Consider the following 72,089-nt stretch of genomic DNA (forward strand, 5'->3'; position numbering starts at 1 on the left):
GTTGGAACAGGTTGAGGTGGTGTGGCAGTGTAGATGCTCAGTGCTGGAACAGGTTGAGGGGGTGTGGCAGTGTAGATGCTCAGTGCTGGAACAGGTTGAGGCGGTGTGGCAGTGTAGATGATCAGAGTGCTGGAACAGGTTGAGGTGGTGTGGCAGTGTAGATGCTCAGTGCTGGAACAGGTTGAGGTGGTGTGGCAGTGTAGATGCCCAGTGCTGGAACAGGTTGAGGTGGTGTGGCACTGTAGATGCTCAGTGCTGGAACAGTTTGAGGCGGTGTGGCAGTGTAGATGATCAGAGTGTTGGAACAGGTTGAGGTGGTGTGGCAGTGTAGATGCTCAGTGCTGGAACAGGTTGAGGTGGTGTGGCAGTGTAGATGCCCAGTGCTGGAACAGGTTGAGGTGGTGTGGCAGTGTAGATGCTCAGTGCTGGAACAGTTTGAGGCGGTGTGGCAGTGTAGATGATCAGAGTGTTGGAACAGGTTGAGGCGGTGTGGCAGTGTAGATGCTAAGTTTTGGAACAGGTTGAGGTGGGGTGGCAGTGTAGATGCTCAGTGCTGGAACAGGTTGAGGTGGTGTGGCAGTGTAGATGCTCATTGCTGGAACAGGTTGAGGCGGTGTGGCAGTGTAGATGCTCAGTGCTGGAACAGGTTGAGGTGGTGTGGCAGTGTAGATGCTCATTGCTGGAACAGGTTGAGGTGGTGTGGCAGTGTAGATGCTCAGTTTTGGAACAGGTTGAGGTGGTGTGGCAGTGTAGATGCTCAGTATTGGAACAGGTTGAGGTGGTGTGGCAGTGTAGATGCTCAGTGCTGGAACAGGTTGAGGTGGTGTGGCAGTGTAGATGATCAGAGTGCTGGAAAAGGTTGAGGTGGTGTGGCAGTGTAGATGCTCAGTGCTGGAACAGTTTGAGGTGGTGTGGCAGTGTAGATGATCCGGGTGGTAGTGCTGGCTCCGTTGCTGCAGCTTCCATAGTACTCGCCTGCAAAAACAAAACAACAACAATCAGCAGCACTCTGGCTTGTCAGCATGTCAGCATAAAGAGCTGTATTTACGTAGTTGCGTCCCCTTTGTACTGCTAAACTCCTCCCCATAATCAGTATGGCGCCACTCTCTATTTAATCGCTGTGCGCAACATAGCTGATCACAATAGAGCTGTTCAGCAGTCTTACAGATACGCCCTTTCACTAAGATGGCCGATGTCCGGTTCCGTCCTCCCATTGAGTCAGTCCATCCGTGTGACGGTGTACCACCAAACTTACTTAGTGCCCATCCAGGTCGGGAGGTAGATTTACAGTTCAGATTCATTCTCTCCCGTTCACACTGTCACATTTTATTTAAGCACAAATTCATCCTTTACATTATATGACATTTCTCTGCCAAACTTAACCAATCTATTATTGCTACTAAAAACATATTTAAAAACTGGCTCCATCCCACTGGCTCATGTAGAGTGGTACATTACTGCAAGCTACACTGTTTTTTGCAACAACCATGAGTGTTTCTCAGAAATCTTACTGCAAAGGAATTAATACACCTAATACACCAGACTTTTCTCAGAACAGTTTAGAAAGAGGAAGGGCAGTGTGCTCGGTGTGTGTGATAAGAGCTCTAAATGAAGAACTCATCCTTATAAAGGTGTACTGCATTATGGTAAATGTATGGCAAAGTGTAGTAAAGCATTGTGAAAACAAAGAGCACATACACTAAATACACTTGATTTTCCTCTCACACTGCCCTCAATGAAAGAATTCTAAAAATGTGGCCCATCCTGCTTTTATAGTAGGCAGGTTCTATTAGTCCAGTCATACCGGTTGGAAATGTTTCTGTATTATTATAAGTTATTGAGTGTAATTATCAGGCAGTAAAAGTGTTACACAGGCTTAACTTTCCCATAATCGTGGCAGCTAGCAGGATTCTCATCAGTCAGTTTTGGAGAAATGGCATCCAGCTGGCTGGCTGCTCTCTTCATGAGGAAGGATTGTTTTGCGCTCAGAGGGTTGAGATCCAGTCACAAAGTGAGTGCGTACAAAAAAGGCTGGGTTGGAAATGACTGTGTATTTCCCTGTGTTATTCAAGCATGGGCCTTTCCTTCTGCCTGGCACACACTTCATCACATGCCAAAGAGATGCGTCATGATCCCTCAGCTACTGTATGCTCCTGCTGCTTGTTCTGATGCCAGGGTACATTGCAACTCAACAAATATGACGCACACCTCAAAGTGCTGTTTACTCTCCAAAATGTCAGCTGCATGCTGGGAGATGAGTCTGATGCATTAAGAGTAGTAAATGTAGGCCTAATTTACCAGACATAAAATATAATTTAATAAATTGCAATTCAAATATTGTCAATACAAACTATCGGTAAAAGATTGTAATAAAAACAAGCTGTTACTTTCAAGTAATGCACAATCGAAAATAAAAAGTAAAGAAAGTTTTGCACAAATTAATTCTCTTTGCAGCACCTAAAAGCTGAGATATGTATCTGCAGTAAACTTGTCTGCTTACATGCCATTTAAGGTTAATATTAAATAAGAGGGTCAGGGGCTCTGGGCTGCATGATGATGGTCACTTCAAGAGTAAGTAGCATTATACATCCCCATGTGTTGCTGCAACTGTTTAAATAACGTACCTGTCATTTTCCTTTTTACTGTTAATATGCTGACAACGTTTTACATGTATAACTTTAAAGTCTGTTTCAAAGCTCTTTTTTAAAATGTCCGCTCTAGTGCACTGAGGTTTGAGATCTGTCCTCTAAACCACTTCAGGAAGACCGATTAAAAAAAACAAAACAAAAAAAACAAAACATAACAAGTGCTCTTGCTTTTCTGTTCCGTACTACATCATGGATCGTTATTGGTGTGTTACCTGTTTGACAATGTGGGCAAATATCCTTACACTAGTACACTGGATCAGACAGGGCAGCAGTGTGGAGTAGTGGTTAGGGCTCTGGACTCTTGACCGGAGGGTTGTGGGTTCAATCTTAGGTGAGGACACTGTTGCTGTACCCTTGAGCAAGGTACTTTACCTCGATTGCTCCAGTAAAAACCCAGCTGTATAAATGGGTAATTGTATGTAAAAATAATGTGATAACTTGTAACAATTCTAAGTCACCCTGGATAAGGGCGTCTGCTAAGAAATAAATAATAATAATATTACAAAGAGTTTTGAAACAGACTTTATAAGTGTAAAACGTAGTCAGGATGTTAACAATAAAAATAAAAATTACAGGTACGTTATTTAAACAATTGTAGCAACACGTGGGAATGTGTAATGATATATTTTTCGGAACCCTGCTATTTGATCGAAGTCGAAACCCTTACATATAATTTGCCTATAATATACAAGTCATATACTTGTTCAGAATTGAATTAAGTACCTTAAAAGTATTTATAGAATTGCTGTCTAATTTATTGGGGCAGAAATACAGCAGGTCCTTGTTCATGGATATCCTGCTAGATACAAGCACATATAATGTGGGTTTTCCCACAACTATAACCTGGAAACATTTATTTTTTCACCTTTACACAGATTAAACGGTTATGTATTGCAGCAATAATTCACGTACCCATTCGGTTCAAGGATTACAGATTCATTTTAAATGCAGGAGAACAAAACTGGCAAAATGAAATGGCAATTTACTACTTGACATATGAGTACCATATTGGTACTGCTGCTCTCCCTGAGTATGGTGGAAGGGTATTGATTTTCTGACAGCTGGCTCAGGGGCATTACATATGCTACAGTGGATGTGCTGCATAAAAAACTATGTAGCATTCCACTGAAAACCATTAAACACATTTTCTTACCTCCAGCAACATTCTTACAAGACCCTTTTTGCTTTACTCTTTATTTTCACTTTCACCTAGGCCACCCTTAAATAATAAAAATTGGGTTGGTAGGTAGAAGATTTTATTCTTTTAAGATAATGATTCTGTTTCAGCTTTTCTTGGAATTATTATAAAATGATCTAGAATGCATGACAAAATATGGTTAGGTATGAGCATAAATCATGGGTAGGACGGGTTTACAGCAAACAAAGATATTTTTTTTTAACACCCTGTGACAGAGAGCGAATGAATCCGAGGCAACAATCTCCCTCCCAACCTGTGAGGGCACGGTATAACAGGAACAGTGTGCCCCGGACTGGATGGTTTGACAGTTCATTCCAGGGTCAGTCGGAAGTTGGCCAGCCAAAAAGGGGGCGAATCCACAATACTAGAAGTCAGTGCCTTACTGCAGTTGGGTCAGTCATGGATTAGAGGAGATGTGATTCAACTCGCTACCAAAGGGGGCGTGACTGAAGGTATATCGGGGGATGTGGCTGAGCAATCTGTTCCTTTGTTATGGTTACGGACGGATTCCAAAAACTGTAAACTAACTGCGAGTGTTTTTGTGAGTGTTTTGTTTTGTATTAATAGTGTTTGCTTTGTAATTAGTAGACGGCTGTAGCAGGGCGGTAGTAAGCCCTGCTTATTGATATGTGTTTGTTTGTTTTATTTTCAGAATGAGGGTTCCCCCTCCGCCCCTGTGTTATTTTGTGCTTGTTTATTTTGATGATTTAGTTGTATTTACAGTATATGACGGCGAGCGCCGTATGTTTTTTTATTGTTTGTATTTTGACGGCGTAGACGATTTGTTTTGTAGCGTGGATGGGTAGTCCCATCCACAGAAGTAATAATTAAACTCGTGCAGAAGGTGGCCATCTCCCGGATTAATTAAGTGATTAATTTTGTTGCTAATCGAGAGATGGTCACCTGAATATAAAAAGCCTGCAGCTCTCTAGCTCGGGGTGGGTGTTAGTGAGGAGCGAGAGTGGAGAGAAACTAAACGTGATTTAAAAAGATTCCAGGAACAGTGACAGCAACTGCCCGGCCTTATTATTTTGTGTTCATGATTTGTTTTTGTTAAACCTTTTGTTTTTGCTCTGCGAGCAAGTGTTTATTTTTGTTTAAATATTTTATTTATTTGTGAATTAAAACGGCGCAAGCCTTTTTGAACTGCAGTACCTGGTGTCAGTTGTCCTTCCTGCTTCTGCCGTGACGTCACCGCTCAGCCACCCTGTCACAACGGCTAACAACCGGGAGCTGTTGCTGTCAAGCCAGCATCCAAACCGGATTATAAATACTTAACAAGTCACAATCACTGTATTCACCACCAGCACGGGAGCACCGCAAGAAAGGACGCGGAGCCATGCCTGTATTATTATTATTTCGGGACTGAAACCCTGTATTGTTTAGCTGTGCAATGACACATTGCTGTGTAGTTCCCAGCATTATTATTTAACGGTGCCAAACCGTGCAACAAAATAAAGAACTGTTTGGACCGGAAACTCTGTTGTTTGTTGTTGTTTGAGCACTGCATCACCTCTACACCTGCAAACTGCAAGCCACTTTGCCACACGCTCTCAAGTAAAGGATACAAATGGGTCTCATCTGAGGCAAAGTGAAACTAAAATCAAGGAGCTGTAAAAACTTGCCTTTTAAAAATGTTGTTACACTAATAAGAGGCAGAAAAGAGGTTATATTAATCAAAAAAGAAAAGAAAAAAGAACCAAGAGTGCTCTTTAGTTTAAACTGATAATAATATATCAAATCTTCATATTATTGAAGAAGGTACTCTTTGGAGTCAAGGGTTTCTTCAAAAGTTTAGTAAGAAATATAGGTGAAAAATACCTGTAAGACCATTGTTTTGGTATAGATTCAAATTAAATCACCAAAAACCAAGGCACTCTTACAAACCTATAGGTAAAATACCTTTATTAATGCGGCATATCCAAAAATGGAATATTAAAAATTGAACACGGAACCAGCATGTTATAAAAAAACAAACAAAGAGTCGACCAACGTGTAGCGGCAATCCCAGCCTAGTTTTTTTTTTTTTTTTAAACCTATCAATAACAATGAATGACCATACTTATATAGTAAGAAATCCAGCAAAATAATTTCCATGTGGACAAGCACTTCATGTTATCTTTGAAAAGAACATACAGCTCTGGAAAGAGGCATACAAGAAGGCTCTGTTGTTGGCAACTACATTACATTTCTCATGAGAAGTCATACAGCTCAAGCCAATATCAGGGTCAAGTGACACTGTAGTTAACTGGAGTTTACAGAAATGTGTCTTCACAACTGAGGTATTCCTTTGGAATGAGTCCTCTGAGGCACGTGGAAGCTAACATTTGAAACATAATGAGTTGACCTTCTAAAAGTTATCAAGTTCATTTCCTTTCTGCACTTTTTGTCATCCAGTTATGAAGTAACCAATGAGGGCATATCTAGGTACAGTAGTACAGGCACACACTTCTTGGTTGGAGTGACGAACATGCTTCGTAGGGCCTAGAATATGCATATTACTGTTTCTTCTACCTGTCGTGTGTTTATTGCTGCCGATTGAACAATATTCCGATTTCGATAATCTAGACTTATCGATAAGAATCTTTTTTGGAACTGTAAAAAAAGAATCCAGTCGTGTTTTTATTTAAACAAGGTGTGGAGTAGCACTGTCGGGCAAGGCTGGTCTGTGCCCTTTGAAACAGTAGATCCAGACACAGAACTGCAGGTTAGCGCTTTTCTGCACACTTTTATTAATAACAAATAACAAAACACAGGAACAAAATAAAAATTTGAATAAAACACTTTAACACAAAAACAAAATAAACAAAAATGAAAAAACACCCAGGCTTTGCTATCTGGTGCTCGCTCTCGCTCTCTACTTAATTTCTTTTTCTCTCCTATACACTCACTTCTCTCTCCAACACGCTCTCACCAAACAAACATCCTTTGTTCTCTTTTATACCATGTGGCCAGGGGGTGATTGGCAATTAATCATTCAATCCCACCTGGTCACATTCCACATTTTTCCACACTTCTCATGCACTCTCAATCAAACAATGAATCATTCAATCAAACAATCAACAACTATGTGGTTGTGCAAACGGTAGTTGCAGGCTGTCCCTTTACCAAGATGATCACCAGCCACCAAATTCTCACTCACTCACACACCGCTCACCCACACACCCTTGCTCCTCATGGGTACAGCCAAGATATTCTATATACCGATACTAGACCGCGGAGTCTCTATGGCAGGGGTCTCCAACCCTGGTCCTGGAGGGCCACTGTCCCTCCTGGTTTTTGTTCTAACTGTACACTAAATTAATTCATTGGACCAATTAAACTTCTAATAAGCACTTAAGTGGTCCAATTAAGTAATTTAGGGTACAGTTGGAACAAAAACCAGGAGGGACAGCGGCCCTCCAGGATCAGGGTTGGAGACCCCTGCTCTATGGGGACTTCCATCACCCTGCAGAAAGGGTTATGGGATATAGAGAGAGCTCCTGAGACATTTTTTTTATTGAGAGTCAATGGAGCCATGTGAAATTTTGCTGATTCTGCAGATTTTCAATATGTTAAAAAAATGCATCACACTTTTTGAGTATATCACTTTTGCACAAGGTCTATTAAAGAAAACGACACAATTGGAAAATTATGACACAATGTAATTATTATAAAAAATGCAATTTTCTAAGTACAGTCCTGTGCACCACTGTAGTTAACACAGGCTCTACCATCACCCTGGTTTGGCCCGATGTCCTATAACAAGCCACGCAGAGTCAGATCCAGCTGGAGGCCACGACAGAGCAGCTGCCAACTGTAACTGGGGAGCTGTTGCCGACGTGGGGGAAGGGAAAGATGATGACCCTCGTCGGGGACCAGGCCGTGAAACTTTCCGTGTGGGTTGCTCCTGTTCAAGACCCCAACATCCTGGGCCTGGACTTCCTCAAGCGTTGGATAAAGGCGTCTGCTAAATAAACAAACAAATAATAATAACTGGATTTCCAATTGGGACTCTTGCGGTTCCAGGGGGACCAGCGCTCGCTGTGGCTCAACCAGTGGAACCAGCCAAACTCCCAGGGAAGCCTTGCGGGGGCTGGAACCCACTCGCCAGGAGCCAACCACCAGCCGCCTCCAGCTGGGCCCAGCTCCTATGGTGGCTAAACCGGGGGACCCAGTCAACCCCCCAGGGGAAGCCCCATGGGGGCCTTCGGGCCCCAAAAACCAGTCGCCAGGTCCAATCAGTATAGCCGGAGCCCCAGAAGCAGCCACCAACCACCAGCCGTCGACAGCCAGGCCCAGCTCCTGTGGCGGATAAACCGGGGAACCCAGTCCATCCTCAAGGCCTCCCCACAGAAACCGTCAGGCCACACCACCACTTGTTTCCAGGTTCCAGCCGGTCCAGCCTACGCCAGCAGCCTGCATGCCTGTCACTACACCCCCACGGCCTGGGTGTAGTGTAGTGGAGGCGGCTGAACGAGGTCACAAGAAAGGACGGATAGACAAGTATGCAACCTTTTTAAAGAAGGCACTTACTAAGTTTTGTCACAGGTATTTGTCTGGGATACATGCAAAACTCTAGTGCCATTCCTATATTCGTATTTACGCCTCCACCTTTTCCCCTGGTGGGGATGTGCATCCCTTGTGGGTAATGACAAATAATAATGCCATGAAAAGCATGGTAAACTTTAAAAGTGCTGTGCAACCTGGTACAGTGCAAAGAGGCTCACTTTCAGTGTACAAATCAATGTTTCACAGTTTTCATTAATTATTTTCATTGAAGCTACTTTCATCTACACCTTCCTTGTTTATATACCACATCCCACTAATTAGGGCTAATTATCAGGCTGATGATAAGCAATTAACACCTCACAGTACATGGTTAAATAACACCCAAATGAGATTAAAGTAAGACAGATATTTAGGATAATCTACTTTGACATTTAATTTTAGCATAACTGATTAAAGTTCCATTGTCAATTATTTTTGTGTTGTGCAGTATATGGGGCAAACATGCTAAAATGACTCGGTTTACTGCATGAAAGTATGAAAGACTAAGACTGCCCCCTGCTGCATCAAAGATGTTAAAACAAGCAGATCCCAGTTAATCAATGAGTAATCCTCACCACAACATACGGTATTTATCTTGACTCATGATTCTGCCCATCACCATTCATGCAACCTATGTAAATATTACATCAGCTTCATAAGACTTTAATAATTCCTGCTAATATTATCAGTAGGGAATTGGGAGGCATAACATATGAAAGCACCTGGTACTAGTGTGTGGTTGTAGGTCATAAATCACAACAGCAGTATTATAGTGTTGTTGCTATCACTGTTGTAAAAGAGGCTGTTTGGTGGGCATTATTTTGAAGCACATGTACTTTTATTATGTGTTACAATACAAAACTAGCAAGGAATATACATTTGTTTACAAGTAGGAACAGTTCAATTATCATACTGAATAGTTTATTGATAGTTTTATAACATAACCTTATGCATAACCTTACATGTTTGCAGCTTTCCCATGCTTTTCTCATATTTATGCAATGAGTTTAGCAAGGGTTACCATAGTTTTACTGCTGCTGTATTACCTTGATTCTCTGTTCTTTACATGCTAGCCTTTGCTTTACTACACTCTGCAGTGGTAAACTTTTATAAGCCTGTTGTCAAACTTGGTTGAGGGTTCTTTTGTGGTTCAACCTCTGGAGCTAGATCCTGGTCAGAGGTTCAGTTTGATGATTCAATTTAATAGCAAGGATATCACCACTGACTACTGAGGGGTAGATGTACTAAAGTGTTGCAGCTGTTACAATATTCGCAAACAAGCTGCAAATGAGTCAGAAGTCTTGGGTGAAATGTACTAGACAAGCGCAATGCTATTTGCGACTTTTTAGGGAATGCTTTACAGCAGTAGTTTCTGTTCATAGTTCAAACTTAGATGGATATGTTTCTGCATAAATTCGCAAAAAGGGGGCAGACTTGGTGCAAATAAGGGTTCTCAAATATTATAATGAGATGTATGAAAGCTGCAGGCAGTTGCGACACTTACAATTGCTTCAATTTGTTAAGAACTTTTGAAAACATGATTTAAACAGTCCCAGCTGTTGCTGGCATTTCCCAAGGTTTGTAATTGTGCACAATTTAGCACTTTGGCTTGTAGGCTACTAATGATAATACGAATTAGTGGTATAATGCAAAATGTGTTACTGGTCCTGATTTACATTTAAAATGCATTGAGCACTATAAATGTATGTGTGTGCAATTTTATTGTATTGTTTTTAAACCCAACACCTCCTTGTGTTGGACAGGCTGCAAAAATCAAAATAACTTTGTCATCTGTACAATATATATAAATGAAAGGCAGTTTAATCCCATCAGATTCTATAGTGGGTGGTGGGCAATTCACTGACACAGAGACAAAACCAGTTGTTACGCCGCACCAGCGCACTGATTTATTTTGGCCTGCAGAGGGCGCTGTTGTGCGTGGCCTGAGTACTGACAATGGTACACAGGACCACAAAACTGTCAATACTGTAAACAGTTGAAAACTAGCGCACTCACAGGTGCTCAAAATAATAATGAAAACAAAAGGAAAAATGAAAAGGGAAAATACAATACAGTAATAAAACTACAAAACAAAAGTGCTGCTTACGCAGTGGCCCCACTGCCGCTAAGCTGGTCAGTACGGGCCTCCGACCTACGCTCAGCTGTTTTCTATACACTTGGGTGGCCAGAGTTCCCTGTATAACTACACACATCCCCTGGGGTACATAATTACTTATTTTACTTTTTAGATTATTTTAAGGCAGGCTGTCTCAGCCGTGCTTGCCTGCTCTTTGTATACACTGACATCTTCCGCCAGCGTCACTGGGTGTCCTCTCTCCGGCCACCCAAATGCACAATCAAGCACGGTACTTATGGGCAATCCCCCAAGGCCCGCTGCTCAGCAGTTCAGAGAGAGGGAAAGCCAACACACCCTCTTCCCCACCTCTCCATGTCACTGCCAAGACTGACAGGCAGATCTTACAAGGCTGCTGCCCCCTTCCTGCAGCACTACGCATGCGCCAGATAGTCAGCACAAATCTCCCCTGTTACTATATATATATAAGTTGCCTCCACCGGTGTTAAATTGTAGTGATTCACATGATTTCAGGATAAATTCAGCAGTTCCTGTAGGTTCCCTCTGCTGGGTAGTGCATTTCAAAGCAAAGACTCAACCATGAGCACCAAGGCACCTTCAAAAGACAAAGTTGTTGAAAGGTACAGATCAAGGGATGGGTATAAAAAAATATCAAAGGCCTTGAATATCCCTTGGTGCACGGTCAAGATGATTATTAAGAAGCAGAAGGTGTATGGCACCACTAAGACCCTGCCTAGATCAGGCCGTCCCTCCAAACTGGATGACTGAGCAAGAAGGAGACTGATCAGAAAGGCTACCAAGAGGCCAATTGCAACTTTGCAAGAGCTACAGGCTTTTATGGTCAAGACTGGTCAAAGTGTGCATGTGACAACAATATGCCAAGCACTCCTCAAATCTGGCCTGTATGGTAGGGTGGGAAGAAGGAAGTCATTACTCAAGAAAGCCCACCTTGAATCCCACTTGAAGTATGTAAAAAAAGTTTCGTGGTCTGACGAAACTAAAATGGAACTTTTTGGCCTGAATGCAAAGCGTTATGTTTGGCGCAAACCTACAACAGCGCATCACCCAAAGAACACCATCCCTACTGTGAAGCATGGTGGTGGCAGCATCATGTTATGGGGATCTTTCTCAACAGCAGGGACTGGGGCACTTGTCAGGATAGAAGGGAAAATGAGTGGAGCAAAGTACACAGAAGTCCTTGAGGAAAACCTGCTGCCCTCTGCAAGAAAGCTGAAACTGGGACGGAAGTTCACTTTTCAGCATGACAACGACCCAAAGCACACAGCCAAAGCTACACTGGAGTGGCTAAGGAACAAAAAGGTAAATGTCCTTGAGTGGCCCAGTCAGAACCCCGACCTAAATCCAATCGAAAATTTGTGGCATGACTTAAAGATTGCTCCCCAAAGAACTTGACAGAGCTTGAACAGTTTTGTAAGAAGAATCGTCTACCTAGACGATTTGCTGGTGTATGGATCCAGCTTTGAAGAGGCCCTTGCATCCCTCCTTCCATCCAACGAGGTTACCCGCGGTCAGGCTGGGGCCCCGCCCCCTTTCATCTAGAGTGTTCCGATCCCCAGACTGAGACACCTGGGCTGGGGGATTTTCATACAGCTGTCATTCTGGCCAGCATTCTTCCAGCAGGGTGAGGTGTCCATTCTGGATTGGTTGGAATCGGCACTGCCTCCCTCCAGCTCTCCTATAAAAGGAGCTGAGAGCTGGATCCTGGGGTCAGACTGAGAAAAGGAGGCCAGAGTGAAGAGAGAAAGAGCTAAAGAGAGAAAGAGCTAAAGAGAAGAGAAAGACGACTTGTAGAAGCGTGAGCTGTGGCTGACAGCAGCTTTGTTTTTGTTTTTTTTTCAATTCAGATTTTTATTGGATTTTATTAATACAAAAGGACATCAAAATAAAAAATAAAAAAAACACAATAAGATAATAGATAAATAATAATAATTATAATAGCAATGAAGAAAATAGGAAAGAAAAACATAAAACACAGCAGTTCACTAACAGACCAAAGGAGCATAAACATTTTCCATGTGATAGCCTATAGTGTAAAAAGGAAAACATAAATAAAAGAGAAGCACAATACACAGGAGTCAAGGTCATGTCTAACTATCAGGGGCTGAAGTATGACCCCCTCTCCCCCTCACACTCTCAATATAATCCCACAAGGGTGACCATATATATTACTCATGGCACTGTAGTGAAAAGCTCCATTGCATTAAACAAAACTTAAAATATAATAGTTCCAGTTGTGCAGCATGCACAGTTAAGTAAATAACATATCCAGCAGTGGTAGGGAAAGAAAAATGCAATCAAAAAGCAAAACAACCCTGAAAAGGATCTTTAGTCTTCTTAGCGTTGGCAGACTTATGAGAACGAGTAAAAAGCAGGCAGTCTTTAATCCCCTGGTTGTTAGCCATGTTTTAAAGTAATTCAAAAATACAGCAAGTGAATAAAGTGGAGGTAACAAGAAAATACAGCTAGCTGTTTGAGTACTTTGGTTAACAACCCTGCCCAATATAAATCTGACTAACTTTGACCCTTACCATCAGAGTGAAGTTGTCAGCACACAGGTTCTAGAGGCACATCATGCCACGAATGGTGACATCGGGCTGGTGTACCGTCACCGGAAAAAAGTTGTTGATGCCTATCAGTCTGGAAAGGGTTACAAATCCATTTCTGAGGCTCTGGGGCTCCACCGAACCACAGTCAGAGCCATATTGTCCAAATGGAGAAAGTTTGGGACAGTAGTGAATCTTCCCAGGAGTGGCTGTCCTGCCAAAATCTCTCCAAGAGCAAGGTGTAAAATTGTCCAGGAAGTCAGAAAGAACCCTAGAACAACATCCAGGGATCTGCAGGCCTCTCTCGCCTCGGCTAAGGGCAGTGTTCATGACTCCACCATCAGAAAGACACTGGGCAAAAATGGGATTCATGGCAGAATAGCAAGGCAGAAACCATTGCTCACTAAGACGAACATGAATGCTTGTCTCAAGTTTGCCAAAAAGCACCTGGATGATCCTCAAGAGTTCTGGAATAATGTTCTATAGACAGATGAGTCAAAAGTGGAACATTTTGGCCGACATGGACCCCGTTATGTCTGGCGAAAACCAAACACTGCATTCCACAGCAAGAACCTCATACCAATGGTCAAGCATGGTGGTGGTAGTGTCATGGTTTGGGGATGCTTTGCTGCATCAGGACCTGGATGCCTTGCCATCATTGAAGGAACCAGAGAATTCTACAGGAGAATGTCAGGCCATCCGTCCGTGAGCTGAAGCTGAAGCGCAGCTGGGTCATGCAGCAAGACAATGATCCGAAACACACAAGCAAGTCTACATCAGAATGGTTGAAGTTTTGGAATGGCCTAGTCAAAGTCCAGACCTAAACCCCATTGAGATGTTGTGGCAGGACCTGAAATGAGCAGTTCATGCTCGAAAACCCACAAATGTCACTGAGTTGAAGCAGTTCTGCATGGAGGAGTGGGCCAAAATTCCTCCACGGTGCTGTGAGAGACTAATCAATAACTACAGGAAGCGTTTGGTTGCAGTTATTGCTGGCAAAGGTGGCGTAACCAAGACTTGTAAGTACACCCTGCTTTTAGGTATTTGGCTGTTTGCCTTAAAACTGCATTCAGCACAACTGGCAACGCACGAGAAAAAGCAGACTGTGAAATGCCAGCAACAATTGCGAGTGTTTAAAACATGCTTTCAAAAGTTCTTAACAAATTGGTGCAATTATAAGTGTCGCAACTGCCTGCAGCTTTCGTCCATCTCATTATAATATTTGAGAACCCTCATGCGCACTATCTCAGCCCCCCTTTTGCGAATTTATGCAGGAACGCCCATAATTACATATTCATCTATGCTTGAACCGCAAACAGAAACTGCTGCCGCAGAGCAGTCCCTGGAAAGTCACAAATAGCATTGCACTTGATTAGTGCATTTCATCCATACTTCCAAGTCGTTTGCAACTGGTTTGCGACTATTGCGACAGGCGCAACACTTTAGTACACCTACCCCTAAGTGTTTTGTGATTTCAGATCGGCATGATTAAATCACTTAAATAAATAGTGAGGTGATTGTATTGCTCATCAGTGTCCACTAGAGGGACTCTATGGCAAGTGCACCACTATAAAACATTTTTTTTGTTCAGAATGCCTACATAAGGACTCCAGTATTCTGCTCTTATATGTCAATCAGGTTTCTAGAAAGCATGACACTGTTTTTGTATCTATTTGGGTCAATGGACAACCTGCAAAAAGACCACTTATTCACATGCTTAAAATTCCAACACAGAAATATATACAGACGTTTGGCACAATATGACACCCAACAATACAACATTCTAAAGTGTTCAGGATGAAGTTTCCTAACATTCCCCTCCTATAATCCTTGGGTCACAGGGATCAGCTTTTCAGGATAGTGATAGCTCTCATTTTGTTTTTACAGCCGTGGCAGAAACATAATTTGTGAACCTGCTGAAAATGTCAACAACTGTGGTGAGCTCACGTTGTGAGTGGAATACAGTACACTGATTTCCTAGTTACAGGGTGCCCATCTGGTACGTAAAACCCCAGCACATGAGTAGAACCATTGAATTCTTTAGAAGTGTAGACAACAATCACTTTATTTTATGTTTACAGTCAGGGCCGGGCTGGCCTTCGTCTGTGTGGGCCCCCCCTCAAAAAAGAAAAAAAACAAAACACCCCCACACGTCAATAAAAAGGTAGGCTACTTTTCACCTTCAGTAATCAAGTAGGAAAGCCATACTGCATGTGTGCTGTCACTTAAGTGAAATAAAAAAAAGGTTTGCAAGCGTTATCCTTTTTATATAAATTTAAAATTATAATTGACCGATCTACTTATCAAATCCACGTGTAACATTTCACATTTGGTTACTGCACATTCAGCTGCAGTTAATTTGAGTGCTCTTTAATTTTTGCTGTGTAAATTACACTAAAACAACATGCCCAACAAAACATCATGACGAGTGTACTTCCAAACATTTAATTTGTTGCAGATACCTATTCAGACCGTTGGTGTGGTGGTCCGTCTTACTTTAATACACACAATCTCGATTTCATTATCGATTAATAGTAGCCTACTCACTTTAAGAAAAGTCTCCAGTAAAACTTTAAAAGACGATTATTGCGTGGAATAAATTAATCTTAAATAGATATGCAATTGCATATTAAATTAATATTTAATAAATATGCAATAGCTGATTTCTTGCTAAATGTTAACCAAATGTCGACTGAAAATGTAATTGCATATCACGTCCATTTATATCATGTTTTGTTACCCTTGAAAATGTGTAATCATTTCCCATTGTTTACATGTTCTTATTGAAAATACAGTTAATCTGACTTAAATGTTAATGGAAAGTAACAAAGAATAATTTAACGTAAATTTAATATGCAATTGCATATCTATTAAATATTAATTTAATATTAATTTAACAGAAGCAGATTTTTATTTGGCGATTTGTCTGGATTCGGCAGCAGAGCTCCTTGTTGCCGCTTGGCTTGAATTTCTTTATATTTTTTATTTTCCTTTTACAATGGCCCGACTCATACTTGCGAGGGGCCGACATGATACTCACGAGACTGTTTTGACTCTGAAGACGTCATACAATTTGTGATGCGTGCGCAGGGCCCCCTTAGGTGTGGGGCTCTAGGCCACAGCCTTGCTCGCCTTTCCCTAAGGCCAGCCCTGTTTACAGTAAAGGGGCTTTAAACTGTGTTTTTCATGAACCAGCATAACCAGTTCAGATTGACCTTTTTCACATCACATAGCTGTTTATAAATATATTTTTTATAACATGTTTGGTAAAATAATTAAATAAAGCATTACAAAACTCATCATTGCCCTGAGTTTTAAAAATACATTGAATTTTACATTAAGTTGAAAACGACTGCGGCCCAGTACTGTGTACTGTGCTGTGCATGCTCGCCACTGTTTTACATCTTTTTCTGGTTACTGTGTCAGAAAACGCTCCCTACTTCAATCGTTTAAATTTATTGGTTTTAAGTAATTATAAATGGATACAATTATTACTGTTGACTATTTTTCCAACATGCGTAATGCTACCTTCCTAAGATTATTTAACTTAAATGAAAATATGTAGTATGAACGGTATTTGTTGACTATTTCTCAAATACAGGCAATTCATTTTCCCTGTTTCTAAAACATGGACAGTGTGTATTGCTAATAGTAAAGTAATGTAGCAATTTCTGACACCACAATACGACCCATCAGAATTTATTACCATCTTTTTTTCCATTGCATAAAAAATTCCCTATTGTAAAAAAACCCAAAAAAAACAGGTGTAGTAATTTCTGATGGGGAGGCAAATTGTGACTTCTTAAGCTGTCAGAATTCGCTACCGGTAGCGAATTCTGACGGGGAAGCATACTGTGACAGTACACCGATGTCACTGGCTGTCTGGGATGTAACTTAACTGGAATATCAGGAAGCTGGCAGCAAAACAACTAGGTTACCATTAAAGCATCTACCCACTTTTGAAACACAAAAGTGTCAAGAAAACTACGAGCGTGACCTTTATTGCCATACAATGAGATTAATGGAGCGATATTTTTTAGTTTGTTAAAGTGCCGTGCTTTAAAAATACTTGCATTGCGCATTTTGACAAAGTGCAATCTCGTTATAAACTGGCCCAATTACTGCTTATTTTTTTTTTTCTCATTCATGATGCTATTTGGGACAGAGAATGTTCAATGCACAAATTTGAACCCCCCCCCCCCTCCAAATGTTTCTGAAACGATGCCCCTGATGGCACGCGCAAGTACATTCTCTCCCGTGTCTGTTTCTCATTAACAGGAAATGCGCCAAACTTGAAAAAAACAATCATAAATATATGAAAGGTCAGTGATTGGTCATGATTATTGAACTCTGATAAAGAAAAAAAAAGAATGACAAGCACTGCTTTCAATTTAACATTTATTTGCTGTCTGTATTGTAAGAAATTGGACAAGCTGCCTTTTAAAGCGTATTGTAATGACCAATGGAAACAATGCTTATAGAAAGAAAACAGTATTGGTTACAGTTATTTTTTACCACTGCAGCCGTGGCAGGCACAGGTTAAAGCAGCAATGAGAATGACAAACTCGTTGAAGTCCACTTGAGAATCTCCATTGTGATCCAAGGTCTTCATCAGTTTATCAACCTCGTCCTGGTTCTTAGCGCCCTGCAATGGGAGGGACAATTTGAGTAGTTAGTACTTCAGATACTATTTACACACCTTTTTTTAAACAAGTGAAAAAAGTTTATTTTTATTAATAAAAATAAACTTTTTCTATATTCTCTCTCTCTCTCTCTCTCTCTCTCCCTCTCTCTCTCTCCATATATATATATATATATATATATATATATATATATATATATATTTGACTCTGTTTATTTAGGTAGAATTTGATGTTTGATCTACTTATTATTGGTACCATTCCTTGTTGCGGTTGTTATTAACCTGGTCTTTTTTAAGTTTAGTTTGGATATATCATCCAGCTAGGTATGAAGATTAGTTTAAAAGTACCTGTAGTTGTAGCACGTCTCTCTAAAACTAAATAAGAAAAGAATGGAAATGCTTTATCTTACCTTGAGAAAACTTGGAAACTCTTTTTCCATAAGTGTCTTGAGCTCTGCTTTGCTGAGACAGCCTTTGTTATCGTCTGCACCTGAGTACTTGTCAAAGGTTTTCATGATCATTACCATTGCGGTTTCTAGCTGAGACATCTTTGCAGTTTTTTCTGTAATGCCGACCTGATATTCAAATACTGCAGTCAACTGACTGTAATGGAGAAGGTGCTGTGAAATCCCAGTGGGGGGACTTATATACACCTACTGGCAGCTAAAACAAACATCGCTGATTTCAGTATTCACTTTGTCATTAGGCTGTGCCATTTTCTGATTTCTCCCAGTGCTATGTTTGCTCTATATTACTAAGGAGTGGCCTCACAAATATGTTCTAATCTTTAGTCATTCAAAATCATATTTATTATCTTTCCCAACCTGTTCAGTTGGGCAACTGTTACTATTTACTTCTTTCTGTATTGCTTTTTATAATGGAAGGGTTATTTGCACAAACCTGTTAAGAATCTTAGGTAAATACAGTTGGAATGTATTGATTAATGACATGGACTGTGGGTTAGGCTTTTTACAAAGCATTTCATAAACTGAAAAGAGCACTCCCAATCTCATTGTATCAATGAACAGAAACTTGGCCCCTTCCTCTTTGGATAGTCCGAGAATGGCCAGCACTGGCCTACCCTGGTCAGAGCCACGTAACAGATAGGAACTACATTGAATGTTCTTAACCAATGCATTCTCCTTTGTTTTTAGACTAATTTTGTATATAATTTTCTGTTTCAGTCATCACATCCTGGAGACAAAATGGCTATCGAACTTTTTCTTCCAAGTTCAACTGGTACATCACATTGTAACCAATAACCTGTCCCCTGTAACGCACTGCCCTCAGTTGAATGCCACGGTTGTATTTGTTATTTATTTCTGAAGTATTTGGTTCATGTTGCAGGGAAGAGTAAAGGTTTGAGAGCCCTTATGTGACGATGGAAGGTTTCAACTGTTGAGTTTTAAAAAGTCACAACACGAAGAATACATTAAGATACTCAGCTGCTCTTTAAAGCCCAGAGGTACAATGTGCACAATAGCCATGCCAGGGACCTTCATTGTATGACTTGTATTGCCTTGACCTTTGCATACTGTAATAGGTACATCTTCTCTCCCTATAATAACAGGAAAACACGTGGGCATGATATGAGAATTAGCCTGCATGGCAGAGATAACAAATAAGTGGGTTTTAGTGTCAGTTGCCTGTGTGGTGCTGGTTAGGCTAACATAGAAATGGGTGCAGCACCCACTTCTGGCTTTGCCACTTGCTTGCAACTTTTGGCTCTTGCTACTTAAAAGGATATTGACAGAGACAGGAAGTCTGTCACAAAAATAATGTTTTTATTTGTTATGGTATTCACCTCCCCATTTCACCTTTTAGCAAACAGGTGAATATTTTTCTTATTTAATATAGACCACAATTTTACAGTTCACAAACAAAAGTAAACTGGTAAATCCTGTCAGAAATCAAACATTAACCTGGCTTTATACAGTACCTGCCTATTTTGTCACCTGACCAAACATGACAAAGTATTGTTGTTTTATATGTGTTTGAAAGATATACTGTATGTGCACTTTAGACTGGTCACCAACAGATAAACAGTATAAACATATTCGTCCATTTAAATATCATTTACAGATAAGTGTGTGTAAAACATAAATTAACAATTTGGTCCTCAGGATTAGGCACCCTTTCACATTTCTTCACAAAACATATTTTATTGATAAGTGAACATTATAGTCTTGTTTTTCATAAGCTTTTGAGATTGCATACTGACACAGTAGCTGATGCGGAAACCAATCACAATGTGTTGGTTATATGTGTGTCCTATGTCCTAGTTATATTGGTGGCCAGAGTGTTGTATTCTAGAATTATTTAGCAAGATGTTTTGCTGCATTGAAGGGGAGTTCAATTTCCTGTGGTCTGAGACGTTAAGCAAGACTTTAAGGGTATGTTGTCACATCAAGGTTTATTTCCTGGTATCTTTAGCTGAAATGGAAGTCAGTGGTATAATGTGAGAAAAAGGACATAAATCATAAACTGATTTCGTATAACGGAAAGGCAAGTACGCTGTGGCAAGCGGACCTCTTTAAAAGAGTTGAATTACAGTCCAATACCAGACACCTACTTAATCTGAAACATTATGATTCCATTGTCATCTTGATTCAGTCTGTCTACAAGACCCACTAATAACTCATTTTCATAGTTTTAAAAAAGTTGCTTTAAAAGCAGACACTAATTTTATCATCAGCCTTCAACTCGGATAGGCCTACTGGATGGTTTCAGAAATACCCTGTTGATTTTTCAATAGAGAAGTAAATGTAATGTGTGCATAAAGGTAATAAAACTTTTTTTAAATACGTGTTGCCTGACTCACTGGTGGGCTAAACAAAGTATTGAAAGTGTTCATGTTGATAATCATATTAGCTCCACACCTTATGCACACATATCAGTAGACAGAGGGTTTGTTAGTAGTGTGTTTTGTAGCATAGCATTAGTGATTCATTCCATGGAAAGTTTTAGGTAAAGGAAAAGGGCACTTGCACATAAAGCACCCACTTCACTACTGTTCTGAATAAAAACGTAAAATGTAATATCAATGCAAAAACAAGCTACGACAGTGCTAAGACTAAGCTCTTTTGACTTGAATGACTTTTTGACTTTATTAGTATTGTGCTGAGAAGGAACTGCAAAATATTCAGGATAAAACACAAACTGGATTGTTGTCAACTCATTTAACAGCAGTCTAAAAAACAAAGCTGCGAAACCAAACTTTTATCACGGACCGCTAATCCAGAAAACTAGTTTAACCTAAATCGTATAGCGGGCCGCACATTACTAAAGAATAATCCGAGTTTAACCCTTAGCTGCAACACACATACACATTTTTAAAGGCAACTTCCTTTAGGATTACTGTTAATTTTATTTTGTACTGCACTATACACATAAGCAACAAAAATATACAAAACAATTAAAAACAAAGCATTAATATCATAACGTTACTGTTATACCATATACACACGCATTGCACAATAATACAAAGCAAATTAAACAGCTACTTGCTGAAACTGTTTTTATTTTAGTAGACGAGTTGCTCAGTTGTAGCAGGCAGCAATGTAGCAAGTCACAGGGCAGTAACGTCACTTCCCTAGCAACAGCCTCCTATGTAGGGAATGGGTTCTTTCAATGCAGTGGGTGTTGCGTTTAAGAAGGAAAGCTCATAAAATCAGTTGGAGACAAGCTGACGAGAAGCAATTGCCCTAAGCAGTACGAATGAAAATGGTGTGCTGCATTTTTATACAAAAATTAGAAAAAACAAGTAAACAAAGTTACAAAAAATATTTACGATATATTCATAAGTGAAATGGAATTAATACACTGGGCCGCGGGTTGCGTGTCCCTGGTCTAGAACACTGCGCTTCATTAATATGAACACATTTTTAAAAAAACATTCTTCAGATATAGGTCAGATGTGTGACGTTTTCAGTGTTTTTACTCTCATTTACATATTTATCTTTCATAGCTTTCTACCAAGTGACCTAAAAAAAAAATATTTGCCTATTAAATGCATATTGTGTATGCAATCATATTTATTCCTAATTAAACAACAGACCCCCTTTTACTCTTGTTAGCTTTTGTTATAAAAGAATGGGTAACAATTATAGTTTTGTTATATTAGCTTGGTTAACAAATAGAATCTCCTCATGCTCCCCTGTAAAGAGCTGCAGTCTGTAGCGACATCAGGCCAGGATGTCCGCAGTGTGAAAAAAAGCAGTCGGCTGACTGCACACGCTTTGAAGGACAGCGTGTGTTTGTTAGCGGTGAGCTGAGCCTAAAATTAATTGGACATATCAAATTGGGAGAAAACTAATAAAAATAATTGGCAACGACTAAATTTATAAAAAAAAAAAATAAATAAAAAAAAAACTGGGGGGAGTTAAACCTTTTCAAACTGCACATCTCTGCTTACGAGTTAAATATTTGTGAGTAGATCCCCATATCACTGAAATAAGTAAACTGTTTTCTTATAAATATTGCGCCTAGGTCTTTCTTAATTTTTGCTGCTGATAAATTCCAAAGCAGACCATCCTTTGTTTGCAACAAACTTTTGTTTAAACTTACTGTACCGACCTTTAAATGGTGAATATGTGATCATTCCTAAGGACTGATAACTAGTAGGGACTGTGTGAGTTTCTGTTAATTTAGCTAAACTTGTTCAGTGCAGCTAACACGCAGTGCAATTAACCTATAGTCTTACTAACACGGTTCAGCTTTGTCCCAGTCCCTGTTTAAAGCTTTTTCATTGTATAACATAACATCTAGGGCTGCTGAATGTACAGAGCTAAAAAGCGATATATGAAATTAATTGCCATTTTACATTGTGCCTCCAGTTATATTGTAATTACACTGTAATAATACTATAATAGCATTGTAATAACACAGTAATACAATTGTGTAGTTAATATGGAAAAACATGTTTGATTAAAAAATGCAAAATGTTGGCAGCTGTTAGTATTTATTATAATTAGGGTAGGGTGGGGTAAGAGGCCTACGTGGGGTAAAAGGCTTTTTGTCCTGGTGCTAACAGGAAATTATGTAATCAGCCATAATCAGTTTGAGGTGATTGCCGACCTTTAGACGCACCTGCTACGTTTATGCAGCTCAACAGATAACCACATGTGAATATTTCTCAAACTTTTGACTTTTATGACTAATTCTTATAATATATATTTTTTTCAATTCTGTTGCATGGTGTGAACACTGGGAGACCTGCAGATTCAAGGGGGCATATTACAAATGTTAGCTTGCGAGGTTCAGGGGGCGTGGAGCTGGGGGGCCGCTAATCTCTAATCTTTCAATTTTCTAATCTCCAGTTAATTAGTTCTATTTACTATTTAAGACCTGATCACCTGCACCTTTTCTGTCTAGTGTTTCGTTTTTTGAATCCTGACTCGTAGTGTTTCGCATTACTCCCGAAAAAAAAAAAAAAAAAAAAAACATCGCAAGATTAATACGCGCAGTCTTACCTGCTTCCAAATGGAAAAGCTTTCAGTTTACGCATTCCCTTCCGACTCAGACGAGTTCCTGCCTCCGACCCCTCCACCGGTCCGTCTTTGTCAGGCATTTCGTTCCTCGTCCCGGTCCGCGACCGCGCCAGCCCCGTCAGCCAACCTTGCTTCCACCCGGCGTTCAGCTAGGCAAGAGCGGGGCCCAAAGCGCGGTTCCGCTAGCCAGCCCCTACCGCAGCTCCACTACAAAGATTGGACGACACCTAAACTGCTGAAAGTACTCTTTGAAAAGTCCATTCCTATTCCCGTCGGCGGAGATCGCATGTCCCTTTTTGTTACCTATTGTGAAGCCTTGTCAGCCGAGCCGATTTTCCCCCCCCGCTTGCAAGCCTCAGCCGTCAGGCCCTCCTCTTCTGCTCCTGTTCCTGCTGCGCATACGCAAGACTCTGCTTTCGCAGCTCAGCTCCCCCCGGCGGCGCAGTCAACGCAGCCACAGCATCTGCCGCAATCACTCACCCCGCCCATCCCCTCCTCCAGCAGCGCCCCTCAAGTCACTTTTAATCAGCTGCAAACTCTGCTCCAGCCCATTATAGACTCTCAGCTAACTCTCAGCGCCCGTCTTGACAAACAGGAAAATCCTGCTTTGGCTCCACCCGCCTTCAGTTCCGGCACTCCTGCTTATACCCTTGGTACGTCTTTTTCAGTACCCCCCGTTCCTCCTCCAGAGTTCAATCTCTCCTCAGCCACTGTAGCAAGTTCCTCTTCTCCCCGTGCTATTACCAGCCATTCTATTTCACCAAAAATTAGAAAGCAAATAATCGAAGGCAAGGATGTTAATCTTGTCTCTATTCTCATTGCTTCTTCTGAGTTTTTAGATCACAGAGTGGTTGACTGTGGAGACGTTTCGGTCACTCTAAAATCCCGCGACCCACGTCTTCAAAAAAGCCTTTCCGTGGGAGAATTCGTCCTCGCTTTCTCCATTTATCGCGATATTCTCTGTTCTGTTTATCCGCACAGATTACAAGAGTTAAATCAGTATCTCTTTTTGGTTGTCGAATTGGCCGTGCGCTACGGAGGCGCTTTGTTCTATCAATACCACCGTGCTTTCTCAGCCAAAGCTGCTGCCACCCTCTCAGCCGACAACCGTATTATTGATTGGTCCCGTTCCGACACAGATCTTTTCACCCGGATCTTCAGTGGAATTCGTCCCAACGCCTGCAGCGCATGTGCCTCCACAGCGCACTCCTCTTATCTATGCCCTAAGACAGCAGCTAGTTCTCTTCAACCCATTCATCATCCCTTGCCTTCTCTTCTCAGTTCAAGACATTTTGCCCCTGCTTCCATCCATGCTTCAGCTCCTCCCACCAGATCTCAAGCCAGAGATATCTATGGCCGTCCCATCAAGTTCACAGGTGGCAGGCAATTATGCAATAACTTTAATACTTCTGCCTGCTTCAGCAAAACCTGCAAGTACCTGCATGCCTGCAGCTTCTGCAACGACGCCCACTCACGCTCCATATGTCCTCTTACAGCGAAGTGACAATCAAAGTTACTTCAAGTTTCTACTCCTATCAACGTCCAGGCTCTCGCTAATGCGCTACAAAATCATCCAGATAAGCTGTTCGTTTCTTATCTAATTAGCGGACTTACAAATGGCTTTTTCACTGGCATTTCTCACATTCCTTCGGAGTCTCATATCTGTCAAAATCTCCGCTCTGCCATTTCTGAGCCACAAGTCGTCAGTTCCCTTCTCCAAGCCGAAGTCAGCAAAGGCTTCATGGTCGGCCCCTTTTCAGCACCCCCCTTCACTACCTTTCGTATTAATCCCATAGGCATCGCTACTCGTAAGTATTCCGGCAAGAAACGCCTTATTATTGACTTATCCGCTCCTCGGGGCGCTTACACACGCAGCATTAACTCCCTCATTTCAAGCGAGGAGTTCTCTCTTCACTACATTAAGCTCTCAGATGCCATTCATTTCATCAAAATTGCAGGTCACGGAGCCTGGCTCGCCAAAGCCGATATCTCCGATGCATTCAAGGTCATGCCTATTCACCCTTCCCTCCGTCACCTTTTCGGAGTCTGTTGGGCAGACAAGTTCTATTTCTCCACTCAGCTCACTTTCGGCTGCCGCAGTAGCCCAAAAATATTCGATTCCTTGTCAGAAGCCCTCTGCTGGATTCTGCTCAACTCCTATCACGTCCCCTTCCTCCTCCATCTAATGGATGACTTTCTGCTTATTTCCCCCCCGTCAGATCCTCCAGCCCAAGCAATTAATCAGCTAAAGACCCTCTTTTCCTCAGTCGGTGTCCCTCTTTCTCAAGAGAAAACCATCGGCCCTGTTAACTCCCTGGAATTCCTCGGCATCACACTCAATACAGTGAAATTCGAAGCCAGCCTGCCTCTTGCCAAACTCCAACGCTTACTTGCACTCATTAACAATTTTCAGATCTCCTCTTTCATTAAGAAGAGGGACCTCCTGTCTCTCCTCGGCCATTTCAATTTCGCCATTCGCATCATTCCCCAGGGCAGAACATTTATTTCACGTCTCCTAGCCCTCTCATCAACGGGCAAGAATATGAATTCTCACGTGAAAATTTCAGCCGAAGCCAGGAAAGACATAAAGATGTGGATCAGTCTCCTTACTAACTGGAATGGCCTCTCTCTATTTTACGACGATTTCATTTCAGCCCCCCACGACCTTGCCCTTTTCACTGACGCCTCATCCATCGGATTCGGCGGGTTCCTTGTTCCTGAATGGTTCTCTAGCACTTGGCCCCCTGAAATTCAGCTCCTTCCCCCTCAAGAGAAATCTACGGCACTTCTAGAGATTTATCCAATCGCGGTGGCCGCTGCCCTCTGGGGTCACCAATGGTCAAGAAAATCAATTCTTTTCTTCAGCGATAACAAACCCACAGTGCACATCATCAACAGAGGACGTTCTTCATCCCCCCTCATTATGCGCCTGCTCCGCCGTCTCATATGGTCGTCTGTATCTCTCAACTTCCTAATACAAGCTCGTCATCTTCCGGGTACCCATAATAATGCTGCGGATGCTCTTTCTCGCCTACAGGTAGCCAAGTTCCGTCAGCTGGTTCCATCTGCCTCCCCAAACCCCCTCCAGACCCCACAGTTTCATCAGCTACTTCTGGACTGAACCCTACCCTCCGCAACCTCCTTCAATCCGCTCAAAACTACATGTCTACAGCCCTCGCCCCTTCTTCAAGAGCTTCTTATTCTACGGCCTGGTCAGCATTCCTAACCTTCTGTGCTCAGAATCATATCCACCCTATTCCCTTCAATCAAGATTGGATCCTGGCCTTCATCGTCCATGCTAAGGAATCTCTCCATCTTTCCCCAGCATCCATCAAATCTTACATTTCAGGAATACAATATCACTACCGCATCATGTCCGTGCCTTCACCCACCATCCTCTCCATACCAGTTGTTCGTCTGACTCTCCGCGGAATCTTCAAAAGCTCCCCCCCTGCTGCACCTTCCCGCCTGCCTATATCAACAGATATCCTCCATTCCCTCATCTCCACTCTTCGGAAAGGTTGCTTTTCCCCATACGAAGATCTCCTAATGGAAACCATCTGCCTCACAGCCTTCTTCGGCTTCCTCAGATGCTCAGAATTCGCAGTTCCTTCAGCTTCAAGCTTCCCTGCAACGGGTATTCGTCTCTGCGATCTCTCCTGTATTAGCAACTCCTATTTCATAATCCGGCTGCGTATCTCAAAGACAGATCAACTCCGGCGTGGTCAGTTCATCCAGCTTTCAAGGATCGAATCCTCTATCTGCCCTTTCTCTGCAATGGCAAAATATCTCTCCATCAGGAAATCCCATCCCCCCCTGGACCCTCTATTTATCGATTCCTCTCACTCTATTGTCACTCGTCACTGGTTCTCAGCCCACCTCTCCTCCCTCCTTTCTAGAACAGGCCTCCCTCCTCAGCTGTATTCTCCCCATTCATTTCGTATAGGTGCAGCTACCTCCGCTGCAAGAGCCAGCATCAATCACAGTCTGATCAAGACCATGGGCCGCTGGTCCTCTTCTGCAGTAGACTATTACGTCCATTCATCTCCCCTCGATATAGCAGCAGCCCATTTTAAAATTGCTAGCATGCCCGGAGTGGGGGCTACCTGTTCGCCGGGGCCACCTGAGGTTTTCCCCTAAATTCGCTTCGAGGGGTTTTTTCCTCTCCACTGAGCGACAGGTATACACATAGTCAGGTATACACAGTCACATCCCATTAACAAATTTACTAATTCCCCTTTGTTCGTCCTTCTGGTCTTTTGTTTGTTTATTTATGTTATGCGTTGGCATGTTCTGTCTTGTTTGTCTCACGGTGTGGGAATTTTCGTAGGTGCCGGGGGTCCATCCTTTGGGGGGCAAGTGAGGCTCACTTCCCCGACCTCAGGGCTAGGCAGCCGCCTCCCTTACCTTCAGGGGTTCTCACCGCGTGAGTCAGAGCGGACCCCCGGCCAAACTCTGTCCTGTCGCAGCTCCTGCGCTCATCTCACTCGAGGCTCTCTTCTATTCTGCCTCCCTTCAGGACGTGGTCACTCGTGCCGAGTCCTATACTAACCTCAATGCTCTGTCCTTATTTTCAGGTCCCAGGCAGCGTGACGTCTCGGCCAATCAGGGGTTTTACGAGCGCCCCTTACATAAGCCTCAAATGCTGGGTACCTCTCTCATCTCCTCCCGAGGGGTGGCTTTTCAAGTCTAACCCTCATATGTGTTTTCAGGTTGCCGGGTCCTCCGCCCCTGGGATGTCGACAGCGTCGGCCCCAGTCGACGACCTCTTTTCTATCCCGTTTCCGGTTGCCAGGTCCTCCGCCCCTGGGATGTCGACAGCGTCGGCCCCAGTCGACGACCTCTTTTCTATCCTTTCCGGTTGCCGGGTCCTCCGCCCCTGGGATGTCGACAGCGTCGGCCCCAGTCGGTGACCACATTCTGTCCTACTAACTGCTCCTTGCTGCTTCTTCTGCCTTATCTTTCCCCCCAGCTCACGCCCAGTGAATTATGAATTGAGCTACTGGCTTCATAATAATGTCATGTTTGTGTAATTATGCACAGGCCTTAAAACAGTGAAAACAAAATGTCTACCTTTTGGGTAAGAGACCCCCCCCTACACTATGGGAAGCCTATAGGAACCCTCTTACCCCATGATGAAGTAAACTGCAAGCTAGGGGGGTTTCTTTTATGAAAATATGACACTTTGCATCGTATTACTAGGATAAGTTTATTTAGCCCTCCCCAAATTCTACAGTGACAATCTAGCTAGTCCCTAATGTAAGAGTTTGTCAAGGGCAGCTATAGCATGTCTTAGCTTGTGTTGTAGTTTGACTGAAAACGTGTGTACAATGAAGAATGACAAAGTTACAGAATTGTAATAAATTAGATTGTTCAATACTAAGTAGCCTAGATTATTATTATTATTGTTGTTGTTGTTGTTGTTATTTTTGGCTCCAATAATTTCCAAGTCTGATCTTGGTATTTTAGTCTCCAAGATTAAAATCTTTATACCTTTTTACTTTCTTTCAAAAAAGATGATTAATTCAGTCACAGTAGTGTCACAGTTCAGCACTATGCCTCAAACATACATCGAAAAAACATGTCTATTTAAAAATAGCCATTCTTGTTGGTGTTATTTGGATTAAAATGATGTTAATAAAAGATCATTAAAAATTGTTAAAATGTTTGAGTGAAGTGTGTTATTGAGTGAACATATATTGGAGTGGCATGTGGGGGTAAGAAGTCCCCATGGCAGCTTTTTGCCCAGACGTGGGGGTAAAAGGCCTCTTTCTCAGAAATTTTATTTTTGCTTTTTTTCTGTGTATTTATGATATCACTAGAGACTCCTGCTTATACTCAGCTATGGAGGTTGCATATAAGTTTATTTAGAACATTAAAAGAAATGTACATAACTTTATATGACAGATATGACATTTTCCTTAAGGGGGGCCTCTTACCCCACCCTACCCTACACTGTATGTGCACATGTGATTGTGTATTTAGAATGCAATTACTATTAGTGTAGTTAAGAGACACAAATGAAAGTGTCACTGAATTTCTTATACAGTGTAGTTAAGAAACACAAATTAAAGTGTCACTGAATTTCTTACGTCTTTTCTTAACCTTAGCTACCCTGAACCCTCTCTCAATGCTCTGTGACCTCTTACTTTAACACTGGGCTCCTCTGCCTTCGGATGTTGTCCACTGCTGCAAATGCATCTGAAGCTTATTATAATGCATAGTAAGCTTGCTGCAGTCATGTACCACATACATGGTGTGCACAGCTTATCACCCTGGTCATCAGGGCTGTGGTAGGGTGTGTTGTAGCCCCTGCTCATTTTCTCTACAGCTCTCATGCTTACGAAACGTATTGTATTAGGTGGGGGTGGACTCAGTCCGGTGGAAATAAATTACATCACAAAATTGCAACACAGTTGTCTTGCTTGACATCAAAAACTTGCCAATTGTGTGTCGAAAGTGTGCAAAAGATATATCAGGCCTAGGTCCTGTGTACTACAACTGAACACCGTTTCTACAAACTTAAATGGGAAATCAGGCCATTACTCCATTAAGTATGTTTAACTGTTGTTATCATTGAAAAAGTTATACATTTGAATATGTTATATATTGAATTACATGATTGCTTGTTGTAATGCTTTATTGTAGCGAGAATATCATTTTAATTGTATTGTTTTATTATATATACATTACCTTCCATGTGCTGGTCATGTAGAGCTTGTTTCTACTAATAAAGTGATATAACATGATACTGTATCTAGTCACAGTAACTTAAAAAAAGGAAGTATGAAACAAAAAAATACAAAATATTTGGAATAAACATGGAGAACATAGGGCTGTTAATACAAAACAATGCATATTGTATTGGGAAAATGCAAGCTACATTCTACTAACAATATAATAATTTCATTAAAATGTCACACTGTGTTTCCATTTCCTGCTGCTGACCTTTAAGTGGTTCACCTTTAGACAAGACCAAAGTTTCCACAGCTCACAAACTCATCTTTGTATCTGTGTATTTCATTGGCGTGAATACTGCCTCTGTTTTAGCTTTGAACACCAAAAGAACTAAAAACAAACTGTAGTGATGAGAAAAGTGCATCGCAATACATCAGTTAAAAGCTATATAACACCCCCCCCCCAAAAAAAATAAAAATAAAATAAAATAAAACAAAATTATACACTGTACGTATTTATTTGGTTTGAAAAAAATAAAAATAAAAATGTGATTGTGAAGTTCAGATTTTTTTAAATGTCCATGAAAATCCATGCTCCAATACAAAATCTGACTGAATGGGCATTGGAATAGCTTTAAAATGATATGCATCATCCTTGTTCTACTTCTAACTTCTACATTTTTGTGAATAGTGCTAATAATCTGATAAAAAGAGCATGAACAGAATTCCAAAATCAACCTCTAGGCTTATTTTACTATTACTAAACAGTTTCAAATGTATCAGTTTTACCAGTAAGATCATAGTTATACCTGTTATGATGAAAAAGTAGATAGGTATAATACAATATGTATTAACAATGGGGTCTATTTAAATGGTCTAAACTGAGTGGATGATCATTTTAAAACTAACTTTTAGCTGCTAAACAAAAATGAAATATTTAATAATATAAAATAGCTTTAAAAAATCAATTCAAGATCATTATTTTCTTTTGCGTTCATTTTTATTTTTTTCATTTCTGAGTTATCTTGCATACCCCCTATGATCCTTATAAGTACCCCCAGGGGTACACATACCCCCGGTTGAATACCCCTGGTCTAAACAGTGGAGGATCATAATTCCAAGCCATAAAACAAAAGTATTAAACAACAAACCATCTTCATTTTCAAGCACAGATCTCATAGCAATAGTACCACAAAGCCAACTCCGTCCCTTATCAGCTCTGATAAGGACTACCAGGTTTTATTGGTTCAGACGCTTGTGTCTCCACGCTCCACATTCTGCTTGGTCATGCAAAAAGGGCAAGCAGTGGAGAGCTATACATGAGTGAATTTAGGCTGTGAACAAAGAAGGAAGGAAAGTACTGCCTTGCAGTTTAGCTCCTGTGGATGTATAGCACGCTGAGGGCCAATTGAGGTTGTTCAGTTCCAGTCTATACAGTAAAAAATATGAAAGAGCATGAAACGACCATGTGTGTCTATGGTTTTAGCACCAACATCAAACAGGAAGCATAACCAACTATATTATCAACCAACATCACAGCTAGCCATGTTTTCAAAATGTACTTTATTATTATAAATTAAGATGCAAATTATAAAAAGTGACCTGTTCTGCTGTATCTCCCAATCCACTTCAATTCATCCTCTTACTCTGGCTCCCGTAGAGGTAAGTTATTCTGCGTGTGTTTGGTTATGCAAATTTTTGTACATTTTGGTCAACTTAATTCAGCAAAGTGGTGGTTCAGACAGGGAACTCCATTTTTAAGCTAGATTAAAATCATAAACATCAAGCATATTGGGTGCCTCCATTATCAGAACATTTGTCAGTCAGATGGCTAGCATCTCATTTGTCATTCGATAAACATGTTCAATAATCAGCTAGAAAGGGCTTTATATCTTACCTCAATCTATTCCTCCCTGTTGTGTGTCAGAGTTTGCCTTCTCCCCAGTCTATCCTGCCTCCCTGCCCATGGCTTCCCTACAGTCAGCCTGTCCACTATCAGCGACTAAATTCTGCACAGGGGTAACCTCAAAGGACTTTAATAAATATTGTTCTTTCTAGCACATGAATTTTCCTGACTGAAAATGGCTTAATGTTTCTTTTTTAAGAAAATAGTCCACGTTGTTTTTCTGTAGTACTGACTACTCCCTTGCAATCATTAACATGATTGTTTGTCCCTGTGGTATCTTTGACAAATCCACATTCATCAGTTGAATAGTAAATTGTTTATCAAATGACGCTTATGTGGAAATGTTTAAACCAAGCGAAGGACTGGCTTTCACAGCTTGTAGCAGAGCATGCCAGCTTCAACATATCAGCTCTATCTATACCAATTATCCAATCCTACCACAGACAGTGAAGAACTGCTCACATTCAAGGAAGGCACACTGTTGAAGCCCACCTGTTAACATAATGCACAATACTCTTCATAAATTGGCTTGAAAACTCAATCATGCTTCTGTTCATAACGCATCAAATTTGCATGAGAATTCAGCCCCCCAAAAAAGACAAAATCATTTTTATTTTCACATACATTTTATTACACGGTTACCTTGCACTTTATTTACAAACTAGTATTGCTCTTGTGTGCCTCTGCAATACCAAGTGCATTGAACCCTTTGGAGTACTGATGCACAGTTCAGCTCCTGCGACTGCACAGCGTGCTGTGGTCAGACTGAGACAATGAGGTGCTATGGTTAAGGCTACAGTATATGTTTTTATGGTTATCACACATTTCACAATTTCCGAGAAATGTGCCTATTGACACTTACCACTTAAATAAATACAGCAAACGTTTGTCTTATTGACGCACTACCTGTTGCACTGCATTTAGGAACCTGGCAGAAGGTTTATTTTGCTTCCAGCAAATGATTGAACACTCACTGCATCGAGCTGCACGATGTCTTCAATGAAGAAGACCCAAGCTGCATCAAAGATCGAAAATATTTGTGCTAAAGATTGCTCTGTCCAGTACAAGGAGAGGACATTTCATGTACTGTATGTCTGTCACTAATGATGAAAATGGAATGTTTTTAAAAGTTGTACATAAAAACAAAATATTTTCAGGTAAGCATTTAAATATGTAGGAACATTTGTTGTGTAATACTAACTCTAGGGAAAATGATCAATTTTGAACATGAAAAGGCTATTTTTTCTGCTTCAATAAATATTACATTTAATCATTATCTTGAAATACCTATTTTTAGACCATGATATGCCTTAAAATAAGACATTTTTTACTGTGAAAAAATAGAGCCCTGACACGTGTGGTTGTGGGGAAGTAAAGCCTTTCTTCTAGGTCAGTGTATTTCCTATATATCAGAGCATGAAATGGCCATGTGTTTCTGTGGTATTAGCACCAACATCACACGGAAAACCAACTGTATTAAAACCACATGCACGCATTCTCCTACTCTGGCTCCCTTAGAAGCTTACAACATTGAGGTAAGTTGAGCTAGTGTTTGGTTATGTACATTTTTTTGGTCAACTTAAAGCTTAATGTTTCTTACCATAACTTTTTACAGTATCGTATTAGTATCATGATACTGATGGCCCTAATTTTGTATTTACTGCAGGGGTATGTGGATATTTTAGCATACTGCAGAGGTGTAGCAGGAGAGGGTGTCTGTCCATTTCAATAATTTGATGCTAATAGAGCTGGTAAAGAACTGTTCATTCAAAGAAGGCATGCAGTGGAAGCCCATCTGTTAATACACTTTCCAATAAATTTTACTTATATATTCACCACACATCAAATGTACAACAGAGGAGATGAAGACAGCATTATTTAAAAAAAAAGTATTATTTTCAAATGCATTTTATTACAAGTTTAACTTACAGTTTTTTTTTTTTTTGTTTTGTTGCAAACTGTAATGTTGGTCCCATGCGCCATCACAGCCCAAGCTGTTACCAACAGGAATGAGAGACTTCTTTATTATACACAAAACAAAACAAGGAAACAAAGGCACAAGGGCCAAAATCAAATGTTTAAACAAAACAATAAAGGCTGGGCATTCATCTTCAATGGGCATTCACCTTCAATGGGCATTCACCTTCAATGGGCATTCACCTTCAATGGGCATTCACTTTCAATATACATTCACCTTCAATATACATTCACCTTCAATATACATTCACCTTCAATATACATTCACCTCCACTCCCTTCACCAAACAAAGGCTTTCTCCCCCTTTTTATACATGTGGCCATTCCCCAATTAGCACTCAATTACGTGATTGGGGAATGGCCTCACCTGTGATTGTTGGCAGGAGCTGATTACAGCCCATCCCTGTGAACCTTACATTCCCCCACACACTATTTACATCTGCAGGGCTGTCATTCTGCCACACACTCCAATACCAAGTGATCTGAATAATGTACCTGGACTTTGTGTTGGTTTTTGGCTTGTTTCTTATTGCTTACTGTAACAGTCATGTACCGGGAATGTCTTGTATTTATTAAGGAGTCTTGACAGGCTTGAATCTGTTTGAATTAGATACCGGTTCTCCTTTGGCTGTTTTGTCTGTGAAAGTGGGAAGTGTTGACAGTCTGACTGGCCCTCATCTGTCATCCTCATTTTCATTGCTCTTCACATCAAAATAATCACAGGACTCATAAACTGTGATCTCAGCCTAAAAACAAAACAAACAAACAAATATATATATATATATATATATATATATATATATATGTAGACAGTAATCAATCAGCTGTTAAGCATAGCATGATGCAATTAAATCTCTGTTTATGTTGTAACCAAAATATAGTGAAGCTGTTTGTATTCTCACCACTGGAAGCCTACTTCAGCACTATTTTTATAGGCAAGTCAGGTCTAGTTCTGTGAGAAAGATGTTCAGAATTGAGCTTACAGAGGTGTATGACTCACCCATTGTGTGGATCCCTGGGAGGAGGAGGAATTCGCCTCAACGGCCTCCTGTGGCCCCTCTATTGCGTCCATCTCTAAAACGCTTTCATAATCTGCAGCAGCCTCACCTTGATCTTGGGCTTTAATAAAATAATGAGTAAGTATATTGAAATGCATTCTAATTGTTTGTTTAAAATTCCCCTATGTTCTATGGTGTTTGCCAGTGGAATTGAATTTTAAACAGGCTGTTCAATACCTGCACTTGGGATTTCTAGACAAGCTCTGCCAAGTAAAGGCAGATTTATAGAAACAATACAATAACTCAACATAGGAGCAACAGCCCCCACAACCAACTTGAATGATTGCAAACAATAAAATAGTATAGAAAGTGATACAAACAAAATGTAATTACATCTGAAGCTTTAAATAAAAATACAATCTGCAGTTTCTAATCATATTTTAGCTGCATGTACTGTAAATGCAATGAAGCTTGAACTATACAAGTACACATTTTTTGGGGCAATACTTGTAATATGTTTGAAATGGAATAGCCAACTTACTAAAAAAGTTACATTTTATATATTAACCTGTGGCAGAGGCAGTGCCAAGGTACCCAGACCTCTCAGAGTGAGACAGAACCTCTTTGTCTCAGTTTCGCGCAGTTCCACTCAGAGGAACTCGGGAACTCATTTAAGAAGTGTGTGTCATTTCTTTCAAATCTTTTTTTTTTACCAACCATGTGTACCATTGACATTGGCAAACCAAATTGTAAGTTTTAGTGGAAATAGCAGTCCCGGCCCAGGAACAGGGCAGCAACGGGCCAAAGGTGGCGGCCACGGTGGGATGTCCTCCTCCCACCCAAACAGCCGTAGTGTTCCGGTGGACCGCGCACAGGCCGGCTCCTCCGGCCAAGGAAATTTTGGGGGTGGTCTCCAGATCTCCCCCCCTTCTTCATGGCCGGCAGCTCCCCTCCGAGGGGCTCTGACCACAATTTCTCCTGCCACAAAAGTGCGGCTGGGGAAGTTGGTCTCCTGACCTCCCCCCCCTTCTTTGTGGCCGGCAGCTGCCATTCATGGGGCTCCAGCCACAGTATTTCCTGCCGCATGGCAAGACTGGTAGCGACCCCAGGCAAAGCAGGACCCTTGTGAGGCGACGGCAGCAGCTGCGGACCCTCGGCAGGCGACGGCAGCAGCAGCGGACCCTCGGGAGGCGACGGCAGCAACAGCAGCAGCGGACCCTCGGGAGGCGACGGCAGCAGCAGCGGACCCTCCGGAGGCGAACTCGGGAGGGGAGCCCCTGGGGCAGCGGGAGCTCCACTTCTCCCTCGTACCCTGTAACTGGTGGCTCTCCAGGTGATGCGAAGCAACAGGCAGCCCCAGGCGATGCGAAGCAACAGGCAGCCCCTGGCGATGCAGAGCCACAGGCAGCCCCAGGCGATGCTGAGCAACAGGCAGCCTTGGGCGAAGCGAGGCAGGCATCCTTGGGCGGTGTGAGGCAGGCATCCTTGGGCGGTGCGAGGCAGGCATCCTTGGGCGGTGCAAGGCAGGCATCCTTGGGCGGGTGTGAAGCAGGGCAGGAACAATCCTTCCCATGACGGTGGAGGTGGAACCAGCAGGTATTCACCCTCTGCTGGTGGAGGTGGAGGTGGAACCAGCAGGTATTCACCCTCTGCTGGTGGAGGTGGAGATGGAACCAGCAGGTATTCACCCTCTGCTGGTGGAGCTGGGAGGGGCAAGCAGTCCTCCCACGGCGCTTGAGACGGAACCAGCAGGTATTCACCCTCTGCTGGTGGAGGTGGGAGTGGTAAGCTGTCCTCCCGCGGCGCTTGAGACGGAACCAGCAGGCATTCACCCTCTGCTGGTGGAGGTGGGAGGGGCAAACAGTCCTCCCACGGCGGCTGAGGCGGAGCCAGCAATCATTTACTCTCTGCTGGTGGAGGTGGCGGAGGCAGAGACAGCTCCTGCTGCTCTGCTCCTAGCGGTGGAGGTGGTGGAGGCAGAGGCAGCTCCTGCTGCTCTGCTTCTGGTGGTGGAGGTGGTGGAGGCAGAGGCAGCTCCTGCTGCTCTGCCCCTAGCGGTGGTGGAGGCAGAGGCAGCTCCTGCTGCTCTGCTCCTGGCGGTGGAGGTGGTGGAGGCAGAGGCAGTTCCCGCTGCTCTGCTCCTACTGGTGGAAGCGGTGGAGGTGGCGGAGACAGAGGCAGCAGGTATTCTTCCTCTGCTGCTGGAGGCCTGGGCGCTGGATGCACGGGCTCCCCCCTTCTGGGCGCTGGATGAACGGGCTCCCCCCTTTTGGGCGCTGGGTGCTCGCGCTCCCCCCTTCAGGGCGCTGGATGCACGGGCTCCCCCCTTCTGGGCGCTGGATGCTCGCGCTCCTCCCTTCTGGGCGCTGGATGCTCGCGCTCCCCCCTTCTGGGTGCTGGACACAACAAGACTTCGGGCTCATCCCTTTCTTCATCTGTGTCCCGGTCGACCTCTGGGCAGCTTTCCTCCTCATGCCCAAATCGATGGCAGTACGTACACCACTCCTCCTCCTTCATGGAGTCCTCCCTTTGTATCCACCATGCGAGATCCCATGGCCAGAGCTTAGGGTCCATCCTCTGGCTTCCACTGTCCTTCTGTTGTGGGGGCAGGCCATTCCTCTCTCGTCCCCTTTTTCTTCCCATTATTTAATTTTTTTTTTCTCCAAACAAAAAAACACTATTTTTGGGAAAAAAACAAAAAAAACGCACTTTGCTGTTCCTGGCCCGGCCTCCTGGAGGCGTTGTTTATCCCACCGCTGCCACCATATGTGACCGATCTGTTGTTGAGTGGCGTGTGAGGTGACGTCACGGACCAGGAAGTACCAGAAACAAAACAGTGGATGGGCGGGTGAAGCTGAACTCTACTGCGGTCAGCGTATTTATTAAATAAACAAAACAGAAACCAAAGGGCACATTGGCCAAACAAATAAACAGAAACAAGTATATTTACATATAGCAATTGTTTTTCGCTCTCCTTGCTCATTTTCCTGTGTTCTCCCGTACTCTCCTCTGTACACTCTCCACCCCGCATACTCTCTGCTGCACACTCTCCCCGCAGCACGGACAGCTGCAGGTTCTTATACTCTGGCCGAGGGGTTAACTAGCTGTTAATTATCTTATTACCCCTTGGCCACAGTCTGCACGAGTTTAGTAAGGATGCGTGACTGTCAGCTAGTTAAATAATCAGTAGCTGATCAGCCACGCATCCTCACAAGGTTTTTAAATTATAAAAACAAACAACAAATACACGGCGCTTTGATCTGCGACGCAAACAAAAATACAAATAATAATAAATATATATATAGGGGCGGGACACTCCACCACATTGGGTTACTAAACCTGTAACATTTTAGTCCATCCCCCCCACCCCCCAGCTGTTAACAGTGTGAATTATTACCTCTTGACATCAGTATTTTCCATTTCCACAGAAGAGTGATTATAAGCAGCACAAAAAACATTGCAAGAAGGACACCTACAGCCGCTCCTGAACCCAAGGAGCCTGTGATAAAGATGTAAAGATGACACTTCAGTATTTATGAGAACACTTTATGTATACACAACTGAAAGCATGGATATAGTCTGGAGAGGCATACAATGTAATCATTTGTTAGATTGCTTCAGTAAAATAGTTTCAGATTATGAGGCTGTGCTTTTTTTGTTACAAAGCATTATATATACAGCTCTGGAAAAAATTAAGAGACCACTGCAAAATTATCAGTTTCTCTGGTTTTACTCTTCCTAAGTTAAAACATTAGTATTGTGTTGTTTAAAAATGAATATGAACTTATTTTCTTTGCATTATTCGAGGTCTGACAACAATGCATCTTTTTTGTTATTTTGATCAGTTGTCATTTTCTGCAAATAAATGCTCTAAATGACAATATTTTTATTTGGAATTTGGGAGAAATGTTGTCAGTAGTTTATAGAATAAAACAAAAATGTTCATTTTACCCAAACACATACCTATAAATAGTAAAACCAGAGAAACTGATAATTTTGCAGTGGTCTCTTAATTTTTTCCAGAGCTGTACATATATATATATATATATATATACACCCCCTGTCTGTAAATTAAAAATCAAAACTATCAGCATGATGAAAAAGTTCATGAGCTTAATCGACAGTATGTCCAGAATAGTATTGAAGAAGAATTATCAAGTTTCATGACAATGACAAAAAAACAATGCAAGTGTGACAGATAGACAGACACCCCTATATATCTCAAGAATCTGGTATTATCATAAACGCATGCTAAATAATGCTGATACAAAGTGTGTTTTATGTTTTATATTTACTGAAATTCCTGTAAATAATACAAAAACTATCAGCATGATGAAATGTATATGCTGGTTATTCTTCAAGTAGTTCCACTCACTTTTATTCTGTACTTCATGTACATATAGCACTGTTCCACTTCCATTTCCTCTTTTCAGCGTAGGTATTTCAGCTACTGCTCTGCAGTGGTATGTTCCTGTGTGATTTTGGGTGAGGTTGGCAATTCTCAACTCAGTACCTGCATTGTTTGCGTTTATTAACATAGTAAAAGATGGATTGTTTCTTTTGATATCCGAGTAATTTTGTTTGGTAAACCAAGATATAATTCTTGATTGATTCTTCCACCATTCCACTCGTATTTGCTCATCATTCTCAAGTGTTTTCCAGGAGCAATTCATCTGAACGGATTCTCCCTCTGCAGCAGTTATATCAGGAGGAGACTGGGTGATATTTATTTCTCCCTTGGCGTCTGTAAAATATATATATATATTTATTTATTCTTAAAGGCATTCATGCACAGCAAAGTTTTTTTTCTAAAAAGAGGTGCAGACCATAAGGCACTTTAAGGCACTTTACAGTGCCTTGCGAAAGTATTCGGCCCCCTTGAACTTTGCGACCTTTTGCCACATTTCAGGCTTCAAACATAAAGATATGAAACTGTAATTTTTTGTGAAGAATCAACAACAAGTGGGACACAATCATGAAGTGGAACGAAATTTATTGGATATTTCAAACTTTTTTAACAAATAAAAAACTGAGAAATTGGGCGTGCAAAATTATTCAGCCCCCTTAAGTTAATACTTTGTAGCGCCACCTTTTGCTGCGATTACAGCTGTAAGTCGCTTGGGGTATGTCTCTATCAGTTTTGCACATCGAGAGACTGACATTTTTGCCCATTCCTCCTTGCAAAACAGCTCGAGCTCAGTGAGGTTGGAAGGAGAGCATTTGTGAACAGCAGTTTTCAGTTCTTTCCACAGATTCTCGATTGGATTCAGGTCTGGACTTTGACTTGGCCATTCTAACACCTGGATATGTTTATTTGTGAACCATTCCATTGTAGATTTTGCTTTATGTTTTGGATCATTGTCTTGTTGGAAGACAAATCTCCGTCCCAGTCTCAGGTCTTTTGCAGACTCCATCAGGTTTTCTTCCAGAATGGTCCTGTATTTGGCTCCATCCATCTTCCCATCAATTTTAACCATCTTCCCTGTCCCTGCTGAAGAAAAGCAGGCCCAAACCATGATGCTGCCACCACCATGTTTGACAGTGGGGATGGTGTGTTCAGGGTGATGAGCTGTGTTGCTTTTACGCCAAACATAACATTTTGCATTGTTGCCAAAAAGTTCGATTTTGGTTTCATCTGACCAGAGCACCTTCTTCCACATGTTTGGTGTGTCTCCCAGGTGGCTTGTGGCAAACTGTAAATGACACTTTTTATGGATATCTTTAAGAAATGGCTTTCTTCTTGCCACTCTTCCATAAAGGCCAGATTTGTGCAGTATACGACTGATTGTTGTCCTATGGACAGAGTCTCCCACCTCAGCTGTAGATCTCTGCAGTTCATCCAGAGTGATCATGGGCCTCTTGGCTGCATCTCTGATCAGTCTTCTCCTTGTATGAGCTGAAAGTTTAGAGGGACGGCCAGGTCTTGGTAGATTTGCAGTGGTCTGATACTCCTTCCATTTCAATATTATCGCTTGCACAGTGCTCCTTGGGATGTTTAAAGCTTGGGAAATCTTTTTGTATCCAAATCCGGCTTTAAACTTCTCCACAACAGTATCTCGGACCTGCCTGGTGTGTTCCTTGTTCTTCATGATGCTCTCTGCGCTTTAAACGGACCTCTGAGACTATCACAGTGCAGGTGCATTTATACGGAGACTTGATTACACACAGGTGGATTCTATTTATCATCATTAGTCATTTAGGTCAACATTGGATCATTCAGAGATCCTCACTGAACTTCTGGAGAGAGTTTGCTGCACTGAAAGTAAAGGGGCTGAATAATTTTGCACGCCCAATTTTTCAGTTTTTTATTTGTTAAAAAAGTTTGAAATATCCAATAAATTTCGTTCCACTTCATGATTGTGTCCCACTTGTTGTTGATTCTTCACAAAAAATTACAGTTTCATATCTTTATGTTTGAAGCCTGAAATGTGGCAAAAGGTTGCAAAGTTCAAGGGGGCCGAATACTTTCGCAAGGCACTGTATATATTAATGTCTCTGCAGAGTTAAAATGACATAAGAACCGTTTACACTGTGCTTGATGGTGCTCGTAGAAACGAGGCTGGTCGCACACTCAAAAATCTCTTCTTCTTTTAGACTTGACCGCTAATATTATGCATCAGATTCCTCTTACATTTGTTTTTAAAAAAAAAAACTTTTTTATATTTATTGAACCAAAATGTGTCGAACATTAGATCTTAATCCATATATGGTACATTTTAGATCAACATTCTATTTCTATTTTATGATTTATGGAAAATAGATGTATTAAGAGCACCCTCATCGTTTACTGAAATTAACAAAGCCAGAAAATGTATCTTAGTTTGGCTATATTCCAGAGTAAATTTTAAATTGGGATTGGTATTGTTTATGTAATCTCTAAACAAAAATAGATCACTCTCAGATCCCGTCCATATTATTAACACATCATCAATATACCTTTTCCAAAACAAAACATCCCGTAAGAGTGGGTTAGAGGCAGTGTCATTAACATATTGTTTTTCTCAATATCCCATATATTAATTTGCATAGTTTGGAGCAAAATCAGAGCCCATGGCTGCATCTTGAATTTGTAAATACAATGTATCCTTAAATAAGAAGTAATTTGATTCCAATATATCTGTAGTTAATTCCAAAAAGAAATCCATGGGTAGATCGTTTCACTTTACTTCAGAATAAAATGACAGTGCTTCTAAACCACTCTCATGTGGTATGTTAGTATACAGACTTTCCACATCGATAAAACTAAATATACTTTTGTATATATACAAATTGGAGTCTTGTTAGTACCTTATGAAATGTTTCACCATCAAAAAAAAAAATAAGGAGGCTTTAAATACTGTACAATAATGGACAATAAAAAATGGGTACTGTAACACTATCAATACAGAATAAGGCCACCAAAAAGCTGTTATTCTTTCCCACTTTGGCTGCCTCACAAATGTTACCGAAACAGACTTGCAGCAGTGAAATGCAATTTATTCATTAGAGGCAAAGTTAATTTATACAAAAATGTGTTTTTCTATTTTTTTTCAACACCTTCTTGTCCTAAAAAAGTTTTTGAGGGGTTGTTACTAAGAGCTCATTTATGTTAATTTGCCTTATGGGTCTGATATTTGATAGAAGATAAGGTCAGTTATCTACAGTTAATGACTTCTGTGGAGGATATTAATTCCAAAACAGTACCCCTGCAGCACTGTGCAATGACTTACCAGGCTTTCGGGTCTTGTTTGTTTCACATACAGTTGTAGTCAAAAGTTTACATACCCCAATGGAAATTTATAATTTCTAAAAATGTCCCGAAAACAAACAATTTTAGGAAAAATCTTTTGTAGCAAAAGTTTTGCTTTTGTGGATGAGGAAAAACAGTTACAAGAAATAGTCTACAATTATTTATTTCAGCAATTTTTTTTTTTTTTTTCTTGCAAAACTCCAAAGATGCTAATTCAAAAGTATTCATACTCTTTGATACTATGATAGTGATTGTCTACAAGGTGCTAGAAATTTCAATATGATAATGCAGAACCTAATTCTAGAAAAGTCTAGAAAATGCTGGATTGTAAGTGAACATTCTTAGAGAGTATAAAAGGGTTAGACATAGGATGATTGCTGTCATTACCAATAAGTCAATATGGGAAAAAGTAAAGAGCTATCTGAAGACCGTAGGCAGAAAATGATTTATTGTCATAAAGCTGGAGAAGGAAACAAGAAGATTTCCAAGCATCTGAGTATCCCAATTTCAACTATTCTATTATCAAGAAGTACAAGACTCATGGTACTGTCACAACGCTCCCTCGGTCTGGAAGAAAGAAGGTTCTTTCACTAAGAACAAGTAGAAGAATTGTGAGGAAGGTTAATAACAATCTGAGATTGACTGCTAAAGATATTCAAAGTGAATTGGCTGCAAGTGGGACTGAGGTTTCCATTTCAACCATAGGTCGAGTATTGCATGGTGAAGGTCTCAATGTTCGCAGGCCAAGGAAAAAGCCACTCTTAGGAAAACGTCACAAGGACAATTGCTTAAAGTTTGCAAAACGGCATTTGAATGATGGATATGAGTTCTGGTCAAAGGTTTTGTGGAGTGATGAAACAAAAATCGAGCTATTTGGTCACGCTGATAGTCATTACGTTTGGAGAAAGTCTAGTGAGGCATACAAAGAAAAGAACACCATACCTACTGTCAAGCATAGACGTGGTAATATTTTGGGTCTATTTTTCCTCGAATAGCACAGGAAATTTAGTTCCAATACATGGTAAAATGGATTCCATAGCATGCCAAAAGATATTGACCAATCATCTGAAACCCTCCTCTACGGTTTAAAGCGCAACTGGACGTTCCAACGCGACAACAATCCAAAGCTGATGAAATTGTAGACATCTATTTCTTGTAACTTTATTTCCTCATCCAAAAAAGCAACATTTTTTCTACAAAAGATGTTCCCTATAATTATTTGTTTTTGAGAAATTTCTAGAAATTATACATTTCTATTTGGGTATGTAAACTTTTGACTACAACTCAAATTAATTCTCGTTTACGTGTCTTATTTGCAATAGGTGTCAGATTCAAATGAAAAGATAACGAGATTCTCCAGCATTTCTCAGAGAAGCAGTGTAAATGAACAGTACATTATCCCCTGTGTGCACAGAGACCTTCCTACATTCAAAAGCTGTAGATCTGAAAAATCTAATATTACATTTCTATTGCCTTTCAGATTTATTTTCCCCCACGTGGCTACAATTTGTGACCCATAACCAAATAGACATTGCAAATGACTCTTTGTACTAGAGTACACAGTACTAGTTTGATCACTTTATTAGATGTGTTCTTCCTTTCTGAAAAAAAAAAATGTTAATGACAATTTAGAGTAAAGAGCTTTGAGAATCAGTCCCTCACAGTATTTCTAGTGTGGTACAGAATTCGATCAGTACTGAGAACAAATCACCAATCGGATCAGGGTGTGTAAATCTACTTTCATGAAATAATAACTTATACTTTAAGCACTCTATCATAGGACAGGTGATTTTACCAGTATACATTTAAGAGGTTATCATGATTAGACCATTTGAAACTGGATACCCATTCTGAAGACCATCTGGATACCCTTCAGTAAATCACAAGCTCAGATCTGGTAACTGAACAACGCATTAGTTTAATCACAAGACACATAGCTTGCACTGTGATATCCATTAGAAGTTTTCTTGTTTTTGTAGCCTCTTTGAAACTAATATTTTTAACCAGCACTGCATCCGAATTTCAAAGTTGGAATCCATTGAACGGTTTCACCTCAAGAAACAGTAAGTTCATTTGTGAGGGATGCAATCAATTTCTGTTTATTGTCAAGGTTTCTCTGCACATGTTACTTTTGAAACATTTTACAACAGATAGACTCTGCCTACTAGATCAAAAACTTCTCTTCATTTTTGTGTAAAAATTATACAATTGCTGTTGAAAGTTGTATTGTGATATCCAAAGTCCCTGGTAAACTGAAAGTGTTCATGCGCAACTTATCTAATCTTTAAACTTCTTGTAAAAGTTCTTGACCACCCTTTTAAATATTTAAAAACGCTATTACATAAAAAGAAAAAATGTACTTACCTATGGAATACCAGTAGGCAAAAAAAAGATATCCTTGAAGCATTGTGAGTTTGTTCATTTTCAAACTGTGGTGTGCACAGTTGCAAAGATGCTCATCAGGGCATCACTGTGAAACTATCGTGTGACGTGCATTAAACCACTGATCACTATCTCTCTGTGTATTTAAAAGAGGCGCTGAAATCACTCTGCATCTGCCTGGTCCACGTTGGTCACAAATTGTAACCACAGACAAAGAGGGATGTAATAGAAACGTAATATTATTTCAGTCAAGACAATCTTGCGTTAAATAACCACCTTTATTAGAATACAAAAACTTACAAATTTCCAAAAACATTGAACCCAAACAATGGGTGAATAAAAATAGTTGGAGAACAGCCTCATCCCTTGGAGCATCCCAGTGCCACCTGCTAAAAAAGAAACAATAAAATAATAAATCTATGTGACGTGTTCATCACTGTGAACAACAAATATTAGGCTGGAACACAGAGGATTTGCAGAGAATCCCTATTCAGAATTGGTGCACTGTGTTCATCCCGGTGAAAAAAAACAAAACCAAACCAAAAAACAAAAAAATGAAAAATAAAAATATATGTAAATACATATATAATTATGGCCACCTACACCACATTACACATTTTGCTGAATGTGAAATATCAAAAAATATAACCCCCCACGCCCCCCCAAAAAAATATTAATATCACACAATGTGAAATCTACTTTTGTGTGACTGAAGGTAACGGAAGGAAGAAAAAAAAAGCTAAAAGGAAAAATATCTCCGGGGGCCCTAGACCTTCAGCTGCCTCCACTCCAGGCCTAAAAAAAAAAAAAAGCATATTTACACATAATAGGTGGCATCGTATAAGCAGAATGCAGTTTGTTTAGATTTTCTTTCGATATCACAAAGGGTATGGTAGGGCTGGATATGGAATAAAGTCCTTTAGGATGTTGTTCCAGATGATGTTGGGCAACAAGAATGTCTTTAATATTGTTCCTTATGTAGATCTCATAAGCCTCTGAAGACCACTGACCAAGCTTTTTAATGACATGCACAGGAATGTTTGCTGAGCAGCTGTGGTTGCAGCTCCAGTCCTGAGGGAATGGCACGAATACTTCGAGGAAGAAAGGCTGCCTTTTTGGAGATCTTGGAGTCTTGCAGAAACCAGGACCTGGAGACTGCCGGGTTCTGCGCACATAGAAACAGCATGTGTGGTTTGGGGTCTGGAGACCAGATATCAGCATGGAAGCATGGGGACAAAAAAAAAAAAGCACAGAATTAGTGCAAGCAATGTGAACAGTTTCTCCGTCCCTTAATTTATCAGATTTGTTTACGAAAGATAAAAAAAACACTCCCTGAACTACAGTAGGACCCCTTCAGGCAGCCACAGGGAGCACAAAGGGCAAACGCAACCCGCACGACACGCTACGTGCTCCAAATGCACGGAATACATCACCCGAGATCGAAGTTCAAGGTGCACGTGAACTGCAGCAGCACGCATCGACAGGCAGCTAGAAGCAGAAAGAGAGATTAATACGATTAGTACGATATTTTTACATGCTTTAAAATGTATGGATTACATAACCTGAGATTGAAGTTTAAGGTCTCCGATGCAGGTGTCCGATAATGGATCAAGGAACAGATTAGAATAGATTTTCTATTGGATTCGTCCTTTTGTTCCAGGCTGAGACCTTCGCTACCATTGCTTTTCGAATGGCCTCTATCTCCTCCATCACCTCGGCCAGCCCCAGCCTGCATTAATCCGGCCCCCCCTCCACCTCAGCTGCTCGAACAGCAGTTTGGCTCCGATGCTCATCTTCCTCTTTAGAGGTGTCCTCCCACTCCTGCGCTAGTTGGAGGGCATCTTGCAGGGAGCGCAGTTTGGACAGTCGTAGGTGTTTGCGCAGCTCCCTGGGGCGGACTGCCTCCACAAACTGGAAGTGCGCTTGTTCCTCTTGCTCTCATGCTGGTGAACCTGCGTAGGCGTGCCACGCTTCCTGCTCCAGTTCCGATGCCAGCTTTGCCAGACTTCCTCCGGGACAGCGCAGTCTCCACCTGAATTGCACTCGTAGCAGCTCTTGGTCCCCTATGCTGCCGAACCTGCGCTGGAGAGCAGCGGTCAGAATGTTCAAGTCGCCCCCTCTTCCTGCGCCAGGTTCAGCAGCACCATCTGCGCATCTCCCCGCAGCACAGGCGCTCTCTCTTCAGGGGTCCGCCCACACAGCTTTTCCATCACTCCCATTTGGGTGTTGAACGCCTCCTAGCTTGAGGTGTCGTTGAAGCTAGGCAGTTTGGTAGGCAGCCTCCGCTCCACGGTGGGCTTCTCCCTGCGCCCCCTCTCCATTGCGGGCTCATACCTGTGCCCTCTCTCTGCTACGGGCTCGCTCTTCAACCTTCTCTCTGCTGCTCTCTCGGGTTTCAGCTTGCCGCTCGACCTCTCTCCTGGCACTCTCCATGAGGTCCAGCCATACATCACAATCTCCTCATCAGTCAGGCACCATCAGCTTGAGCCCACATACTTCTCTTACTCTTCCTTCTCACAGCCAGGCTCCTTCAGAACCACTTCTAGCACCAATGTGATGAGACAGGGGCAATGGCTAGCCCTTACAAGGACTCCCAGAAGCGATCACACTGATGTGATTGGCAGTAGAAAGGAAAGACAACTGACCCGCTCAATGAATGCTCAGGCAGTTTATTATTGCAGATAATAAACTCTCAAAGGGTGTCTGCTTAAACACTATAAAAGCAGAAGGGGTGACTACAAGGAAGTACCCCCCTCTCACAGTGAACACCTGCCCTCGCCCCCCAAACCTTCCATGACTTCCATGTTCCAAAAGTCCACTGAAAACCGTGAAGCACGAAACACATTACATATTTGCGCAAATATCCCTCTTGAAAAATTGGACAACCAAAAGTTACGTAAATTCTTCAGACTGAGTGTAGCAAATGGTGGAGTGATTCCTTTAATAGCCCAGCTGAGACATGAATATTTACTGTGAAAGATCGTGTTCATGGTTGGTAGGTAACCGAGTGGTGCAGGTGGTTGGGAGAGGAAGCAGATGGGAAACCAGAGCTCGAAGAAGTGAGGCGTTCTTTATTAACCAATAAACTAAGGTTCCACTTAAACATTCGTGAAGGGTCCTACAAAAGGGCCGCAGCTTAATACACGGTCTTTGCTTAACAGACCAATATCAATTCCTAAAATAATTTTTAATTTAATAATTTTACTGTGTGTTCCTTTCAGGAATACACAGTCCCATGTTGGTTCTTGAAACCGTAAATATCCCCTGTTCTACTTTTGGGCTCCGTACTGGTAAGTATCAGTTCACATTTGGCTTAGCCACTGTTTATTGAATGTCCTTTAGTTTAAATCCTTTCTCTGAACTTTTTTCAGGTTTCGTTGAGGTTCTCCTTCTTAATGCTTTATTTTTATTTCAGGTACCCAAGGTTTCTTCTTTGTTTCTGTGTACAACCCATATTGTTAAATAATTTAAAAAAAAATGTCCATAACACACAGTCCTTCTTTAAAGGCCGTTCCTCGGCTCTGCTGTGGCTTTCTATAATTCAGTCTATTTTAAACAGGGTGGTTTCTGTTTAACAAGCAGGAGATTATGGAATTGGTAAAACAGTCTGGTTGCTTGTCAGTGGTCACTGACGAGTTGACTGATGCCCAAGATCAGTATGGGTTTGTGACAGAAATACAATGATTCTTGGTAGTAAATCTCCCCCCTGACCTGTGAGGGCACTAAGCAACGAGAACAGAGTTCCCTGGACGGGCTGGCCTGGCAGTTCTTTCCCAGGGTTCAAGGGAAGTCGACCAGCTAGAAAGGGGGCAGGACTCTGTTGCAATGATGCATTGATCTGGAAGGGAAACGACGTGGCACAGATTGGAGGGGCAGTTTCACTCGTTTACCAAGGGGTCAAGTGTGACGGCATAAAAGGGGATGGAGAAACGCAATCTGTTCCTTTGCTTTGGTTTGAGTTTTGAACCTGTAAGGACTGTGAGACACTCTGTGAGAAATAAAGCAGCGTGAGTGTTTTGTTTGTTTGTAATTGTCTTGTTTTGTAAATTACTAGATGGCTAACATGATTCCGGAGCTGTCGCCAAGGGCCTGCACAAAGATGGAACAGCACTGCACTACTGTCACGTATAAACCTGTATCACCCACCACGAGCACTACTGCACGCACCCAGGACTGGTGACCATGTTAGTATTATTGTGGGGTGAATATTTGTGTTTATTGTTTGGGACTGCAACCCGTTATTTACTCCATGCAACACACATTGTTGTGTATTGCCGGGGTCTTATTATTTGGTCACCAGACCTGGATACAATAAAATCCCTTTTCAACTGGATTCTAACTCTCTTTGTCTGTTTAATCACGCACTGCATCACTCCTGCACCTGTATCCACTTAACCACTTTGCCACAGGGTTACACATTGTATCTGTTTTGCAAGACCTAAATGGTGAACACGCACCTGATGTACTAGAACTGAAAGCTGTCCTGGCAGATTCACTTTACCTACAGGCTGTTAATTACAATACCATTTCACAAGCTATTGTAAAGTGCTTGAATAACTTTTACCTCTATATTTGATGTTTTAAAAAATAATAATAATAATCTGTACACATAATTTATAAAAGAGTTCCATGCACATTCCCCGAAATCTGATACTTTACCCATGACACTGCCGTGAATTTTCCGCAATTTTCACAGGCCTTAAGTATAATCCCTAGTCCGCAGTGACTCCCAGTAGAAAAAAAGGAGGTTGTGTCGACATGTCAGGAAAAAGAAAGACGCGCAACTGCATTGTTATGACAGAGAAAGAATGAATCTTGGTTATAAATCTCCCTCCCGACCTGTGAGGGAGCTGTGTAAAGGGAGTGCCCCGGACTGGATGGTCTGTCAATTCATTCCATGGAAAGGTGGAAGTCGGCCATCTTGAAAGGGGGCGGAGCTACAGTACTCCAAGTCATTGCCCCAGAAGGGAACTGATGTGGCAACTGCGGATTAGAGGAGAAACGGTTGCACTCGCTAACCAAGAGGGTGTGACTGACGGTACAAAAGAGGACGTGGCGAGCTGATCTGTTTCTTTGTTATGGTTAAGAGCGAACCGCTAAAGGAGAAGCAAAATTATACCGTGAGTGTTTGTTTGTTTTGTCTTGTCTAATTATATACTTGTTTGTTTATTAGACGGCTAACATGTACCGGGAGCTGTCGCATAAGGCCAGCACCAACCCAGACAGCACTTCAGAACTGTACACAAATAAATTGTATTTCACCACTTGCACGTTAGGACTTGTGTTTGTGTGTGTGTCTTTGTGTGTGTTACACTGTGTTTATTATTTAAAGACTGTAACCCATTATTTGAAACAGTGCAATACACAGCAATGGGATTATTCTTTGCAGTCACCAGCCCGGGATTACAAAATAAACCATTGTCTGGATAGTGAACTTTGTTGTCTGTCTTCTGTTTCGTAATCACATCACCTCTACACCTGTTTATTATATTATTATATATTAAATATAAGAATATTTTAAGAAAAATAAACCGTTGTTAGTATTTGCCTTTATTAATAACATTTAGTTAATTAAATACTTAATTGCACAATCACATTTTATCATATATCCTATTAGCAGAGCTGTAAACCCACTGTCTAATCGATGGTTTACTTTGTCTATACCCATTAAAAATACACATACATAAACAACACATTTTTTAATAAAGTATTCATGTCCTAAAATGATTACAATACAAACTTTAACAAGACAATTACACAACAAATGATATGTTTTGATTTAAATGTGAGGGTTAAGGTCCAATGTTTCGTTAAGCCTGTGAGGTTCCATTGATTTCAGAGAGTAAATCCAGAATGTCTCCCTTCTCATAAGTTGTTTATCTATATTTCCCCCTCTATCAGTCTCAGTGATTGTGAGTTTCATAGTGACTGACGATGGCATTGTTCATATTCCTTATCACTGCTTTATGTTCTACTGTTCTTATTTTCAACTTCCTTTTAGTTTGCCCTACATGAAATCAGGCCACAAGGACATTTAAGCACGTAAACTACATGGGTTGTGTTACAATGAACTAAACTTTACATTAAGTATTTCTTTCCAGAATGTGGGTGCATAAAATATTTAACATTATAGGTATTAGAACAATGAACAATCTACCACATCGATAGTTACCATGAATGTCAGCAGTTTCACTAACCCAGTTTTTCTCTATAGGCGATTTATACATTGAGGATACAAGAGAATCTTTGATATTCCTACCTCTTTGTGGGAGGGGGTGGGTGATTCACTGACACAAGAAACAGCAGGTGTACTTGAAGCACCGCACAGGTGCCCAGTTTTATTGTGCTGGGTGTACTTTTTATTTTTAGCCCGCAGAGGGCGCTGTTCACCGTGGTCTGCGTACCAACTATGGTAACACAGAACCACGGGATATACCAGTCCGGTACGGTTCAAGTGCGGGCGCACTTACAAGTGCTCAAACAATAATTCCAAAACCAAAGGTGGGAAAAAAAACAGGAAAATAAAACACAGTAACAAAACTACAAAAGAAAAGGTGCTGCACTTCGGCAGCGTTACCCCAGCCGTCGCTAGCCGCACGGCCCGGGTCTCCGTCCTACTCTGGTCGTCTCCTCAGCCTACCCTCACACTAGTACACACGGGGTCTGCCCACGGGTTCCCCACTACAGTTAGGATCTTTCTTTCTCGTTGTTTTCCTCGTTTTTCTTTTTGGTCCCGGTTCTCTCTCGGTCCCGGCTCCCGTACTTCCCAGTACGTCTTTTGTTTGTTTCTTTAAAAGGGCAGACCTGAGGAAACAGCAGAGTATTATTTTTATAGGGCACACAATCCCATTAGAGCCCGCCTACCAGCCACTCAGAGAGGGGGAAAGCGCACACCCCCTCCTCCCCACCTCTCCGTGTCACCGCCATGACTGACAGGCCGACCCCACGGGACTGCCGCCCCCTCCCTGCAGCATCGTGCCTGCGTCAGACGGCCAGTCCAGATCTCTCCCTGTTACACATCCTCCCCCTCAGAATGGCACCACCGGTCCATTCGAAATCCTACACCCCCATGCCTTCCCGAGAGAAAAAATCAGCATTTAGATGGTGTTTTCCTGCTCGGTGGACAACCCGGAAGGCATAGGGCTGCAGGGCCAAGTACCACCGCGTGATCCTGGCATTATTATTTTTCATCCGGTGAAGCCATGCTAAGGGGGCATGATCTGTAATCAGGGTGAAGTGTCGCCCCAGGAGGTAGTACCGGAGTGACTCGACTGCCCATTTTACGGCGAGACACTCCTTCTCGATGGTACTATAGTTCTTTTCACGGGGAAGGAGCTTCCTGCTGATATACAGGACCGGGTGCTCGCTTCCCCGCACCTCCTGAGACAACACTGCCCCGAGACCTGTCTCTGACGCATCCGTCTGCAGGGTGAACCTCTTGCTGAAATCAGGACTGCACAGCACTGGCTTGCTACACAGCCTTCGCTTCAAAGCGAGAAAGGCCCTCTGGCACGGCTCCGTCCACTGAACCGTATTTGGGGCAGCCTTCCGGGTGAGGTCTGTCAAGGGAGCAGCGAGCGTGGCGAAGCTCGGGATGAACTTCCTATAATAGCCCGCTAGTCCCAAGAAAGAGCGCACCTGGGTTTTGGTCGTAGGGACCGGCCAGTCAGCCAAGGCCTTCACCTTAGCAATCAGCGGTCTGATCTGGCCGCTCCCTACTCGATACCCCAAATACTCCGACTCACTCTTCCCAATGGCACATTTCTTTGGGTTAGCAGTGAGCCCAGCCTCCCGCAAGGATTGCAATACCGCCGCTACCTTACACAGATGACTCGGCCAATCCTCACTGTGGATAACCACGTCATCTATGTAAGCAGCGGCGTACTGCTGATGGGGCCGCAAAATGCGATCCATCATCCGCTGGAAAGTGGCTGGTGCTCCGTGCAACCCAAAGGGCATGGTCCTAAATTGGTATAACCCGAAGGGAGTCGAAAACGCCGTCCTCTCTCGGGATTCCGGGGTCAGGGGTATCTGCCAGTACCCCTTCGTTAAATCCAGTGTCGTCATAAAATGAGCCGTGCCTAGACGCTCCAGCAACTCATCTACCCGAGGCATGGGATAAGCGTCAAACCTCGATCTCTCATTAACTCGCCTAAAGTCAATGCAAAATCGAGTTGACCCGTCCGGCTTATCCACTAAAACAATTGGACTGTTCCAGTCACTTTGGGACTCCTCTATCACCCCCAGTCTCAGCATTTCATCAATCTCCGTTTTTATTACCTGTCTTTTACGCTCAGGTATGCGGTATGGCCTCTGGCGAACTGGCGCCCCCGGCTCAACTTCAATGTGATGATGGGCTACTCGAGTCTGCCCCGGGACGGGAGAAAACACATCAGGAAATTCCGTCACCAGCGCCCGAGCCTGACATTTCTGTGTTGGTGTCAGATTTTCTGCAATCTGTACCGACCCTGTTTTCGCCACCACAGAAAGATCAGGTCCCAGGTCGGTGACGTCATCTGCTTGCGCCACTACCAATGCCTCCGGTTGCAGCCAGGGCTTCAAGAGGTTTACATGATAAATGTGTTTCTCTCTCCGTCGCTCCGGCTGGCAGATCTCATAATCCACCGTCCCAACCCGGCGTGTAACCTCAAAGGGTCCTTGCCACTTAGCCAGAAGTTTCGACTCAGAACTGGGTAATAATAGAAGTACTTTATCCCCCGGCTGAAATGTGCGTAACCGGGCTCCTCGGTTGTACTGCGTCTCCTGTCTGTGCTGAGCCTGCTGCAAATTGTCATGCGCCCATTTTCCCACAGACTCAAGACGCTTGCGCAGGTCCAACACATACCGGACTGTATTAGTCGAATTATCCTGCTGCTCCTCCCACATCTCTTTGACCAGATCAAGCACACCCCGGGGTCTTCGCCCATACAGCAGCTCGAATGGCGAAAAACCCGTGGAAGCCTGGGGTACCTCTCTGATCGCAAAGAGAAGGGGAGGAATCAGCTGGTCCCAGTAACGCACATCACTATTAATAAATCTGCGCAACATGTTCTTAAGGGTTTTATTAAAGCGCTCCACAAGACCGTCGGTCTGAGGATGAAACACCGAGGTCCTAATGGTCTTAATCCCCAAAAGTTTACATGTTCCGCGGATTAGTCGGGACATAAAGTTGGTGCCTTGGTCGGTCAGTATTTCTTTGGGGATCCCCACTCGGGAAAAGACCTTCACAAGCTCGTTGGCAATAGATTTGGCTGAGGTAGAGCGAAGGGGAATGGCCTCGGGATAACGCGTGGCGTAATCCAGAATGACCAATAGGTGTGTGTATCCCGCCGCACTCCTCTCCAGCGGCCCAACCAAATCCATTCCAATACGCTCAAACGGAGCTTCCACTAGGGGCAACGGCACCAGTGGGGCTCGTGGAACGGCTCTAGGACTAGCCTTTTGACACTCCCCACAACGTTCGCAAAAACGTCTGACGTCACCATCCAGCCCCATCCAGTAGAACCGTGACACAAGCCTTGCTTTAGTCTTATCCCTGCCCAGATGACCAGACAAAGGAATAGCGTGAGCCAGCCGCAGCAAATCCTCCTTAAAGGGGTGAGGTATCAGCAACTGGTGACGCACTTCCCCGGTCTGGGGCAATTTGTCGACACGGTACAGGAGGTCTCGAGCGATTTCAAAGTGAGGGTACGTGGCGGCGCGTCTGGGCTCGACCACCCGACCATTAACCACAGCTGCTTGGTCAAAGAGCCTGCCCAGCACGTCGTCACGCCCTTGCTCGAGTCGGAAGTCACGGGAACAAGCTAAAAAATCAGCTCCCATGGCTTCCAGCTCGGGATCAGGTCGGTCCTGAGCGGAGGCAGCCGAACCAGACCCCTGCGCTGGCTCCGCGGCCTCCCCCCCAGACTCTTCACCAATCGCCCCCACCTGAAACTTTTCAAGCCCCCTCCACTGCCAGCCCTCATTCTTCGCAGCCCGGCGCTCCCGTTTAGTTTTACGGGGTTTAAATTTATGACAAAACCACTCCGGGTCCCGAAAGGGAAAGATCTCTCCAATTACTTCCTCTTTCGTAGCCAATAGGGAGGACGGGGCCGTCAGGGCAGCCAACCAACTTTTGAATTGCCCACAGTCCCGTCCCAGAACTACCGGTACCAGCAATCGAGGACACAACCCCACCTGCACCTGTGTCATCTGCTGTCCAATTTTCACCGTTATGTTAACCTTAGGATATGAGCGTACATCCCCATGAATACATTTAATATGCACCCGTCCCAATATTTGCTTATGCCCCGGTGAGATTAGGCTATCCTGTATTAGGGACTGACCACACCCTGAATCCAGGAGCGCCTGGGTTTTTGTACCATCCACTGTCACAGGAATAACAAAACCCGTCTGCTGGAGTGACTGAGGTAATTGAACATGCTTACCTGGTCGGCTGAGGTCACACTCCATCACGGGACAGTCCCGCGCGATGTGGCCCACCTCCCTGCACGTCCAACACCTCGGTGGACTGGTTTCTTGCCTCGGAGCTCCAGCAAGAGGTGGAAAAACCGGAGCCATCAAAGGGGCTCGTCGATAAGGTGGCCGCGCGAGACCCCGGTCCGACACCGCAGCAGCCCGCGGGGAACCCCACCCCGCTCCGGTTCCCGGGCCGGGAGCTCCCGCGGTCACCCCTCGACCAAATACTTGGCTACCCCTCCCCCCCAGTCCCTTCGCCCTCTCAGGGCCCAGTAGAGGGGGTGCTTCGGTAGCCACACTCTTCCCAGGCAGTCTCGTGGGCGTTGGCTCCGCTGCCTGGTATTGTTCCGCTAACTCGACCGCCCGATCCAGTGTGGCAGGTGCCTGCCGCTGTACCCACAGCCGAGGTCCCGGGGCCAAACACTCCAGGAACCGCTCTACCACGATTACTTCCACCAACCGGGCTTTGGTGGTGGCATCCGGGTTCAGCCAACCCATGGCGTAATCCTTAACCCTTTGCGGTCCATTTATTAAACGCGCGTCAGGCACGCCAGGAATAATTAATTTTCACACGCGCAGTTAATTTTATACGCGCTGTTTAAAAGTATTTTTTTTCACAGTCAAACGGGTTTAAATGGCCCTGCATATCAACAAAGCACACACTAGGCATCTCCAGCCCCTCCCCAGCCTTTTGTTTGCTATAGCGTTCAGCTGTGTAAGAAATAAATAATAATAATAATAATAGTCGTACATACCGATCGATCATCTCCAGATCACTCGTTTTATCACCAAACTCCTCAATAATGCGATCAAAGTCATTATTTTATTACTATAACATCTGAAAAAAGCTCTGCAAATGTCCATGATAGTCTCAGTGCGCTGACGCACTTAGCCAGCTTGTTTATTATGGACGCCCATTATCTGATACCTGATACCATGTATGACTATTCATGAAATACGCCTTTTTTTTTTTTTTTTTTTTTTCCGACTTGTCTCGGCTCCTGTCGCTACCACTCGGCAATTGAATGGTTTTCTCGGCTTTTTCCGGAGAAAAAACGACTAAACACCCGTTTATTGCGTTGCTATAATGATGTCGGACCCAGTCCGACAAAGGACCTGTGAGGAATAATTGCAATGTCGGACCCAGTCCGACAATGGACCGCAAAGGGTTAAGACGGTGGGCGATGGTTCGGGGATGCTCCCCTGCAGCGAAATGCTCTCCCCGGAACTTTTTCCTATAACCCTCCGGCGTGGCCCCAACGCGATTAAGGATAGCCGTCTTCAGCACTGGGTAATCCAACATCTGCGCTGGGGACAGCGTTCTCGCCGCTGCTTGAGCCTCTCCCGTCAGCTGAGGCAACAGGTAGCTGGCCCACTGTGCCGGATCCCACCCGGCCGAGGTCGCCATGGCCTCAAACACCTCCAAATATGCCTCAGGTCGATCCTCGGCGGTCATTTTCGTGGGCCTCTGTAACCGGGGGTCTGGAGCTGCGGGTCTAGCCGCCCCCTGCACCGCAGCCATGAGGGTCTGGCGCAGGAGGTCCATCATGGCGGCGAACTGTGTGGCATCCATGATTTATTTTGTGCACTGCCTTTATGGGCAATGCCAGTGAATCCCACTTCTGACACCACGTGTGGGAGGGGGTGGGTGATTCACTGACACAAGAAACAGCAGGTGTACTTGAAGCACCGCACAGGTGCCCAGTTTTATTGTGCTGGGTGTACTTTTTATTTTTAGCCCGCAGAGGGCGCTGTTCACCGTGGTCTGCGTACCAACTATGGTAACACAGAACCACGGGATATACCAGTCCGGTACGGTTCAAGTGCGGGCGCACTTACAAGTGCTCAAACAATAATTCCAAAACCAAAGGTGGGAAAAAAAACAGGAAAATAAAACACAGTAACAAAACTACAAAAGAAAAGGTGCTGCACTTCGGCAGCGTTACCCCAGCCGTCGCTAGCCGCACGGCCCGGGTCTCCGTCCTACTCTGGCCGTCTCCTCAGCCTACCCTCACACTAGTACACACGGGGTCTGCCCACGGGTTCCCCACTACAGTTAGGATCTTTCTTTCTCGTTGTTTTCCTCGTTTTTCTTTTTGGTCCCGGTTCTCTCTCGGTCCCGGCTCCCGTACTTCCCAGTACATCTTTTGTTTGTTTCTTTAAAAGGGCAGACCTGAGGAAACAGCAGAGTATTATTTTTATAGGGCACACAATCCCATTAGAGCCCGCCTACCAGCCACTCAGAGAGGGGGAAAGCGCACACCCCCTCCTCCCCACCTCTCCGTGTCACCGCCATGACTGACAGGCCGACCCCACGGGACTGCCGCCCCCTCCCTGCAGCATCGTGCCTGCGTCAGACGGCCAGTCCAGATCTCTCCCTGTTACACTCTTCTAAAACAGAATTTTTGTGAAGTTGTAGCGAAAGATCACAGTTGGGGATCATATTCTAACATTTTCCAATCTTTGAAGATGATTTCTTTAACATCATGTGGCAATGTGCCCCGCCCCTGTGTGTATTTTTGTGTTTTATGTTGCATGTTGCGTGTGTTAATGTTGGTGTATTGTAGTTGGTACACGGGATATAATGTGGGTAATGAGCACAAGTATTTAAAATGTATAATTGTATTTAGGCACGGGGATTGCACTTCACTTCACGTGCATTTAAAGTATTTAATAATATGTAAGCACAGGGTTGCACAGATTTAGTTCACGTGCTGGGATTCAAGTGAATAATTAATTGGTAATTGAATCCCAGCACAATTGTATATATAGATGCACGTTTCATTCACTCGGGGTTGTGTGTTCGGTGAGTGGAGAACGGGTGTGGAGAGGAGGTAAATTAAACGAAAATAATAATAATAATAATAAGTGTTTGTACTCACCGTGTTTGTTTGTCTGTTAGTCCACCGTTTGTTTAAGTGTTAGTCTGTTTTGTTCGTCTATTTATTTTGGCTTAAAGTGCCGTGTTCTGTTTTGTTCAACCGTTTATTTATTTGTTTATTAAAACACTGAGCGCTGCCGCGACTCATTTTCAACACAAGTACTGCCTGTCTGTGTGATTCTTTCTGGCCTGATGTCATCCACTACAGCCTGCTTGTCACACATCATTTGAAATGTAATTATACTCAGTTACGAATGTTGTCATCTCGAGTCGCATTACATCAGTAGTTTTTTTCATTAGATTTCAAAAGTTCATTGCGTTCTTTATTCTCAGTCCTCTTAAAGGCTACGTCAGTTAGTCTATTGTTATAACCTTGATTATGCATTTATTTGGCTTTAATTTGAAAATCAGTGTTACTATATATTCTTTAAAGTCTGAGAAACTGACCATAAGGTATTGTGGTAGGGCAGAAGAGAGCCCTGTGTGTTATCAGTGTGGCAGGGCAAAACCCTGCTTGTAAGTAAATGTATTTGTATTTATTTATGAAAAAAGAATGGTTTATGGCAGTATTATGATTTAACAGGAAATGTATTGTTATTGTATGATTTAAATGTATTTGTTGGGGTTTATTTAAAACAAGTGTTTGGATGAAGTTAAAAGCCCCATCCCTGCAAACTCGTCTCCGAATTGATTAATTTGTTGTTAATTCGGAGAGATGGCTACGTGTATATAAATATGTGCGTTTGTGTGTTGGGGGGGTGGGTTGTTCAAGAAGATGGAACGACAGCTGAGGAGAAAGATTAAAGCAAGACAGGAAATGAAAGAGAAAGTAAAAACAGGAAGCACGGTGCTTGCTTGGTGGAGGTAGTTTTGTGTTGTGAGATTTTGTTTTTGTTTAACTCTTTTGCTTTGCTCTGTGAGCATTGTTTTGTTTAATTATTTTACTTTAAATAAATATGCGTGCACCAGTGCTTTCACACGCAAGTACCTGTCTGCCTCTGTGTCAGCTTCCTGGTCTGGGGACGTCAGACTGTCACAGATATATTTGTTAATTAAATGTTTAGGGTGATTACTATCTGCCCGTAGAATGGTATTTCTATCTGTGGGCTTATGAAAAATCAAAGTGTTAATAAGATTAGCATTATTTATCGTAATAAGTAGATCCAAGAAGTGTATTTCAGTTCTGCTGTGTTCCATCATGAATTTCAAATTATTTCTAATACTATTGATATAATCCTTAAACAGAAAAAAGATCAGTTTCAGTTCCTGTCCAAATTAACAATATATTATCAATGAATCTTCTCCAAAAGAGGATATACATAAAAAAGGGTTAGTAGCAATGTCATCTACAGTATGTTTTATTTCTCCCAGATACACAAAACAGCAGGCATGTTGGCCAAAACAAAACAGACAATAATCCAACAAGTATCATGCTGGTGTAAAGCCAGCACGAGTAGCAATTGTTTTTTCTAAATTCCTCTCTCCTCTGAACACCCAACCCCAGTCAGCAAAATCTGCTGGTATTTATATTGTGGTTGAGGAATTAACTGGCTATCAATTACCTAGTTTATCTCTTGACCACATTCTGCACAGGTTTTCTCATATGTGTGGTCGACAGCCAATGTGTCAACAAATCATTAGCTGCTGACCACACATTCTCACGAGATGTAGTCTGGCAGAGACGAGCACCAAACATCGCCCCTGCCAAACCACATCAAACTACAAAAATAAAACAAACACTAAACAGTACATTTAAATAATAACACATAACAACACAAATAAACACAGGGGCAGGGGTACCCGGTCACAAAGGTACAACCAATTTCAGACATAATAATAATAATAATAATAATAATAATAATAATAATAATAATAATAATAATATGATAAAATACCAATTGAAAGCATTTTCTTAATGTATGTAATGCTACAAAGGCATCATGTTTGTTTACAAAATCATTTCTAAAACGACTAAACATCAAAGATCTTATTTTCTGTTTATAAGTAAATAGGTTCCAGAAAGATCTTTAGCAGACAGGGGTAACATACAAAACTGGACAATGTGTATTCACTTTAAATTACTTGATAAGAAAACCAAGTGCTTAATACTTTAAATTAAATTAGGCCTTAATAGAACTTCAGTGCATTTTATAGTTATTTCATAGCAAATCACAGGATGTAAAAAGTAAAAACCAAACCAATTTCAATTAAAAGTCACACCCCTGAAGCATGTGTGTCACACTCCTTGGCTTTAACACTAGCCTGTTCTGCCTCTCTTGGTTGTATGGTTATATTTTGCATCTTTCTCAGTCAACTATCCTTGCATATATATGGTCAAGGTTCATGCAAGCTCCAGTATCTCATTGATTTGTTTAATGCAATTCAACCACAAACAGGTACATTGCAGAGATCAGAGGGTGGTTTACAGACAGTAGCTCAGAAATGTACAGTAGTTTTCCTTCAGCAAGGTGAAACAGTATGACACAGCAAATTTATAATTGCTTTATTTATGTTTTAGAAAAATAAAATAGGTACAATACAAATAGGTATAATTTATGCAGCAAAGGCTCACAGATTGTTTCATTTCTAACTATGACACAAGAAATGAAGGAATTTTTCCCTCCATTCATTGTGAATACTTTTGAACCTTTCCAATACACACCCACTCGATATATCGCTGGTGTCCAGCGATATCGCTGGTGTCCAGTATAAATCCACTATATATCGAGGGCCGTGATACGATGAGAGACCCATAGAAAAACAAATAGGCTAACAAATACTGTACAACCACTCCCTCATTTTAATCGGGGGCATCAGGGTCCACTATAAATCCTCTACGCAACCTGCTTTTTCTCATTTTTTGTATAAAAAGCAGCACAATGTTTTAATTCGTACAGCAGAGGGTAACTGCTTCTCATCAACTTCAAGTCTCCAATTGTAGCAGGGTGGTAGAAAGCCCTGCATATGAAAAGTGGGCAGGACAAAGCTTGTTTATTTATTTTTAGAACGGGGTACCCCTCCACCCCTGTGCAATTTATTATTTTGTATTTGTTTTGTTGTAGTTGTTGTTATTATTATTATTGTGATTATTGTTGTATTATTATTATTATCGTTATGGTTTGTATTTATGACGGCAAAGCGTCGTGTTATTGTTTTGTTTTTATTTTAAATGTGTTCTGGCAGAGGCGAGGTTGGGTGCTCGTCCTCTGCCAGGAATAATTAAAAACCTTGTGCAGAAGGTGGCCAACTCCTGAATTAATTAAGTGATTAATTTGTTGCTAAATCGGGAGATGGTCACCTGCATATAAACCTGCAGTGCTCTCGGTTCCGGGTGGGAGTGTACAGAGGAGAGTACGGGAGAACAAGAGGAGTTAAACGAAACAAAACTAAACTAGAAATAGATACTAGGATCAGTGAAGGCGATTGTCCAGCCTGTCCGAGGTATTGTTTAGTGTTCGTGATTTGTTTTATTACACCTTTTCTTTTGTGCTCTGTGAGCAAGTGTTTTTGTGTTTTAAATTTTTTTTTTTTTATTGTTTGAAATAAAAACGGCTCACGCCACGTCTTTTTGCCCTGCAGTACTGCCTGCCTTTGTTTTTTGCAGTACAGATTTTTTGTGCAGTATAGTTCATTGACAGAGTGGTTGTCTTGGTGCCATGCCCTCCTGACAGTCTTGGCAGAGTGACAGATGTGTTTTTAGGGGCAGTCTTTAGCGTTAAAAAAAAAACAAAAAAAAACTTTCAATTTAAAATCACAATCATATTTTAGTCACAAATCTTTATTTTTTTTTAAAATTCTGAAAGCTAAATTCAGTAGTATGCAAAACTTAAATCCAAGATAGCTGCTAGGTATGGAATGTAGTTGAATTTTGTGTGTAAAAACATTTATTATTTTTTAACTGTTGATAATAACCTATTTTGGGTATTGTTTGTTGAAATCTAAAAATATATTTGACCACCCTACTACAAGTTTTGAAGTAACTCGCAACTTAATACTAAATGCAACTGAAACTGCTTCCGAACTGAACTTGGTGAAATGTCACACCACTCAGATGCAGAATAAATAAATGGTTTACAATTGGGGCATAAAAACAAACAATTATCAGAGTTAGGCTCCTTGTATTTCAGGGAAGCAGCCATTAAACTTGAGCAGCCAGCAAGAAGAGAGAGAGGTCCACAAGTAATTATAAATCTCTTGTATTTATTAAAACAGTGAACAAGTGGGATTCCAAATTAACCAGTTTAATTTTTATTAAATGTCTGGTAATACACGCCAAAATAATAAAACTTCTATTTCCTTTCTCTCCCAATCGTCCTTTTGCAGCCTTCACTCTTCTTTCTCCTTCACGCCACAGATAGACTTTGGGGTTCTTCGCACTGTTTCACAGCTCAGGCCCTCACTTTCAGCCTCCCTCTCTGTCCCTCACAGTCATACAGCAACCACTCCAGTCAAGTCTTCGCGCGTTCTCCTCTCCGAGGCACTTCCCCCCCCCCTGCCCCCCCACTTACAGGTCTTGCCGTGGCCAGCTTTTTCTCCTGACCTGTCCAATAGAACATCTGTGGGACCAAATCCACAGGAGACAACCGCGACCAGCCAACCATCGCCAGCTGGCTGCAGCTGCACAGTACAGCAGTCTATCCAGACGCTGATCAGGACTATGCATCAACACATTTTGACAGTGTGTCACGTTTCATACTGACAACTTATCATGATTCTTTGATCTGTATTTTTGTTCACATTTTCTGTGATTTTGTTTGATATCTATGTTTAAAATATTTGATTAAATCCATTAGACCTGAGTGTTGCGTTTCTTTTGTGCATCAGTATATTTATTATGTTTGGCATTTTACATGGTACATAAGGACCTTTTATTTTATTGTGTTACATGTTCCCATGTGTTGCTACAACTGTTTACTTAAGGTGTGTGTATTATTAAAAAAAAAAAAAAAATACATTTTGACCACTTTTTTAAACTTTTAAACTGCATTCCCTGCCTCAAGATGGCTTCCCTTGTATCCGCATGGACCTCTCAGAACTACATTTGCCATCACCCTCCTGCTCATGTATGTAACCAAGATGGATTTACTAGTGAGCAAGAGGATGATGGGAAATGTAGTTCTGAGAGGTCCATGTGGGTACATGAGAAGCCATCTTGAAACAGGGAATGCAATTTAAAAAGTTTAAAAAAAGTGGTCAAAATGTAAAAAAATAAAACAATACGCAGACCTTATGTAAACAGTTGTAGCAACACATGGGAATATGTAACACAAAACAATAAAAAGGTCCTTATGTACCCTTTAAGTATGTAGACATATGTGGCAAAGTGGTAATTAGTAGAGCAGGTGACGTAATCCCAAGAAACAAACAGACAAAGTATGGGTGAAAATGGTTTGTTTTATTGTAAACCAAAGGTCTGACAACCAGGCAGTAAATGATAATGAGCTTACAATACACAGTAATGAAAAAGGGTTGCAGTCCCGTAAATAATAAGCACAGTACTAAACACACAATGAGACACAAAACACGGTCACATGTCCAAAGTGAGTTCTCTAGTGCTTGTGGTGAAGTACAATTTATTACATACAACAATGGTGAACAAGTAGTGGGTTTAGTGCTGGCCGTGGGTGACAGCTCCGGATCATGTTAGCCCTCTAGACTAGTGAACAATAACAATGAACAGAGTTTTAGACAGACAGACAAAACAATCACGGTTCTCTATAAACAAAACACAGGTCCTTCCAGTTTCAGTGTAACCAAAATAAGGAACAGATCACATCACTACGTCCCCTTTATATACCGTCAACCATGACCCCTTGGTTAACGAGTACACCCGCTCCTCCAATCAGCGGATGCCATGCCGTTAACCTTCCGGGTCAATGACTTAGTGTACCGTAGCTCTGCCCCCTTTCTAGATGGCCAACTTCCATCGAACCCTGGGAATGAATTGTCGGGCCATCCAGTCCAAGGTACTCTGTTCCCGTTACACAGCATCCTCGCAGGTCGGGAGGGGGGTCTAAAACCAAGAATCATTCTTTCTCTGTCACAACATACTAACTAAATAATCCTACTAATGTACACCTTTTTTATTTAATTAAGAAAGAACTACAGGTTTGTTAATGTAATTAGTACATTTTTATATCATAGTTTTCCTTCGCAGCATGTTTGCATCTTGTGACAAAAACGTGCATTATGATTGGGTTGCATTAAGTTGTTGCCTGTGTGCTTGTCTCTGGAGTCACCACGGCAATACACTAGAAACAAATGTGTTCCTCTTATTGCCGTCGACAAAAGTCGTCCATGTGACCAGGTCTTTAAACTTGCATCATATTTTACTTGCATTTAACTGCTCCACACTTTGCTGTATTCTACTACTGCTCTTAATTAACCATATTTTCTGTATCTTGTACTCAGTGGCATAGCCAGGATTTTGTTTCGGGGGGGGGGGGGGGGGGGAGATTTTTGCAGATGGGTAATTACTTATAAAAATGTTTCTGCAAGTAAAAATGAACTACACTCCAAACTTGTAATGAACTCAATATTGCCCTATTAAGAACTGTGATGTTTCACCTCACAATCACATTTAGAACCACTACTATGCAGTTATCAAACATACAAAATAAATAACAAAAATAATAATCCCGTTTTTCATTGCAAACTTGTCGAGTACTTATATCTTGGTGTGGCAGAGCAGGGCTCTGCCCTTAGAAATACTGGCAGGGAAGGAGTTAAATTCTCCTCCCTGCCCAGATTGATTGCGTCAGGTGGGAGCAATCAACCCATTAATCATTCAATTAAGGACTCAGCCACCTGGCATAAAAGGAGGCCTCAGCCTCCCATTTGGGAGAGAGAGTTCTAGAAGAGAAGAAGTGTTTTTGTGTGTGCTGTGGGGTTTTTTGATCAGTGAAGGCAACGCCGAGCCTGGAACGTTTATTTGTAAGTTTTGTTTTGTGTTTATTTTGTGTTTGAAACCTTTTTGTTTGGCCCTTGTGCCTGTTTATTTTGTATTTGGAAGCTTTAATCAGTTCATACATCAGGAAATGGTTGGGAGTTCCACGCTGCCTCAGCAGAGTGGGACTTTATGGTAAAGGAATACTGCAGCTACCAGTCTCTGCTCTAACCGAGGAGTTTAAGTGCGCCAAGGTCAGACTGGAAATGACATTAGTAGAGTCACGCGATAAATGCGTAAGGGAGGCAGCACCTGTGTTGAAAACTGGAAGAAAGTGGGCGGCAAAGAAAGCTGTGGAAGATGCAAAGGCTGCCCTTCGAATTGGTGATATCATGGGGCAAGTTCAGCATGGAAGAGGGGGTCTTGGTTTCAGTTCAACTCCTCCTACATGGCACAAGGCAGCCCCAGCTCAAAGGAGGAAGCTGGTAGTCAGCGAGGTGCAAAAGCAGGAGGAGAGGATGAGGTGTATAAAGGCCATTTCCCAGGCCAAGCAGGGAGAATGGATGAGATGGGAGAGTGTGGAACAACGCAAGATTGGCTGGCAAGACCTATGGTCAATGGAACAATGGGGATCTCAAGCACAATAGAAAGAAAGCAACGCTGATGTACGGGTAAGTAAGCTGGGCTGAGTTGAGTGGGGGACGGAGGGGGGTGATGCTGGGATGCCAGAATCACCGTCGAGCCCTCTTGAGGTGTCGTGGGCTAGTCGACGAAACACTGAGGATGGAAGGTGCCCACTTGAAAACCCCAGAGATGTACCCTACTTAGCTCAATCCAGACGGTTGTCATGCTGATGCGCTGGGGAGGCCGCACTTTGGTTGATCCCCGGAGCCAGCATCGCAGCCGTTGTGTGTGCTGATGCGCCAGGGAGGCAAAATAAGCTGATCCCTGGAGCCAGCATTACACTTCAGCCATTAACACCAGACAGAAGGATATCTACATCATCATATGAAAGGAAACGTAAATGGATGGAGACACATATGGATCACATATGGATCACATTAGTTTACTGTAAAGCTACGTCTTAGTTGGTGCTTATCTTGGCGAGAGCCGAGTTCAAATCAGCATGAAGTTTTAACATCTACTCTCGTGTAATGGAAATCTTAAAAACTTCATTTAGAACTTTCAAACTGTCTGAGTTGCAACCTCTGTCATCCTTATCACACTTGGTTTTAGAACAGCCGTTTAAAGCATGATTCACACAGGACTAAAAAACAGATGTTCTCAGAATTGATCAAAAGCAGAGGACATGAAACTTCATGGTTCTTAATAGGGCGATTTTGAGTTCATTGCAAGTTTGGAGTGTAGTTAATTTTTACTTACAGAAACATTTCAGTAAATTCTAAATGAAATGCGATGTTGTGGCCAAAGAAGGCGCTTTTGTGCATGGTTTGTAAACAATGAACCAGATTTAAATTAATTTCATTGTACCTTATTTTCCAAAGGCTGCAATAACCATTTCCATACATATCTTCAAATGCACTGTTAAAAGCATTCATTTAAGAGTCGGCAATTATATTTTGTATTTTTGCCCGTCCCCCGATTCCATAATTTCTAAATTAATCTTCGACTTGGATGTCTCATCGCACGTCAGTTGAACAGTTTGTGCACACGCGTTGTCCAATCAAGAGACTAAGGCTGAATCTGGTGAAAAATGACAGGACTCTGTCCAATCACAGAATCTCTGTGTTCGACTTATTTATTTAAGTGTGCTTAGGCAGGCAGTGAAGCAAACAGCTCACTGGTCAGAGCTTATATTGGTTGGGACGGGGGTTTACAGTGTCGCAGTTGGCCGACATTTTTCTCTCCCACGTCGTTGAATAATGAATTTTGGTGGTGGGGGGGGGGGGGGGTTCAAAACCCTAACACCACCCCCCTAGCTATGCCACTGCCTTACTTGATTTTGCTCTTTTGTAATTGCTCTTATTTGAAATCATTCTTATCCATTTATTGTACCTACTACTTGCTATTAATGGAATTTACTCTTATAAGCACATTTGTATTGTAATCTATAATGTGACATGTTGTAACAACTTTAAGTTGCCCTGGAGAAGGGTGTCTGTTAAGAAATAAATAATAATAATAATAAATGTGAACTTTAAATGTTACTTTATTGACTTTGTTATTTGACTGGTTAACCTCTCTTGGTCTTCAAACTGGAAAGCATATTTTTATAACTTAACCTCATATTTTCTGTGTTCATAGTTCTTTTGAGATTTGAGAAATCAAATAATGGAATTGTAAATATAATTTTATAAGAAATGTGAAGGACTGAAACCCTAGTTTTATATTGAAATACTAATTGCATAGTGAAGGCATCGTCCTGTATATTAAAAAATTAATATTAACTAATGTTTGTAGATTATCATAGAGGGGGTGTTACCTAGGATATTGATGTATTAATGTTAAATATTATATCTTCATAAATATGCACTACATCATCTTGGCCTCATATTTTATTTGACTATAACTAATGCATTTTCCTTGAAGGTGTTTACCTGTTTTATACTGCATGTTGGTGGCAAGATACCATGACTTGTTTGTTTATCACTGATCCATTCATCCATTTAATAAATATTAAACACTAACCATTCTCCCAACTATTTCACAAGAGCATGTCAAATTTGCCTTGCTAAAAAAAAGAGAAAAAGCCAAGCTAGGAGGATACACAGACACTTATGAATTAATGACTGAGAGGGAAAGATAGAGACAGAAAGCAGATCTCAACATATCTAACATACAGCAGCGATGACGCCCGTTGTCTTGGTTAAGTTGGTTGGTGATGGACTATTGGCATGTTTGGGGGTTGCTGGTAATGCATTCATCCTCAGCAGTAATGTCTGGCACTTTTGTAGAGTAAAAGGGGGAGCGAGAGAGAAGCAGGGTTCCGTCCTTGCTGGAGAAATTACAATCTCATGCATCGCAGTTGCCAACTTGCTGCTGGATCTGTTTGGCTTTCTGTGGTTTGTGATGAAGGTCTTGCACTTGGACTGCCTCATTGGGAACACAGGGTACACGTGTATAATGTATTCTTTCATGGTCACAGGGTCATGCAGCTTTTGGTTCACTACCTGGCTATGTATCTTTTATCTGGTGAAGATTATCAGCGTTCCCAATGCCTTCTTCATCAGACTGAAGCGTAATATCTCAGTCCTGACTTTCACCTTTCTAGTCATCATTTTCATCTACAGCTGTGTCTTGAGCATCCCTAACATTTTGTCTATTCAGTTCTACCAAACAAACATCTCGGAAAGCAACGGAAATCTTTCACAGTCATCCTGCAATAAGACCATCCAAAATAATATCCCCATTGGGATTCTGATCTTCAGTGGGTTCCTGTTGCTCTTCCTGCCTGCAGGCATCATGGTGTACGCCTGTGTCCGGATCGTGCTGTACCTGCGCCATCACATTAAGAGGATGGAAAGAAGCAGTTCTTCTGACATTCCTTCATCTTCTTCCTCATCTTCCCCAGCTTTGCAGGCCCAAATCAGGATCTCCATAATGATCACCTGTCTGGTCATTATCTACTTGCTCTGTGACACTGTTCTCTTCTTGGTCCTCATGAGCAGATTTTTTATCAGCAACTTCGCTTTGATTCAGGACTTTGCGGCTTTTGCTGTTTCTGTTTTTACAGGGGGCACAGCCTCCATACTCATTTTTGGAAATTCCAACCTGAGGAGGAATCTGATGTCTATCTGCTGTCCTGCCTCAGAGTCCACTAAAACATAACAAGGAGCAATGTTTTAAAGTTCTCATTATAAAATAGCATCTATATTGTTAACCACTAATGTTTGGATTCTGTTTTCACTAATCTTTTCATTCTGGCTTCGGAGCTGGACAAAATAATTCAGTACAGCTATGGTCAAAAGTTTTGCATTGTAGGATTGAGAAATAATAATTAAATACAAAATATATGAACGTAATTTAGATATTTTATAGGGCTGTCACTTGATGAAAATATGTGACCGGTTAATTTATGGGCATTAGTTGATTAATCGGTGCACATTGAAAATAAAGGCAACAGTCTTAAAGCGGGTCCTGCACAATAATATTGTTAATGTGTTTCGTTGTTTCGTTAATGTGTTTCGTTGTTTCGTTGTTTGTATCCGAAGAAACTGTCGACATCCACATATACTATCTCTGATGCAGACTTTTTTTTATGTCACAGCTGCGCATTGCAATTCCGAAATCTTGTGCTATTTTATTCCTAGGAACTCCCGTTTCAACATTGAAAAGATCTCTGTTTAAATAGAAACTAATTGTTTAGAAAGTTACTCAGTAGGCATATTAGTGCACTACAGATGTGCATTATTTTCGGGTAATTTCCAAGTGCATTGCGGGTTTACAATAAAACAAACAAAAAAATCTACAGGTTGTTTTCATTTGCTCAAATAAATGACACTAAAACTGAAAAGGAGAACACATAAGTTAAATTGCACACAGCTGTACTAGTACTTACATAATACGTTGAAACGTTTCGTTGTTTACTTCCAAAGAATGTTGGCACCCGTCTGTTATCTCGATGCAGACTTTTTTTTTTACATATATATCTGTCACAGCAGCACAATTACCAATTATGAAATCGTGTGCTATTTTATTCATATTAACGCCCGTTCCAGCAGTTCATTAGTTGATTAATCGCCCCGATTAATCTGTTAATCGGAGCAGCCCTAATATCTACACTGTATTTTTATGAGTGGCAATACAGAAGTACAATATGTAAACATTATTCACTGTTTCGAGTGCCCTTAGGCCACTGAAAACATTTCTTCCTAATTGATACTTGTTCGATAATGAGATTTAATTGTTTGTGAATTTGGACGTTGAATTTGTTTTTTTACTCTTTTGTTATGTCTAGTTTAAACGTTAAAATGTTTGTCTCTCATATTGTGGGTAACGTTGTCATCATGAGTTCCTCGGAGTTTAAGTTAGAAATCCCACTAATGATGAAATTGCTGTTGTTCTTGAACTTGTCCAGAAGACATGGGAAATAGAAATTTGAAGGTGGGTGGTGTTTATGTGGAAGTGAATTTGTAATTGAAATGTATTTGCTTACTATTGTAAGTCGCCCTGGATAAGGGCGCTTGCTAAGAAATAAATAATAATAATAATAATAATTGTATATAGGCCTATGTATTTTTTTTTTTATTACGTTAATGTATAATTGTATTACTTTACTTTAACAATAAATTCTAAATTTAAATCGTAAGCCCCCTTTTCAAGTGTTACATTTGAAATGTGTAATACTATAATTAACTAATTGTTGAAATGATGGTTAGCTGTTCTATTGAATTGTTCTGACTTTCACTGACAAATCAACAGTTTTCTGAGGATTCATAGCACAAACTGTGGCTGCCTTAGTCGACAATAAATCTGCCCCCACTCCCCTTCTCTTCTCTTCAAAGCCACACAGCCACTTTTAGTTAGATCGAAGATCACAGAAATGTTTTTTTTTTTTTTTTTAAATAATGCTGTTGTCTGCAGATTAAAAATAAAATGCTCATATTTGCTTCTTTATAGCAGAATTTTAACAAAGCAGAATGTGGTGAACTCTACTTGGAATCTAGACTTGGGGTATGGGTGCCTGCAGAGAAGAACACCACTGAACACATTACATATAATGAGCCCCATTTCTAAAAAGAAATTCTTTGAAAAGAAGGCCTGCTGAGAAGAAACACAAAGAGAAGTGGTTATTACCTTTCTCATTAGATAGGCATCAACACTTTAACCAAGCAAGGGCCCAGTGCATTGTTTTCTATTTTTATGTTGTGGTTTTTAGAGAACACCATCATACCGTTCTTCTTAACCTTTCCTTTGTATTCACATTTGCTAAGTAACACTGTTGAATGTGTAACTCTAAACATAAAACCTTTATCACCATTTGACTTGATAAAATTATGAGAACAAAGGGTCTGATTTAAAAAGCTTTTTTTATTCTTTATATAAGGCATGGGGTGTAGAACCATTGCCATGGAAACCAGACGAACAAGGAACATTGGTGCACCATACACACTGAAGTGCTCAAATTGTCTTTATAATTTATGCTGATGTTTTTAGAAATATGTGTCAACAGGCAATAGTTCTAATACAGTCATTTTTTAAACTGACTTCTTACAGACCAGGAAACAAAACAACAAATTAAAACAGGTAGCTGATATTTTCAACATGGTTTACAAGGTAATAAACTTTACAGTAATACGCTACACCTTGAACTCATCTTTAAAAACCTTAACTGTTCTACAGCCATAGAATTTGACAAGCAAATACACGCAGGGGTGAATGTCCCTCTATTCTGAGATGGGATCTACTGTAGCAGACTCATTTTCTTCATGGTTCTGTGAAACTTCGACTGGAAACCTCCCGTTGATAAGCTGCTGATTAAAAAAAAAAAAGATTACATCTAATTGTTATTTGAAGCTAACAGTACTTGAACCCACAAAGGTCTCACTTTTTGGAAACCAAGATAAGATGCTTGATGATCGGAGGGCTATCGTATTCAGGCTACAGACTATATCAAAATAATAATATTCAAGTAATTGAAAAAGGAACCAAAAGGTGATACTACAAAAACAAGTTTGAAACTATTACTGTTTCTTAAGCAACTGTCTGTTTTAAGCTTGCCTGTGATTTTCTCTAATTTACTGTGAATTTATATTGTTACATACTGGCTCGAGAGTGAGCTAATAGACTTTGGATCTACATTAAAAGTCACACAGTGAATATCATTGCATTCCAGGTAATGTTCCTAAATTATTATCATGTTGCCTTCTTAACACAATTCAAGCTTTGGGTACAGTGTATGTTGTCCTATGTCTACTGCAAACCATGCTGCACAGCTCAGTTTTGGCAGCCAGTGAATTTGTAATTTGAGTTAATCAGCCTGCTACTTTCACAAGGATACAGTACTTGCAATCAAGTCACTGCTTTGCAATTTTGTTTTTCAACTTCAGAATTCAGCACTACATGGCAA

At 41.8% G+C, this 72,089-nt stretch overlaps 3 protein-coding genes and 1 long non-coding RNA gene across 4 annotated transcripts in view; 1 reads left to right on the forward strand and 3 right to left on the reverse strand.

The window, feature by feature from the left end:
• Window positions 1–17,419: 17,419 nt before the first annotated feature.
• LOC117408694 (protein S100-P-like) lies at window positions 17,420–18,314 on the reverse strand. The gene is made up of 2 exons (XM_034013928.3): window positions 18,088–18,314; window positions 17,420–17,680 (listed from the first exon to the last, which is right to left on the reverse strand). The coding sequence occupies exons 1-2, from the start codon at window positions 18,223–18,225 to the stop codon at window positions 17,540–17,542; spliced, it is 279 nt and encodes a 92-aa protein (XP_033869819.2). The 5' UTR covers window positions 18,226–18,314; the 3' UTR covers window positions 17,420–17,539.
• A 6,593-nt stretch (window positions 18,315–24,907) lies between these two features.
• Window positions 24,908–26,408, forward strand: LOC131697394 (uncharacterized). The gene has a single exon (XM_058985635.1). It carries the CDS (start codon window positions 24,908–24,910, stop codon window positions 26,285–26,287), a length of 1,380 nt encoding a protein of 459 aa, XP_058841618.1. The 3' UTR covers window positions 26,288–26,408.
• A 7,300-nt stretch (window positions 26,409–33,708) lies between these two features.
• Window positions 33,709–44,940, reverse strand: LOC117408417 (uncharacterized). The gene is made up of 5 exons (XR_009309588.1): window positions 44,817–44,940; window positions 39,099–39,467; window positions 38,121–38,222; window positions 34,726–34,844; window positions 33,709–34,471 (listed from the first exon to the last, which is right to left on the reverse strand). It is a non-coding gene; the product is annotated as an uncharacterized LOC117408417 (long non-coding RNA).
• A 26,133-nt stretch (window positions 44,941–71,073) lies between these two features.
• LOC131705367 (uncharacterized) overlaps window positions 71,074–72,089 on the reverse strand; it is a 6,249-nt gene continuing 5,233 nt past the window's right edge. The window contains exon 5 of the mRNA XM_059007813.1: window positions 71,074–71,490. Coding sequence (XP_058863796.1) covers window positions 71,447–71,490 — 44 coding nt within the window. The 3' untranslated portion in view covers window positions 71,074–71,446. The remainder of the gene's footprint in view (window positions 71,491–72,089) is intronic.

The sequence above is a fragment of the Acipenser ruthenus genome, chromosome 2, assembly GCF_902713425.1.
Source record: "Acipenser ruthenus chromosome 2, fAciRut3.2 maternal haplotype, whole genome shotgun sequence".
Classification (NCBI taxonomy): Eukaryota; Metazoa; Chordata; class Actinopteri; order Acipenseriformes; family Acipenseridae; genus Acipenser; species Acipenser ruthenus.

What these genes read in the sequence shown, in the direction of transcription:
- LOC117408694 (XM_034013928.3), bottom strand. Translation starts at nt 18,225, where the DNA reads ATGTCTCAGCTAGAAACCGCAATGGTAATGATCATGAAAACCTTTGAC. An exon ending in AGTTTCCAAGTTTTCTCAAG is followed by an intron (nt 17,681 to 18,087) that starts GTAAGATAAAGC and finishes CTCCCATTGCAG; the next exon opens with GGCGCTAAGAACCAGGACGA.
- LOC131697394 (XM_058985635.1), top strand. Translation starts at nt 24,908, where the DNA reads ATGGTCGGCCCCTTTTCAGCACCCCCCTTCACTACCTTTCGTATTAAT.